This window comes from Mizuhopecten yessoensis, unplaced genomic scaffold (assembly GCF_002113885.1).
Source record: "Mizuhopecten yessoensis strain PY_sf001 unplaced genomic scaffold, ASM211388v2 scaffold10131, whole genome shotgun sequence".
In the NCBI taxonomy this organism is placed as follows: Eukaryota; Metazoa; Mollusca; class Bivalvia; order Pectinida; family Pectinidae; genus Mizuhopecten; species Mizuhopecten yessoensis.
The window spans coordinates 224,659-283,978 of record NW_018408394.1 but is presented as its reverse complement, the minus strand read 5'-3'; the positions used below and the strand labels follow the sequence as shown (position 1 = coordinate 283,978).

Here is a 59,320-nt window from a genome sequence, read left to right as displayed (position 1 = left end):
AACCTATATATAGCTAGAGTATACAATATGATTGAGAATGACAAGTCTCACACTACAATCAAACCTATCAATATCTGAGCCACCCACTGTATTCAGATACCTTCTGTCTCACTCTACAATCAAAATATGTTCAAGCGACCCACAGCAATAAGTCATCTTTTGTCTTATGCAACCTTTATTAATTATTGAATATGGCTCGAGACATTTTTTTGATAAGTTTGTATTAGAATCGATTGATTTTTCAGAAATTACCTGAAAAATTTGGTCTCCAGGAAATGTTGATCCAAGCTAAACAAACTCCAAAGTGCTGTCGATTTTGCTTTATTGTGCATTGGTTGCTCCTGTCTCGGTTAAGTTCTTTTTGGCTGTCTGCATTGATTTCCATCTCTGCCTGACCGGGTCATGTCCTAGCCATTTCACCGCAATATATTTGTGGACAGGAATGTAGCACTGTGTTTGGTGCAGTGATGGTAGTTGATGGAGGTGTTTGTGTCCGCAGACTGGATGATGGATATCTTTGTTTACTCTGACTGAGACACAAGTGTTCCCCTTATCAAGAGATCAAGCTGATACCAACACCGATACTGTCATGATAAATTAGTAGTTTTTCCATTTATATACTGCTTTTGAAGTTACCTTGGTGGTAAAATGAATTTTATATTTGCATTGCTGTGGTGGAAGGTTTGGCTTTGATACATTGACATTTTCAATGCTGTTTTATACATTCTGGAGAAAGCTGGACTCTATACTGATTGTCGTTTACTCTTCTTGGAAACTGAGGAAGTGACCTTGATCAGGAAAATTCTATTCAAAGCTGATTATTTTGCATCACATATTTATCAGTGTTACTGTTGGAAAGTCTAGCCTGTCTTTCACCAATCATCAATGTATCGAGTCTGATGGAGCCTATGTATGCTGTACTACTATTTGTATGTGTTCAGTGACACTGTATTCCAGATTGTTTACGGTAAATGTGCTAAAATTGTACCAGGTAATTTTTTAACAAGTTAAAGATTAGTAAATTTATGTAAGAATTTAAAATACATTGCTGATAATAAAATTATAGAAACTGTCAGACATATGCATGTTAACCATATATATAATGAGGTGAGCCCCAATGTGTGTGGTTCAACGAGAATCATTCATCATTAATACACCATTACAAGCTCTACCAATCATGTGTACAGTTGTATGAGTCTGACGGTACTTTTTTGCAGCATTGTGGTGAAAGTTTGAGGTATATAATTTTAGACATCCTATAGTACTTAACCAAAACAAGAGCTCTAGACCAAGGTCAAGCCTTTATTTCCTTTTTATGAATCAACTGAAGTCTGCACGTCATGCCCTTATTTCCTCCCTGTCTATGTAATGTAGTGTATCTTGTAATAGGTAAAAAGACATAGTTGTCAAGTATACAAGTTCAGTGTTACCTCTCAGATGCTTAATGTACAGATACACGGATACATCCTGGTCGTGCTCATCAAGGAAGTTAAGTGAATAAATGTGCTGGTTTTCTACACGTTAATGTTCCTGCTGGACATGTTATACAAAGGAGTTGAGCATTTGTCACTCACTTTCTTTATGTAGTGTAAGCTAAAAAAGTTGTATGCATGTAATTAATTAAATAGGAGTGTATAGTTTACAGTCAGTGAGATAGATCTGTGCTGTAGATGTGACTAATATATAGATATCAGTCCTTAAAACATGTGGATATTATAATTGTGTAAGTATTGGGTGTACAGTGTAAATTACACGCTAAGGTCTCTCGTAGATATGTACTGTACTCGCAGTGTCCGATTCTTACAGTCCACAGCACTTTGTAAAGAGGAATGAAGTATATGTGTTAAAACGTTCTACTCCAGGCTGCCTCCAATGTTACGAGTGTCTAATATTAACAGTTTTCAAAAGGATTACTGTAGTGACACACTGTAAGGAAAGTAGGTAGGAAAGTACTGCCTGTGGGTCTCTGGGAAACACCTATATGAGGAAACATTTTATTGTTGTTAAGTTTGACGTAGATAAAATCTTGAGAATCTTCACTGACAAGTGCTTCCTAACAGTATGAGTTAGGAGTAGTAAGCCTGAGTAATATAAGTCATGTTTATTTTTGATTCACTGGATTCTCTTGGTAAATCTTGTTGATTTCCAGTAACGTTTGTAAAATCATACAACTGTAGCTAGTCGATACTGCTTAACACAGGATTTTATTGTGGCCTGTTTCAGATACTGAACTGTGATATTGTTGTAAACTAACTGTCGGGGACATGCCAGGAAAGCAAAAGTCCTTCTGTTGGTGTTTCGGAGGACGGCCTCCGGAAATCACGTATGGAATAGAAAATGGTGCCCCCCTCAAGGCCATGGCGGTGGATGTACCCATGCCGACGGACGAGGAGGAACTGAATGCCAAATTTGATGAAATTGTTGTAAGTACATGTTTATGTATTCTGTCACTTTTAGTATATTCCTCTTGAGTGAAGGTGTTTAAATGTCAATGTCATTTTCAGGATTAGTCTTCTGTGATAAGGATAATTGTGGATAAATTAACATATTTTCTATCAGTGTATATTTCATAGTTTACAAAAAAAAAATGTAAATAGCAATTTGTTTGTTCTCCTATTTTATTGATTCAGAAATTATGTTTTTTACTACAATGTTATTTGTAACAACAAGATGTGTTTTATAGAGATTGAAAGAATTATCTAACTTGAACAATGGTCAGGTTAAAGATTCAAACAGAGTAAGAGCAGTTAGTTCTTATTGTTAGGTAGATGTTTATTTTCTTTAAAATACAATTCTGTATCTATTAACTCATATTGACAAACAATATTTTCTAAAAGCAAAATATTCAAACAAAATGGATAATTCTAAACTAATGTCATTCTCTCCTAATTCATGTTCATGTTCCTAGTTCATGGTGTGTGAGATTTTTAGACATGTGTATTTGCAAGTAAATAGTATATCTAGGTAGTTTTGTGTATCATTGCTGGTCAATGTTGATGTTTTAGAAGAATTACAGGCCAACAGGTGCTCTGTGTAAGCAAGATAACTAGTACCACAGCCTGATACCTAGACATTGAGTTTTTCCATCCCTAATTGCTTAATATGCATTGATGAGATACAGTACCGATACAGTGACCTCTAATTAATCTAGCATGTCTGGTTTCATACATTTCATGTCTGCAAGTTTTAAGGTTAATTAAATTCCAGGTCTTGATGAAGAGTAGATGAAGCAGTCAGATTGATGTGAGCTGAACAGGTGTCAGTTTAGATTACTCTAAAACAAAAAATATCTCCCAGGAGGGCAGTACACTTGGGGAGATTTAAACCACAAAATGTTCGTAAATGTCATTGACATTCGCTGATAAAAACTCACTTTTGTGATTATTTGTTGTTGGTGGTTACCGAATACATTTGTCTGCCTTAACTCTGGGGGGATCAGAAAAAGAAAATGGCTACCAGGCAATCTTTGAGTTTGTATTGATATGATAATAATAACACTAATATACAACATTTAATATAGCGCCCTATCTAGCTAGAATAAGCCACTCTTAAGCGCAGTACATAGATATACAATCTATACAATCAACACAATTAGCATATATACAATAATCAATACAATTTTGAGGAATTCGCAGGAGCTGCCTTGTCAGGTGCTAACTACAAGTCCTATGCCACCTGGCTAATATCCCCCTACATGTATATATGTATTCCTGTGTGTGTGCTGGAGATGTATTGTGTTCTGTTTGTAGTGGGACTGTGCTTCAAATGGTATCATTTATAGTGCCACCTCACTTCACACAGATACAGCAACATCCACCCCCGACCATTTTATACTCAACCTGGGTTGTTGGAGTTGTGTGGGCATGAGAAAAATAATTTCTCTGAATATTCCATGAGTACTAAGACTTCGGGGATCAAAACCCCCGAGTCACCTGCCTGGAAGGCCGGAGTGATAACCACTTGACTAATCCACCCATAATTTATTGTATTTTAAGACCTGGTTTACTCGTGCAATTCCCTTTGTCCTTAGTTGACAAAGAGAATCATTTAGTTAAATTTGAGATAGACCTGAAAAACCAAATAGCCAGGTAGCCATCTTTAATTTTGCATGCAAAGTTTGTTACTCCTATTTCACAGACCAAGTACAGAATAGAGAAAGAAGGAGAATGACTGTGGGCACGAAGATCCCACTGGGATCTGTTATCACTGTGTATTGATACAGTCAACTTTTTACAACTGATGGCTAAGTTTTGAGTCCTGGGGATATTTCTGTTATGTCCTAAGTGATATGGACAGGTCTTTGACTAGCTTTTATCAAGTCACATTAACTTAATTGATGATGCATGAAGTAGAAATATTTCGATTATGTCCTCAGAAATGTGGTCAGTATTTTCATGATTTTCCTGTGATGATGAATATTTTGAATACCTGGATAAACATACTTTGGTTTCAATATCAGGTTAAACAGAAAGTAAATTTTCCCCTTATTTTGCTTCAATGTGATAAGTCCTGATATAAGCAGGTCTAGATCTTCAGATAGATCTTTAGAGATCACTTAGTGATCAAGTTATACAATGATAACAGCGCCTAAGGAATGTCAGACAAAGGTTTTGTGCTGTACCACTGACAGGAACATTTAGGTGTTATCAAAGGCTGTGTATACTACAGACTTGTTCCCTCACAGCCTCAGTGTTATTCATCACTTCTAAAAGATTGAGGTGATCAAAATTCTAGGACATTTACCATACTAGTTTATTGAAGTTGCTATATATAAAAGAATATTGACCATTAAGTGTTGTAAAGTCGATCCCTGTGGGAGGGACATTTCTCATAACTTAGCCACCTCCATCACCGGAATAGTTTATGGTTAGAGCTGCACATCAGTGGGATGTGTGTATAAATGTCACTGCCAGGGGCCGAAAGAGCAATAACCCATGGCCTGGGGAGATATGGCTGTTGACTCACGCCTGCCTCGTGTGTTGGCATTAGAGGATGTTATATCCAACAAAAAATCACTTGAAAATTATACAAACGTGGATCTGTCAAATATACAGTACCGCTGTTTATAACCAATCAGATACTTGTCTGACCTGGCAGCAACCTCTTGTATGATATACATGTCATGATCTGATGAGGGGTGTTAGAAATACCACACATAAGTACACTTGACTATCAGCAGAAATCACTCCTCTAAAGACTTAAAAAAAAGCAGCTGAACTGTTGATTGATAGTAACTGATCATTAGAGGAGGATTGTTTGTGGAACCTGTACAAAGATACTAGTCATTACAATGAATTTGGTTTTTGGCAAAAACCTCCAGCATAATGCGTCTTCAAGCTCAAAGCAGCAAGGTTGTTAGTAATTAGCCAATCCTTAACATAAGCTTCCAAAAAGATGAGTTTTACAGCATCTCAAAATACCTGTATACATCATGTACCTTAAACAACAGTTCTAGATTGTACCTGTATACCTGTACACCTTGAACATCAATTCTAGATTGTCCCTTTATACCTTGAACAACAATTATAGATTGTGCCTTTATACCTTGAACAACAATAATAGATTGTACCTGTATACATGTATACCTTGAACATCAATTCTAGATTGTACCTGTATACCTGTACACCTTGAACATCAATTCTAGATTGTACCTGTACACCTTGAACATCAATTCTAGATTGTACCTGTACACCTTGAACATCAATTCTAGATTGTCCCTTTATACCTTGAACAACAATTATAGATTGTACCTGTATACCTTGGACAACAATTATAGATTGTACCTGTATACCTTGAACAACAATTAAAGATTGTACCTGTATACCTTGAACAACAATTATAGGTTGTACCTGTATACCTTGAACAACAATTATAGATTGTACCTGTATACCTTGAACAACAATTAAAGATTGTACCTGTATACCTTGAACAACAATTATAGATTGTACCTGTATACCTTGAACAACAATTAAAGATTGTACCTGTATACCTTGAACAACAATTATAGATTGTACCTGTATACCTTGAACAACAATTATAGATTGTACCTGTATACCTTGGACAACAATTATAGATTGTACCTGTATACCTTGAACAACAATTATAGGTTGTACCTGTATACCTTGAACAACAATTATAGATTGTGCCTTTATACCTTGAACAACAATAATAGATTGTACCTTTATACCTGTATACCTTGAACATCAATTCTAGATTGTACCTTTATGCCTTGAACAACAATAATAGATTGTACCTGTATACATGTATACCTTGAACATCAATTCTAGATTGTACCTTTATGCCTTGAACAACAATAATAGATTGTACCTGTATACATGTATACCTTGAACATCAATTCTAGATTGTACCTGTATACCTGTACACCTTAAACATCAATTCTAGATTGTACCTTTATACCATCAACAACAATAATAGATAGTACCTGTATACCTGTATACCTTGAACATTAATTCTAGATTGTACCTTTATACCTTGAACAACAATAATAGATAGTACCTGTATACCTGTATACCTTGAACATTAATTCTAGATTGTACCTTTATACCTTGAACAACAATAATAGATAGTACCTGTATACCTGTATACCTTGAACATTAATTCTAGATTGTACCTTTATACCTTGAACAACAAATATAGATTGTACCTGTACACCTTGAACATCAATTCTAGATTGTCCCTTTATACCTTGAACAACAATTATAGATTGTACCTGTATACCTTGGACAACAATTATAGATTGTACCTGTATACCTTGAACAACAATTATAGGTTGTACCTGTATACCTTGAACAACAATTATAGATTGTACCTGTATACCTTGGACAACAATTATAGATTGTACCTGTATACCTTGAACAACAATTAAAGATTGTACCTGTATACCTTGAACAACAATTATAGATTGTACCTGTATACCTTGAACAACAATTATAGATTGTGTATGAAGTTCCCACTTAGAGGATATTCAAATTCATTTACATTTCCAAAAGATATTCAAATTTGAAATGAAAAATAAAATAAATGATTTACACCTCAGATGATGATAAGACCATAAGATAGATAAGTCCCTAAGGAGTAAACAATTGTTTTGTGGCTGTAGAGCAAACTAAACTAGCTTTTACTGACATTCACACAGCTGAGTCCGACACGGTTACAGCTTCTCTGTGGAGATATTCATTTTCTTTACTGGATGAGGGATACACAATACTTGGCATGAACATTCGATATAAAATAGGGGCTGAAAGTAGACAGATCATAATTGAATGTAGACACTGACTAGACAATATTATATCACTTACTCTTTGTTCGGAATGAAAGAAACAAAAACAAAAACTCTTAGTGATATCTTTCAGCCTAAAATTAGGTACAATTGTAGTGTCTGAAAAGAAACGAGACAGAGTATGTTTTGTACATGTGGTCGGCTACAGGCACACCCTCCAAAGATGGAATCACACAATACATGTTTATGCTGCTATCATATTTGTTAGTTATCCTTGTCAGAATGGCCTAAGAACATGATCCATCGCACCACAGTCAGTCCCTGGAGCGTCGTGTATATACACATATGATGCGTTTGTTGAAAATTTACCCAAGTGATTTACAATTGAGAAATACTATATTTTTTTTGCCTTTTCCCTTAAAAGAAATTAAAAACATAGAAGCAAGTTGATAAAACTGATATTTTTGTATGATTTTGTAGATTTAAATTACGTAGATATACAAATTGTATGTGTTTAAAATGAAATCCACTCCTCCAGGAGACCCATCCTAAACAATGTACTATAAGTCTTTTGGCTTCCTCCACTTCATTATATGTATAGAGTCAACAACACATTACACACAGTCATAGTTACTTTGTGCTTATTAAATCATCATGTTTTACTGCCAATTTACAAATGCAATCAGAATTTTACTTTTTTTAACTAGTGTGCAATACTATAAAACAAAACTAAATTAAAATATAAAATGTACTTAATATGACGTCCAATGTATTGTGAGATTGAAAAACAGAGAGAGAAATCTAAAGGATGCCTGCACTGTTGTCTAGGACTTCATACAAATCTTTGTGTTACAGGCAGAGTTGGATGTGGACAAACCCCACAGGGATGCCTTGTACAGCTTACCCCCAGAGAAGAAATGGCAGCTCTACTGTAGCAGGGTGCAGGTGGGCACATCTTATCAGATAACTCAGGAGATAATCGAGGCAAATCAGGACCTCCGAATCTGATAACTCATGGAGAACTCCAGATTTGTGAGATCAGAAAACTGATGAAATTATGAAGTACCTGTATATTTCTGATTGTGCAATTAATTTGGCAAAGAATATTGATAGGAATTAGTGTTGATGCCTTCTGTGGGACGGTGTTTATACGATGTATCTATGGCACTAATTGCAGACTTCTGTTAGTATGTTATTATATCTGCATCAATGATTGGAGGGAATATTGTTATGACATTTTTCAGTCCACTTGGATTTGATTTTGATACAATAACTTCAAATTCCTCAAGTCAATCTAACTAACTCTTCATACAGATTAAGATTGCTCGTCAGGTCAAAATGTCAAGGATACTGTCTGGGTAATAGAATTTGTTTTTTTCCCATTAAATTGATCAGTTCCTGTAAATCTAACTCCAATTCAAAACGTCTTCCTTGTAAAAAAAACACTTTGTTTTGGATTGCTTTTCAGGTCAAAACGTGGAATGTTATGCTCACTGTTACTATGTATATAAATAGAAATAATGTCATACAGGATTTATTTGTATAAAGCTTCTTTTTGGGAAAGAAAGTCAAAGGTCAAAGTCAAGGTTACCTAGACCTGTTCCTTTCAACGAAAAATCAGAATCTGCACAAAAAAATACCATATTTAATTTCACATCTGACTGACTTGCCCAAAGCATTTGCATGGGATTCCTTTTCATGTCAAAAGATCAAAGGTCAAGGTCACTATCAATATAAAAAAAAACAGTCTGTTTTATTAAAAGTTGAGTTTCTTTAGCTGATGGAGTTAAGTTCAAACTTCATACAAAGCTTCCATGCATTTGGATTGTTTCTGCTTCCTAACTTGATTTCCCTTGGCCTAATCAGATTTGATTTTCACACAGAGCCACCCTTTCAACATGTAAGTGCTTGGGATGTCACTATTACACTACAGGTGTACTATTACAACATGTAAGTGCTTGGGATGTCACTATTACCCTACAAGTGTACTATTACAACATGTAAGGGCTTGGGATGTCACTATTACACTACGGGGGTACTATTACAACATGTAAGTGCTTGGGATTTCACTATTACACTACGGGTGTACTATTATAACATGTAAGTGCTTGAGATGTCACTATTACACTACAAGTGTACTTTTACAACATGTAAGTGCTTGGGATGTAACTATTACACTACGGGTGTACTATTATAACATGTAAGTGCTTGAGATGTCACTATTACACTACAGGTGTACTATTCCAACATCTAAGTGCTTGGGATGTCACTATTACACTACGGGGGTACTATTACAACATGTAAGTGCTTGAGATGTAACTATTACACTACAGGTGTACTATTCCAACATCTAAGTGCTTGGGATGTCACTATTACACTACGGGGGTACTATTACAACATGTAAGTGCTTGAGATGTCACTATTACACTACAGGTGTACTATTTCAGCAGGCATATGTATATACTGCAGGCAGTGGGACCTAGCAGTGACACATTGCTAGATAGCAGAAAACACCATTCAGGCTATATCAATATACCAAACTTTGCAAAACCGTAACAGAAATTAAATAACATTTTATTGATTGGAATTTTATACACTTCCTGTTGATCAGTTACCAGTGGTGTTATAATTACACTCACATTTACAAACAGAAATGACAGGACAGTTTCATTTACTCACCTATAAATTGTGTTATCTAAATGATCAACATACAATGATGATGATCAGATTACAACCATAGGATCTAGTCTTCTGATGCCTACTTTCATGTCATTCATCTCTCTGTGTTAGCATAACAGCAGTATGAATTTAATTGCTTTAAATTTTGATTATTCATTGATTTTGAAATGATACACTCAATTATATAAACAAATACATGTATATATGTAGATTGATAGACAAACAGTACTTCATTTTTAAATGAATCTGTGAATTTATGGTACCTGTTTCATATTACTTTTCAATATTAGTGACTGATCTAAAAAAAACTAATGTGTTTATTTCAGGACAGAGATAATACCTCAGCAGATAGCTACGTGGACAAAATCAAGGCATTATTTCAAGTATGTGTTCAACAGCTTTATATAAATCAGAGAAAATTGAGAAAGGCTATGAATCCATATGTGTTGATGACTAGGTTACCCTGTGGCACTTGTTTTATCTGTAGAAATGTTATTGTATCAGTTATAAATGACATCCCTGAATGATATTAGCTGTTGATAGGACGTTAAACCCTGTACAACCAACTAATTATTAATGGTCATCATCTTCATCTGTATAGATATGTGTGTATATATTTATTTAGGCTAGAAACTGTTGTTTCATAGAACTACCCAATATAGACTAGAAACTGGTGTTTCATGGAACTACCGAGTATAGACTAGTAACTGTTGTCTCATGGAACTACCCAGTATAGACTAAAAACTGTTGTTTCATGGAACTACCGAGTAAAGACTAGTAACTGTTGTCTCATAGAACTACCCAATATAGACTAGAAACTGTTGTCTCATGGAACTACCAAGTATAGACTAGTAACTGTTGTCTCATGGAACTACCCAGTAGAGACTAGAAACTGTTGTTTCATGGAACTACCCAGTATAGACTAGAAACTGTTGTTTCATGGAACTACCGAGTAAAGACTAGTAACTGTTGTCTCATAGAACTACCCAAAATAGACTAGAAACTGTTGTTTCATGTAACTACCCAGTATAGACTAGTAACTGTTGTTTCATGGAACTACCCAGTAAAGACTTAGAACTCTTGTCTCATGGAACTACCAAGTATAGACTAGAAACTGTTGTTTTATGGAACTACCGAGTATAGACTACTAACTGTTGTCTCATGGAACTACCCAGTAAAGTCGAGAAACTGTTGTTTCATGGAACTACCCAGTAAAGACTAGAAACTGTTGTTTCATGGAACTAAGTATAGACTAGAAACTGTTGTTTTATGGAACTACCGAGTATAGACTACTAACTGTTGTCTCATGGAATTACCCAGTATAGACTAGAAACTGATGTCTCATGGAACTACCCAGTATAGGCTAGAAATGTTGTCTCATGGAACTACCCAGTATAGCCTAGTAACTGTTGTCTCATGGAACTCTGTTGTTTCATAGAACTACCCAGTATAGACTAGAATCTGTTGTTTCATGGAACTACCCAGTATAGACTAAAAACTGTTGTTTCATGGAACTACCCAGTATAGACTAAAAACTGTTGTTTCATGGAACTACTGAGTATAGACTAGAACTGTTGTCTCATGGAACTACCCAGTATAGGCTAGAACTGTTGTCTCATGGAACTACCAATTATAGACTAGAAACTGTTGTTTCATGAAACTACCCCGTATAGACTAGAAACTGTTGTTTTTTGGAACTACCCAGTATAGACTAGTAACTGTTGTTTCATGGAACTACCGAGTATAGACTAGAAACTGTTGTCTCATGGAACTACCCAGAATAGACTAGTAACTGTTGTCTCATAGAACTAGCCAATATAGACTAGAAACTGTTGTCTCATAGAACTACCCAAAATAGACTAGAAACTGTTGTTTTATGGAACTAGCGAGTATAGACTACTAACTGTTGTCTCATGGAATTACCCAGTATAGACTAGAAACTGTTCTTTCATGGAACTACCGAGTATAGACTAGAAACTGTTGTCTCATGGAACTACCCAGAATAGACTAGTAACTGTTGTCTCATGGAACTCTGTTGTTTCATAGAACTACCCACTACCCAGTATAGACTAGTAACTGTTGTATCATAGAACTACCCAGTATAGACTAGAAACTGCTGTTTCATGGAACTACCCAGTATAGACTAAAAACTGTTGTTTCATGGAACTACCGAGTATAGACTAGAAACTGGTGTTTCATGGAACTACCAAGTATAGACTAGTAACTGTTGTTTCATGGAACTACCGAGTATATATAGACTAGTCTCATGGAACTACCCAGTATAGCCTAGTAACTGTTGTCTCATGGAACTACCCAGTATAGACTAGACACTGTTGTTTTATGGAACTACCGAGTATAGACTACTAACTGTTGTCTCATGGAATTACCCAGTATAGACTAGAAACTGGTGTTTCATGGAACTACTGAGTATAGACTAGAACTGTTGTCTCATGGAACTACCCAGTATAGACTAGAAACTGTTGTCTCATATATTGGAACTACCCAATATAGACTAGAAACTGGTGTTTCATGGAACTACCCAGTATAGACTAGAAACTGTTGTTTCATGGAACTACTGAGTATAGCCTAGAACTGTTGTTTCATGGAACTACTGAGTATAGACTAGAAACTGTTGTCTCATGGAACTACCCAGTATAGACTAGAACTGTTGGTTCATGGAACTACTGAGTATAGACTAGAAACTGTTGTCTCATGGAACTACCCAGTAAAGACTTAGAGCTGTTGTCTCATGGAACTACCCAGTATAGAATAGTAACTGTTGTCTCATGGAACTACCCAGTATAGGCTAGAAATGTTGTCTCATGGAACTACCCAGTATAGACTAGAACTGTTGTTTCATGGAACTACCGAGTAAAGACTAGAAACTGTTGCCTCATAGAACTACCCAATATAGACAAGAAACTGGTGTTTCATGGAACTACCGAGTATAGACTAGTAACTGTTGTCTCATGGAACTACGCAGTATAGACTAGAAACTGTTGTTTCATGGAATTACCCAGTATAGACTAGTAACTGTTGTCTCATAGAACTACCCAGTATAGACTAGAAACTGTTGTTTCATTAAACTACCCAGTATAGACTATAAACTGTTGTCTCATGGAACTACCCAGTATAGGCTAGACCTGTTGTCTCATGGAACTACCCAGTATAGACTAGAACTGTTGTTTCATGGAACTACCGAGTAAAGACTAGAATCTGTTGCCTCATAGAACTACCCAATATAGACAAGAAACTGGTGTTTCATGGAACTACCGAGTATAGACTAGTAACTGTTGTCTCATGGAACTACGCAATATAGACTAGAAACTGTTGTTTCATGGAACTACCCAGTAAAGACTAGAAATTGTTGTTTCATGGAACTATCAAATATAGAAGAGAAACAGGTGTTTCATGGAACTACCCAGTATAAACTAGTAACTGTTGTCTCATGGAACTACCCAGTATAGGCTAGACCTGTTGTCTCATGGAACTACCCAGTATAGACTTAGAACTGTTGTCTCATGGAACTACCCAGTATAGGCTAGACCTGTTGTCTCATGGAACTACCCAGTATAGACTAGAACTGTTGTTTCATGGAACTACTGAGTATAGACTAGAAACTGTTGTTTCATGGAACTACCAAGTATAGACTAGTAACTGTTGTTTCAAGGAACTACCCAGTATAGACTAGAAACTGTTGTTTCATGGAACTACCCAGTATAGACTAGAACTGTTGTTTCATAGAACTACCCAGTATAAACTAGAAACTGTTGTTTCATGGAACAACCCAGTATAGACTAGTATCTGTTATCTCATGGAACTACCCAGTTTAGACTAGTAACTGTTGTCTCATGGAACTACCGAGTATATATAGACTAGAAACTGTTGTTTCATAGAACTACCCAGTATAGACTAGAAACTGTTGTTTCATGGAACTACCGAGTATATATAGACTAGAAACTGTTGTTTCATGGAACTACCTAGTATAGACCAGAAACTATGTTTCGTTTTATATTGAATGTAGAGCCAAGTTTTAATGTGATGTATGTTTGACAGAACACGGTTAGCTTTGACGTTGAGGAGGAAGATGCACGACATAAGCAGATGGACAACCTGAAAACTGCCCTCCGCACACAGCCAATGAGGTGAGAGTATACTTCCGCAACTAGATATCACATTTTATTGATGATGCAGTACCCTTTGATTTATTAACAAGATTTTAACGGTATCAGATAACAAAGAGTCTTTTTACTGTATCAAGATACATGTATGTTTATTTATTTATATTTTGTTGATATATTAATTTATGTTTCGAATAAATAAGAAAACTATCTGGTGTCTAACCCTGATACAAAGAAATATATTGCAGTTTTGTGACACGGTTTATTGAGCTGGAAGGTCTGCAGAGTCTCCTGAACTTTCTGGAGAAGATGAACTACGAGTCACTACAGGGCAACACACATACAGCAGCCATTGGCTGTATCAAGGCTCTCATGAACAACTCGGTAGGTGTTGGACGGGCAGGGGTTAGAAATGTGTCTCGGATTGGAACTTCTGAGGTGTCATGTGTAGGATAAGTGACATATTGGTAATATTTGTTACTGGCAACTTATTAGTGATATAAATTATTTGTGCCAGCTATATACAGTTTCTCTACAAGACTAAAACTTGATTATCATTACAATCATAATGATTGTCTTTTTCGAGAAAAGTGTTATGATGAACAAGATTGTGCTGATATGTTAACAATATCCTTATGCTGTAAGATCGAAATAATTAGGACAAATTAACAGCATTTTTGAGTTCACTTTTCCCCCTGTGTTTTGTAGCAAGGACGAGCACATGTGCTGGCCCATCCCAACTGTATCAACATCATCGCCCAGAGTCTGGCCACGGAGAACATCCGTACCAAGGTAGCCGTGCTGGAGATCTGTGGAGCGGTCTGCCTTGTCCCTGGTGGCCATAAAAAGGTCCTTGAAGCATTGCTTCATTTCCAGAAATTCTCAGCAGAACGAACCAGGTTCCAGGTCAGTGTGGTGTGGGATTTTCTCAAAAGTGTTGATTATTATGTATTTTTTACTTAGATTCTTTGGTTTCATTTAAAATTTATTGTTCAATAATAATATCAACTGTTGATCAGATCTTATTTTCATCATTGAAACACTGGAAGAAGATTTGTGTTACATTATAAACACTGTCGTATCTCGTCAAATGTGTTCTGCAATACAGGAGCATATCGTAATCAAAGTAGGCAGTTTAGATAAAACCTTATGAAAGGAAAACGTTTTTGTATACCAATGAAATAAAAAACCTTATATATGGAAAGAGTTCCTGTACGGTACATTTCTAATGGTGTTGCATCCGATTCCCATGTTATTCTATGGTTTACCTACAGACCTTGATAAACGACCTTGACCGCAGTACCGGTGTTTACAAGGAGGAGGTGAGCCTGAAAACAGCCATCATGTCTTTCATCAATGCTGCACTGCGATATGGATCAGGACAGGTAGGTGACATCACATTAGATTGTGTTGTGGTATTGTTACCTGTGTGATGTTCTACGTACCATGTGACATCTTCTTACACACAAGAAGCAAAAAACATATATTTTTTTTATCACCATGTGACCTTTTGTTAGTCACACAAATCTAAATAAGTGTTAAAAATATAAGTCTTAGTAAGCATTAAAAATAGATATTACATACAAGTCTTAGTAAGCATTAAAAATAGATATAACCGTATGTAATCTCTTGTTACTTTATACACAAGTCTGAAATAAAACATAATCTTGAAAATACTCTTGATATTTCTAAAATAGCATGTACAAGCACTTGAATACATGGTGATTTCCAAATTGTGATGATTGAGAATGTATCATATCCAACTGTTTTTCCTGTGTTTGGAAAGATCTCATTTAAACATGATACACAATACGAAATCTGACGTAACCCAAGGTGATGTCACTCCACTTGTAACAGATGGTTGGTTATTAAACAGGAAGGTGTAGTCATTTGGTGGTGGTGTGAGGTCACTTTACGTTGTCTGCCTTCAGTGTTTGTCACACTCCAACTCAAGTGGCGGAGTTCCTACTCTCGTCTAACAATATGGGGTTTTAACACTTAGGGGCGACATTCAGCTAAAAAAAGTCATTCAGGAAGTTCTTTCAAGGTTTTTAGTATGACTTGTTAAGATGTAATTAAAATGAGGTAGACTTTGACGGATAGATATTTCATCAGGCCAAAGATACCCAAAAAAACAAACAGGAACTAGGAACTATAGATACAAATCTGCTTCGATCCTCACTCTAAACTTAATTTAGTGTTTGGCTAGCCAAGCAGTAAATGTTTTTTTTGTAAATGGCAGCTAAATCCTAAATGGATCTTTATAACAGCTCTTTATTTCATTTATAAACATACAACTCTAAATCTGATGTTGACAATCACTGCTTTCCCCGAAACGGACAATATGTACTCAACTATTAAAAACCTGCTTTAGAGCTTCCAAAACTGGTTACTAACAACCCAAAATCAAAGCCACACCTAGACTACCAGCACACCAGTGTGTCCCTGTTAAACGTGAAACACTATAGATATCACAGATAGTTGTGTTGGATGTTACATTGCCCCAGATGTTACACAGTAACATGTTAGTGTAGAATCGCCAGCTCGATCAGATAATGTTACTTGATACATGTTTGTTTCAGCTTATACACAGCAGCCATTTATTAGACAAATCAATAACAATACCATAAATAATGGTACACCTTAGAGGAGTTGTTAATTGTGAAATATTTTTAATAAGTTGTGAAGGTTTTTATACTCCCCTACTTAGGTTAAGAAGATACAATAAGTACTCACTTTGTCGGTAGTGCGTGCCTACATCCATGCATACGTCTACAGTATAACGGCTTGTATACAAGACTGCATCAGAACCTCCCTACAATTTTGCTTAATATTTACACCATGGAGTTCTACAGTACTTAATTATATTTTGGTGGTCATTGGTCAAGGTTAAATGGTCCGAGGTCACATTTGACCACTTTTGAAGTATAGAAAGCTTATTTACAAGATATCTCATGAATCCCTGAACCTATTTAGTTTGTATTTACACCATAGTATGGTTACATCGAGTTCTACACCTGATTAGACTTTAATTGTCTTTGGTCAAGGTAAAAGGAACAAAGGTTACACATGTGCTAAAGGAAGGGTGTCTATAAGGCCCTTTTTTGGGCTCCAGTATATTCGGGTATTTACCTCCTTATTTTGTTCAAAGATGTCCTATTGTATGACATGCGGAAAAACTAAGGTAAAACTTTGACCGAAAGTGGGTTTCTGGGGGTACCAAAAGGGGTATGGTAAATCACAAATACAGTTTGCTGTTTTTAAAAATGAGCTTAAAAACCAAAATAATATCATTTCTGTTTTTGAAAACATGTATAAATTAAACAAGCATATGTAACGGAATGAAAAATGACAGAAATTCAATCGTCACTTAAAGATTGATATATAAAAGAAGGATTACGTCAGGGGGGTCTTTTCGGTTATTTTCAATTGAAAAGTAATGTTTTCTCAATAATTTCCTTTCTAATTAATATTTTGACTTGACATTTACAACTTCACTCATTTAAGTAGACTTACATAAATTGCATATTGACTACATACTTTCCTTTTATTTTGTACTGAGTTATGGCTTCTGGACACATTTCAAACTTGGCTTGTGCATGACACCCTGTATACGCTATAAATAAAAAATATCAATTGTTAGTATTGTATATTATATATATCATATAATATTTGCTCAACACCTGTGGCTGAAGTGATTTGTTTTTTTACATATCAAAGTTAACTTACAAATCAAAAATGGCATTTGCCACCACAACTACTGTTAAATGATTGATTTAATATATGAAGTTTAATTTGCTGTTAATTTTATAGACACCCTTCCTTTGTTTTTATTATTTTACTGTTAGATGTCTCTAGTTTGAACACTGTCAGTCAGAAAACTAATACCTGATTCCTTTGATAAATCCCAGATGTATAAAATCATAAAAAATAACAATGTTATTCTGTTTTTGTTTTCAGGATCACCTTGAGTTCCGTTTACACCTGCGGTACGAGTTCCTTATGTTAGGGATCCAGCCAATCATAGACAAGTTGAGGAAACATGATAATGCTACACTGGACAGGTGAGAATAATAGAATCTTCTGTCCACTTGTTGTAGTATACAGAAGGTGATGGAAGTTCCTGATCCTAAAGATCAATCTTTTACAAACTTAAATCATTACTTTCATTGGAAATAAAATAAAAACATTTACATAATTTGAATTAAAAGTAAGAATTTCTTGTGATAAATATGTCTCTTCTTTGAAAGAAGGGAGTTTATTGTATTGTACCGGTTCTTCTCCTGGTTCTTCTAATAACTTTAAACTGTCAGATATCTTGATGAAACTTGCAATAAACCTGTATCACTCAAACAATGTGTACTGCACTGTCAATAGGTCACTGTGACCTTGACCCCAAGGTCTAATGTCAAATAAGTACATACTTTTCAGTAACATTTAGTCTGGGTTGTTAACTTTAAACTGTTAAAGATTTATCGATGAACCTTGCATCGCCCACAGGCGTATGCAGAGCTCTGTCATTAGGTCACTGTGACCTTGATTTCAAGGTCAAAGGTCAAATAAGGGAAAACTTTTCAGGAACATCTTGTCTACCCTGTAACTATTAAACCGTTAAAGTATATAAAGAAGTTTACAGTATATCTGCATCACTCACACAAACAATATGATGATAAGGGGAGACATGATATTCTTGTTCACAAAAAATAAATCTTTAGTTTAATTTACTCTACATCAACCATGTTCACATTTCCCCAGGCATTTAGACTTCTTTGAAATGATGAGAAGTGAAGATGAAAAACAAATGGCAAAGAAATTTGAAAATGTGAGTATTTAATAACCTTATTATTTTATATCTCCAGCTGGATATGATAAAGCTTTTTCAAAATGTTTATAAACAATTCATATCCTTCTGTACATTATAGCATCATATGAATGCACTGTTGGGCTGCCACATTTTCCAGTGACTAATTTGAAATTGAGATGTAATTATTAAAACAAAAATGACCTGGTTATTTTAGTATACTTACAAATAGAACAAATTGTAAGTATAACAGTAAACGTGAGTGTTGTTTTAGGTACATGTAGATACAAAGAGTGCCTATGGTATGTTTGATGTGCTGAGGAAGAAGTTGACCATGTCGACGGCCTACTCCCACTTCATGTCTTTACTACAACACCTCCTACTCTTCCCCTGTGAGTAATAGTTAAATGGCACACTCCCTAATTAACCGTCAGAAATAAGACTTTCCAAAAAGCCTTCGGCATACTGCATGTTTGATTATTAATATTTTTCTAGAACTTCTTATGATACCAATCTTGTTTAAACTTATATTTTTGCACTAATTGAAGTTTATCTTGTAACCTCTGTCTAAGCTTACCGTGACTTAAAGATAGGTTTGTCATTTTAAGTTTGAAAAATAAAGGTGCACTCAGTTTTCAAAGGCAAAAGTAAGAAAGACCCGCTTTGAGTCATAGTCCATGTAGGAAATGGAGGATTAGTGTTGTTTGTTTTTATCCGGTACTTTGCTTTACCCGCAAATATTCTGCTTTCCTTGTTATTTAATTGTAACATATAATCATGTATAAAGTGTGGAAGGACGTTCTGTACGTAAGAGTTACGTTTACAGTTGGTAACGATGCCAGTGTGGTGGCGGTATGGCAGATCGTCGATCGCATTGTCCAGCAGGTGGCTCTACAGCAGAAGAGCGGACAAGACCCAGACTGTACCGTAGTGGAAATGAACGTTAAAGGACTCATACGACAGTATGTATCAACTTGTGTTTTTGTGTTTTGTCAAAAATATTCTACATTCAGAAAGTAAATTGAATCTTAAAATAAAAGATACATTTCTAATTTCTGATCGTGACTGTCTATTGCATATTATCAGGAAATTAAAGAAAGTAGAACAAATTTCTTTTGAATTATGACAATATTAATTATTTACAAAGGAAGAAAAGGAGATTTTTCGAGACATGTGTCACATTTATTAGTAATTTGTTACTTTAATGAAAGGTTTTGTAAAAAGTTTGTTAAAGATATAATGTTCTGTCACGTTCCTTGCTGATTCAGTGGAACGTTACTAAGCTGAGGTACGTTCCTTGCTGATTCAGTGGAACGTTACTAAGTTGAGGTACGTTCCTTGCTGATTTAGTGGAACGTTACTAAGCTGAGGTACGTTCCTTCCTGATTCAGTGGAACGTTACTAAGCTGAGGAACGTTCCTTCCTGATTCAGTGGAACGTTACTAAGCTGAGGTACGTTCCTTGCTGATTCAGTGGAATGTTACTAAGTTGAGGTACGTTCCTTGCTGGTTCAGTGGAACGTTACTAAGTTGAGGTACGTTCCTTGCTGATTCAGTGGAATGTTACTAAGCTGAGGTACAGCTTGTTTAGATAAGACTGTTTCTACTACAGAATGAGTAGTGAGTATGATATCAAGACATGGCAGCAGAAGATACGGGATCTAGAGAAAACCACAGACGAACTGCAAAACAAGGTCACCAAAAAAGAACGAGAATGTGAAATCAAAGCAGAGGAAAAGGTGTGTGGCCTGACTTATAAAACATTCAAGATAACAGCAAACTTTCATTTACCTTGTTATTTTGAAATGAATGATCAAATCTACCTTTAATAGCAAAACTTTCCCCCCAACTGATATTTTTTTTTTTGTCAGGATGAACTGTCATCTACAGTAACAAGAATGAAGAACAAGTTGGAAAAGGAAATGCAAGCTCAGCAGGAAATGAAGCAGACGATAGCAGACTACTCGGCTCAGATAGAGGCTCTACGGAACCAGGTCAGTAGATTGTCAAAAAACCTAATACATTTGTTATCAAAGAAAGGTTTCTTATGTTGAAAACTCTGATCTCGCTATGAAATTCTCACCCTTCAATTAACTTTTGCAAGATGTCTTGAATTTAATAAAATTGATGAAAATAGAATGTACAGTTTCATGCAAATTCCTTCAGTTATCTGCTGAGCGGGGTGAAAGACAAAAGCTGACACATCTTGTGAAGACGGGCAGTCTTCCAGATGATGCCAAGATGGGGTTGTCAACAGCGGCCATCATGGACATAGGGAGTAATGGCATGTTACCTGACATCAGTTCTATTGGGGCTAAACCTGCTGGTCCTCCTCCCCCTCCCCCTCCTGGACCACCTCCTCCGCCTCCACCCTCTGCTCCAGGTAAACTCTTAGTGCTTTGACTCTTGTCAGATTTATTTCATATGAAATCAATTGTGAATATGATTTTACCTAAATTTTACACCTTATATTTTCAATAAAATTTGGTACAAATAAATGCTATTGAAGACTAGATGGATTGTCATTATGAAAGCATATCTTTATTATGTGTACTAATTTACTAAAATCATCATGAAAATTAATTTGACATATATGAACTCATTGATTCATAAAATTTGATTGATTTGCAGGTGCCCCACCCCCACCTCCTCCTGGAGGTGGATTCTCAAGCAAGCCATCAGGACCACGCCCAAAAAATCCTATGAAGTCTTTTAACTGGACCAAGATACCTGATGTAAGTCCTAGGACGTCTCTGCTGATGACGAGGCCTGGGCCACTGTAGGTCTCTGTTAGAGACTGGGCCACAAAAGGTCTCTGTTCAGAGACTGGGCCACTATAGATCTCTGTTAGAGACTGGACCACTGTAGATCTCTGTTAGAGACTGGGCCACTGTAGATCTCTGTTAGAGACTGGGCCACTATAGATCTCTGTTAGAGACTGGGCCACTGTAGATCTCTGTTAGAGACTGGGCCACTGTAGATCTCTGTTAGAGACTGGGCCACTGTAGATCTCTGTTAGAGACTGGGCCACTGTAGATCTCTGTTAGAGACTGGGCCACTGTAGATCTCTGTTAGAGACTGGGCCACTGTAGATCTCTGTTAGAGACTGGGCCACTGTAGATCTCTGTTAGAGACTGGGCCACTGTAGATCTCTGTTAGAGACTGGGCCACTGTAGATCTCTGTTAGAGACTGGGCCACTGTAGATCTCTGTTAGAGACTGGGCCACTGTAGATCTCTGTTAGAGACTGGGCCACTGTAGATCTCTGTTAGAGACTGGGCCACTGTAGATCTCTGTTAGAGACTGGGCCACTGTAGATCTCTGTTAGAGATTGGGCCACTGTAGATCTCTGTTAGAGACTGGGCCACTGTAGATCTCTGTTAGAGACTGGGCCACTATAGATCTCTGTTAGAAATTGGGCCACTGTAGATCTCTGTTAGAGACTGGGCCACTGTAGATCTCTGTTAGAGACTATGCCACTGTAGATATCTGTTAGAGACTGGGCCGCTGTAGATCTCTGTTAGAGACTGTGCCACTGTAGATCTCTGTTAGAGACTGGGCCACTGTAGATCTCTGTTAGAGACTATGCCACTGTAGATATCTGTTAGAGACTGGGTCACTTTAGATCTCTGTTAGAGACTGGGCCACTATAGGTCTCTGTTAGAGACTATGCCACTGTAGATATCTGTTAGAGACAAGGTCACTATAGATCTCTGTTAGAGACTAGGCCACTGTAGGTCTCTGTTAGAGACTGGGCCCCTATAGATCTCTGTTAGAGACTGGGCCACTGTAGGTCTCTGTTAGAGACTGGGCCACTATAGATCTCTGTTACAGACTATGCCACTGTAGATCTCTGTTAGAGACTGGGCCACTGTAGGGCTCTGTTAGAGACTGGGCCACTATAGATCTCTGTTAGAGACTATGCCACTGTAGATATCTGTTAGAGACTGGGTCACTTTAGATCTCTGTTAGAGACTGGGCCACTATAGATCTCTGTTAGAGGCTTTGCCACTATAGATCTCTGTTAGAGACTGGGCCACTGTAGATCTCTGTTAGAGACTGGGCAACTATAGATCTCTGTTAGAGACTAGGCCACTTTAGGTCTCTGTTAGAGACTGGGTCACTTTAGGTCTCTGTTAGAGACTGGGCCACTATAGATCTCTGTTACAGACTATGCCACTGTAGATCTCTGTTAGAGACTGGGCCGCTGTAGATCTCTGTTAGAGACTGGGCCACTATAGATTTCTGTTAGAGACTGGGCCACTATAGATCTCTGTTAGAGGCTTGGCCACCATAGATCTCTGTTAGAGACTGGGCCACTATAGATTTCTGTTAGAGACTGGGCCACTATAGATCTCTGTTAGAGACTGGGTCACTTTAGGTCTCTGTTAGAGACTGGGCTACCGTATATCTCTGTTAGAGACTGGGCCACTGTAGATCTCTGTTAGAGACTGGGCCACTGTAGGTCTCTGTTAGAGACTGGGCCACTGTAGATCTCTGTTAGAGACTGGGCCACTGTAGATCTCTGTTAGAGACTTGGTCACTGTAGATCTCTGTTAGAGACTGGGCCACTGTAGGGCTCTGTTAGAGACTGGGCCACTATAGATCTCTGTTAGTGACTGGTCCACTGTAGATCTCTGTTAGAGACTTGGCCACTATAGATCTCTGTTAGAGACTTGGCCACTATACATCTCTGTTAGAGACTGGGCCACTGTAGGTCTCTGTTAGAGACTGGGCCACTGTAGATCTCTGTTAGAGACTAGGCCACTATAGGTCTCTGTTGGAGACTAGGCCACTGTAGGTCTCTGTTAGAGACTGGGTCACTTTAGGTGTCTGTTAGAGACTGGGTCACTATAGATCTCTGTTAGAGACTGGGCCACTTTAGGTCTCTGTTAGAGACTGGGCCACTATAGATCTCTGTTAGTGACTGGGCCACTGTAGATCTCTATAAGAGACTAGGCCACTGTAGGTCTCTGTTAGAGACTGGGTCACTTTAGGTCTCTGTTAGAGACTGGGTCACTATAGATCTCTGTTAGAGACTGGGCCACTATAGATCTCTGTTTATATTCGTGTGGTTTTCCAGTAAAATTGAATTGTTCGGTACATTCAGAGGTCAAGGTCACTGGCAGATATCACTGTCAGGGATTTCAATGAAGATGTAACAGGGTGTCAATTTTGTAGAAAGACAAAAAGACATAACAAGTATTAAGACATACCAGATTTAATAATTTTCCCTCATACTTGATCTTATGATTCTGAAATCCATTGTATATAGTTCAAATGAGGAAATAAGATGGATGTTAAATGTTTTAGGGATAAAATACTCACATCCATATAATTAATAATTTATGACATTACTGGTACGATATGAAATATTAGTACAGGCTTTATCTCTTCTAGTTTAGAATTATAATCGATACATTCAAAATTATTTTCTGATTTGTTGTAGATGAAACTATCAGGAACTATTTGGTCTGGTCTAGACACAAAAAAGGTCAGTAAACATCACAGGTCTATGGTTCATTCTAACTTGTAATTTGGATTCAAAGATGTACACATAAATACTAAATAGAAACCGCATGGTAAGGTCCAACCTTTGTGAGCTATTTTTGTCTCCATCCTGAGCCTGCATTTTAAGGAAATTTAGCACCATTTTCTTTGAATGAAAACATGTAATTGTATTAAGTTGGTTTCAGTAAAGGTATTGTCACTCACTATTTGACACTTCCTGTGCTTGATGCATAATAAGAAAGAATACTAATTGATGATGTATCTATAGAATGTGAATTATTTGTAGGTATTGAAGATTTTAGACCTGGAGGATTTTGAACACAAGTTTTCGGCCTACCAGAAGAAGCAGAATGAGGATGGTGAGGAAACAAACTCCACAAAGACCAAGAACAAGGAGTTGTGTGTGATTGATGGGCGTCGGGCACAGAACTGTACCATACTTCTGTCCAAGCTAAAACTGACCAATGATGAGGTGATGAAGGCCATCCTGTCTGTAGACTCTCAGGAGGACCTCCCTCGGGACATGGTAGAACAGGTATGCTCCAACATCTCAAACAGTCCATTTCTAAAACTATTGGGAAGTCAAACTGAAGTTGGATCCTTGTATTCAATCATAGCTGGGGTAAATTCTACTCCCATAACATGAGAGGCCGCTGGTCGGCCTTTTTTCAATCGGACATGATTTTGCCGACTGCGACCTCTCATTTCCGAAACACTAATTCTTTGATGCAGTTTCCGCCCGAAATCCGGGCGGAACAAAATATGCTTGAAAAACTCACTAAAGTGGTTAACAGTTCATGACAACGATGTCTGCTCACAGTTTATATAATATAGATCTCATATGTATGTCATAGACACAAATATATAGTATATTACGGAATAGAACACTCAAAATACATGTCCATGTCGTTGTCGCACTTCTCTGACCTACATTTAAAACATGGCTTCTGGATTAATACAAAATAGCAAGGGGGATTTCAAACGGAACAAAATGATACGGAGTTTGTTTGTATTCCGCTTGTGAAACATTACATGTAATCCATTTTTGTATTAACCGGAAAAATCATGGCAAATGCTGTCTGCTTCGCTTCGAATGAGGAAAAACTCATTATTTATGTCTTTGACATGAATTTTTTCTCATATAATCATGGATTTATGGAAAGGAATATTTATTGGACCCTTTTGACCATTTAAATGTATGTAAACACGATATTACTCTTTCTTAATCCGAACTTTGAAAATGTGATCGTCAGCATCGGGAAAATCAGCTATGGGCAGTTAGAGTTTACGCGGCGCCTGTCAAAAGTTTTTCGCCGTGTAAAACCTCTAACATTGTTGGAGTAGGGTACATTCAAGGCTGTAGATAGACAGATGCATGCTGGTCTTGCCTTTTGTGAATAAAGTGGTACAATGTTAGAAACAATTGCTGCTTGGTTAATGATATTTTCTCACATCAGCATATGAAATTTTGAGCATACAAAGCAAGAAAAACTGTGCAGTCAAATAATATTGAGATTTTCATAAGTTGTATATTTCCTGAAAATAATTGGATTTGGAAAAATTACTTTACTATCATCATATGCTCCACCCTGAGCTGTTAAGCGGTACTAAACTGTTTCATCGTGGAAAATAAACGTAAACCTTGTGATCTTTGATACATCTAGGATTAAGACATTGTCAGATGCTTACACCTCTTGGCTGACTGATTCATTGAACCAACTGGTAAAATTAGCAGTTTCGAAAAAGACAAATTTAATGTTAAAATTCCATAAATACTTATTTACTAATGTCATGAAATTGTTCTCTACCAGTTACTGAAGTTTATACCTACAACAGAGGAGGTCCAATTACTAGCAGAACATTCCAAGGAGGTTGAACAGATGGCGCGGGCAGACAGGTTCCTGTACGAGGCCACGAGGTGAGTAGCTGGACTCCATACACTTACAGGGGTACAGAACTGTTATAATATGTTATAATATACCCAGCCTGTGTTATCATCATCAGATGCCATCTGTAGGTCTGTGTTAAAACTGTAAACAGAAATCAAGGTAGCTTTGAGGTAGCTTGAGATCAAATCTTAGTTCTACAGGAGAGCTACCAGTTCCGTACTAAAATGTGTTTGCACTTATTATGCCATGGATACAGTAAATGAAATTTGTTACTATCGTATCATTATTTTTTTGAAATGGTAAAATTTTGTTCTTCCATGGCTAATTATATGTCAGCAAAATGTCTGTTGAAGACCAGGATGTAATGTTGAAGATAAACACACATTTAAGATTGTAATCTCTATTCCAGGATATCTCATTATCAACAAATACTGTAATCTCTATTCCAGGATATCTCATTATCAACAAAGACTGTAATAGAGATAACAGTATTTGTTGATAATGAGATATCCTGGAATAGAGATAACAGCATTTGTTGATAATGAGATATCCTGAAACAGAGATTACAGTCTTTGTTTATAATGAGATATCCTGAAACAGAGATTACAGTCTTTGTTTATAATGAGATATCCTGAAATAGAGATTTCCGTCTTTGTTGATAATGAGACATCCTGGAATAGAGATTACAGTCATTATCAACAAATACTGTAATCTCCTATTCCAGGATATCTCATTATCAACAAAGATTGAACGCATTATATTTCAAGAAAAAGTTCCAGGAAAGAATCGGTGACATTAGACCCAAGATAAGTGGTAAGTAATTGAATTCTTATATAATCTTGATCAAACTGTATGAAAAAGATGTTCTATTGTCTAAACAAGTGCACTTCATTCCACCATAACAAACAAAATATAATTCTTATTCCATAATTATTGAAAAACAGTTTTATGTGTTGAAACAAAGTCATTGTTTAGGTTTATTTTGTACTGATTTCTCACTATATCATCGACTGGATCCTATACACATGACCTATTCATAAATTTCATGTGGACCAGTTTCCCGTTTCACATTAATTTTGAAATATAACCATGAGGGGATCCCCTGCACTTTTACTGCTTATAAACAGTTGTTTAATGAATTGATCAATATCGAAAAGGCTCGCCGTTTGATGAATTGATCAATATCGAAAAGGCTCGCCGTTTAATGAATTGATCAATATCGAAAAGGCTCACCGTTTGATGAATTGATCAATATCGAAAAGGCTCACCGTTTGATGAATTGATCAATATAGAAAAGGCTCGCCGTTTAATTAATTGATCAATATCGAAAAGGCTCCCCGTTTAATTAATTGATCAATATCGAAAAGGCTCGCCGTTTAATGAATTAATCAATATCGAAAAGGCTCACCGTTTAATGAATTGATCAATATCGAAAAGGCTCACCGTTTGATGAATTGATTAATATAGAAAAGGCTCCCCATTTAATTAATTGATCAATATCGAAAAGGCTCACCGTTTAATGAATTGATCAATACCGAAAAGGCTCGCCTAGATCAATGTGATTTTTTCAGGTTCTTATCAACATGAACCATCACAAAAGTCCATAATTGTACAGTATATATGTACATACAAAGAATGATTTTCACTGATACCTTTCGTTGATATCCAATGTTACGTTTATGTTTTCACAATTAAAATTGCTTAAATCTTTGGGAGCAAATCCAATTTTATTCATATGGCTATGAATGCAATAGGGTTTAGGTGGAAGCAGCTGCAATGATGATGTAAGTATGGAGAATAATGATCAAGTTAATGAACGACAATGTAAATAAAGGGTATATAATAAAATGTTAATTTAGTTTATTATCGCAATATTTATGACCGCAAAAAATGTAATGTAAACCCTACAAATGCGTTGACCTTGTGATGGAGAGTTAGTTAAGAAAAATATCAGTGTTGTTTGCAGTAAGCCCCTTACACTGGTTAGAATCCCAATCCTCCCCGTTACTGTGCTTACACAGTTTCGTTTATTTGGGGTTTAACATCCTCTCAACAGCTAGCCAGGGTCATATGAGGACAGGATACTATCACAAGCATTTCACAGTCTTAAAAAAAAGAATATGAAAAATATTAAATCATGCTCACGGAATTATTTTTTTCACGTTCCAAACAACCTTCGTGACAATGTTTGGCAGTTTGTTGATAACTTTGCAATGTTTATGATTTCAGCCGTTGTTAGGTCCTCACAAGACCTCCCAACAAATAAAAAGTTTAAACAGTTACTGGAAATCATTTTGGTGCTTGGCAATTTTATGAACCGTGGACAGAGAGGAAATGCCGGAGGGTACAGAATAGAAAGTCTGAACAAGATGTTAGACACGAAATCCAGTGTAAACAGGAGCGTCACGCTTCTCCACTTCACAGTGGAGGTGATAGAAAAACAGGTAATGACAGCTGTTCCTCAGATACGTTATTCTTGTATACGTATTGTGCAATATAGAGATTTTGATTACAGCATGTCACTTTCTTTATCAGATGTGGTGCCCTCACACTTACTTGTTTGGGTTTGTTACAGTATTGGTTACTATAGCCTTATGCTCTTTTTTTGTTTAGTTCCCTGCCTTACTGAAGTTGGAAAAAGAACTTGATTGTGTAAAGGTTGCCGCTAAAGTCAAGTGAGTATAAAATGGAGCTAGCAGTTTGTACACTAACTTCTGTGTATGATTGACACATCAAATACTATCAGTAACATGCACCTACAATGTTGTCACTCACATGATATTTCATGAGGTGTGTATTTTCATGTTAATTCTTGATAAGAACTTTTGTGGTAAAGACCAGTGTGGATGTCATTTACAGTAGTGATGGTTAATATTATGTTTTTTCTGTGTCTCGATAAAGGAGTGGATTGCTCCAAAACTTTGATAACATCATTGTAACAGGAAAGAGAATATTGTGCTTCCACCGGGATCGAACCCTCGATCTCTAGGGCCCTAGTCGGAGGCTCTATCACTGAGCGAAAGGGAAATTCCCCTCTAGCTCAAAGCTAGAAGGAGACTGTAATCCTATGTACATTTAAAATCTGCCACATCATATTGTCTACACTGTTACAATTAATTCCTTGCCCCATTTACCATTTTTAAGTAATCGTATCCTACAAACATACGCTTGCAAGGATCCAGTGTTATTTGAGAAGTTACCGTTGATATTAGTTCTTTGACCCATATCTCTAAATATAAATATATATGTCTCTACTTTCAGTTTGGCAGAGCTGGATAAAGATATTGCTATGATAAATATGTATGTCTCTACTTTCAGTTTGGCAGAGCTGGATAAAGATATTGCTGTGATAAAAGCTGGCCTAGAAGAAATTGAAAAAGTATGGTTTTTTTATTTTAACATACTTTAATATCCAGTGCCCAGCACTGAAGCCCCCAGAAGCTACCATATCAATTTTCTGAAAGTTACTTCTGTACCTTTTGACACCCAAGTAATATTTAATATTAAAGTCCAATTTTCTTGACACCCATCTCAGCACTATATCAGTTACAGTAACTTATACATATATTGCTATGGGCAATGGGTATCTTAGTCATTAACTTTAAAAATAAAAAATAAAAAAATTGTCAGTTTTATCCATGTCTGTTTTTCTGTAGTTTGTGATACAGATGTTGCTTCATTGAGATTTCGTGCTAGGCATTTGAGTATTTCGCCTTGAAAAGATAGCACGTGATATCCATTACAGGAACTTGAATATTTCCGAAACCAGCCTTCTCATGATAAACGTGACAAGTTTGTGAATGTGATGAATGACTTCCACTCTGTGGCATCCTATAACTTTTCGGAGGTGGAGGAACATCGGGATGAGATGCTTCAAAAGGTAACCAAGTGTTATTGGCTATGTACTCAAAGTTTGTTAATACATAAAGACTAAAACTTTCACCAACTTATCTTCTTACTAATGAACTATCAATATTTATGATCTGATGCCTGCATTTTACCCTGAAATAATTTATGTGATAATTTATCATGAGTTACATGAAATCTTGCTCTGAAATACATGGAATTTTATCCAGAACATATATACCTGAAACATTACCTCGAAATAGATGAAATCTTGACCTGAAATACGCACATTCCTAAAATCTTCACCTGAAATAAGTACATTCCTAAAACCAGGACCTGAACTAAATGAGAATTTAGGGAGTGAAAACTTCACGAAATAGAACTATATTGTCATCAAAAATTCTTTGCACGATATTGGGCTTCATTTTCATCTCATGCAATCAACATTGTGTCAATTAGTTGCAGTAGAAACTGTTTTGATTGAAATTTTGGGAATAAGACATTTCCTATGTATTTTGATTATGGATGCACTGAATGTATTTTATGTACTGTTGTAGTTTGGTAAATCCTTGAAGCAGTTCTGTGAGCAGGAGGCCTATGACAACAAACCTGATGAGTTTTTCAGCATTATAGATTCATTTCTTAGTTCTTTGACTGAAGCCAAGGCAGAGAATGAGCGAATCAAAAAACAGAAGGAGGAAGAGGAGAAAAAGGCTGTATTTGAGGAATCAGTAAGTGCTTTATTACATATGTTTAGTTTCATTGAATTGTTAAGTTAATATTCACCTGAAAGTTTAAAGTTCACTTGTTTTGTGACTGAAAAGGTACATGCATGCATCATTGTTTATGTCTAAGAGACCATGATTATATGGGACAAAGGCTACAAAAATTACAACGGTATCCTATTCTGTCATATAATACAAAGACATGAGATAGACATCAAGATCACATCAGAATTTATGAAATAAGAAAATGATATTTTTGCTGCTTTTCTAATTCTATCTGGACAAGCATCTAAGTTTTCAGTTGGAATGAAAAAAGACAAACAGTACTTGCGAAATTGTAGACAGGAAATAGGGAATTTGTTTTTCAAAAAAGAAGAAAAAATGGTTTGTTTACTTTGAATAAGGTATTAAAGGTGGTAATTTGATCTTGGTAATAAAAAAATACCTACAATGGTCTGTTTACTGCAGATAAAGAAGGAGCGTGAGAGACTGAGGAGTAGGAGAGCTGACAGCCCCATCAGAAACGGAGTGGAGGCAAAGAAATCTAACAAAGGTACGGAGACCTTCAGTATCAAATTTCTCTCATCTCCTGTAATAGTTTATTCTGTTCTTTCATTCAAGTTGAACATAATAGTAAATACTGATATGCTGATAAGTGTTGATGGTGTCATGTGACATTTCAAAAATCTGATAAAATTATAACAGGAAAAGTAGGTTGAGGCCATAAATCTAATTGTCTTTTTGTCCTCAAGAATGATCAGAAAATATTTTGACAAAAGTTCCTGTAATTTTGTGAGATATGTTCATGTAATAAATACTGTTCAATGTGTGAAGCTATGGCTGCATTCTGTGCCTTATTTTCTCATTGCAGGAGAATTTGATGAGCTTATCTCCGCGCTAAGGACAGGGGATGTGTTTGGTGATGAGTTCAAAGGTAGACGCATCAGAAAGAAACCACCACCTAGCAAAGATGATACAAGGGAGAGAACTGGTCCAGTTTCTTAACAATAATTTGTGAATATTTATGCAGGGGAAACAACTTGTACAGGCTTGTCTGTCTACGTGAGCTAGGCTCGCTACTGATTCTTAGGTCAGATATATTGGCATCTCAAGTTTGTTTGAATGAATAGAGATGCTGAAAATTCTGTGAACAGAAGAAGAACAAATGAAGAAGATGAAGACTAACAAAGAGAAAGAAAAAAGAGTGTTTGAAGAAACTGGTCTTACAATTATTGTTCAGTAAAGTGTCTTTTTGCAGGATCAATATCAAGTTTTAATGTTATACCAGCATGCATATTACTACCAATAGCTTTTCATTGAGTAGGTTAAACATGACTTATAATGGAAGTGTAGGATCTGGAGGATTGAAAGGATTTGTCTAATTGATAATGGAAGTGTAGGATCTGGAGGATGGGGAGGGTCCCCGGTTTGTCTAATTGATATTGAAAGTGTAAGATCTGGAGGATGGGGAGGGTCCCCGGTTTGTCTAATTGATAATGGAAGTGTAGGATCTGGAGGATGGGGAGGATTTGTCTAATTGATAATGGAAGGGTAAGATCTGAAGGATGGGGAAGGTGTGTCTAATTAATGACGAGAGTGTAGGATCTGTCTAGGGGATGGCAAGGGTTTGTCTAATTGATAATGGAAGTGTAGGATCTGGAGGATGGTAAGGGTTTGTCCAATTGATAATGGAAGTGTAGGATCTGTCTAGGAGATTGAGAAGATAGTAATAGACAGATCATAAGTCACTTTTTTTTTTTAAATAGTGTATACAGCTTGTCATTCCTACTGTGAAATTTTGTGTTTTTGTAAAAATACATTTTCACTGCCTTGTCCATTTCAATTTCAACCTTCTTCTAAAACAGAATTGACACCGGTAACAGATAGATTACCTTGTAAAATCTGAAGTAACAATAGGAAATGTGAAGCTTAGAAACATGACAGGAATACATTTATCCTGTCTGTAATTTAACCTATATAATATGTAAATGTTCTGCTGTTTATAGTGCCGTTAACAGCTTACGTTTTCACGATTATGCCTCAAATGACATTGCAGGATCCTTAAATGCTGCAAAACAGCTAAGCTTCAGAAGGCGCCTTCTTTACAAGAATTTGTTATCGTGATAGAGTACCAGACGTAAATGGAGTTTTTCATTTAACGTTTTTGAGATATTTACATTTGTAAATGTCAAAAGTATTAGCACAAAAAATATTTACAGTTAATTTGGCAAAAGTTATTTTATGGAAGTGTAAAAATGAAGCAATTTGTTATAAAATTAAGTTTCACCAGATAATACCTGGTAAGCAGACACTCATAAACATGGAAAAAAATCCACTGATCTGCAAAATAGAGTTCTATATATCTAGGTGAAGTCGAGTGGATTCAGTGGTATGACTGTGTTTGCCGAGAGATTACTATTTGTTTATAGTGCTGTATAACATATTCCACGGAGAACAGATCTAGTTTTGTGACATTGTTAGAGATCAATAACAATCCCGTAATCTACAATCAAAATAGTATGTGGCTAGTGACTGTGATTTCCCGCCAACTGATATGGCTTCGTATGCATTTTGTACAGGAAAAGTCATGTACAGCATCCCACAGGAGCACTCCCTGATAAAGTTACACATTCTGATGGCCATGGGGTGGTGGGTGTATGTTAATATTTAGTTATGGCTCCCAGTGATGTGTTCATTTTCCAATCTTTTCTATCTAGAAACATATTAATTATTAGAAAGAAAAAAAATACCTCGGACACAATATATCTAGTCACTGAGAGTTAGATCTGTCTAATTATTTGTCATCCTCTCATATTTTAGATTTTGTTGCTTTAGAATAGTGCTTCTGTGTTAGCACATATTTGGTCGAAAATTAACAATGCTGTACTATGTACTAGATAAAATATCACCTGTCTATTGAAACCTACAAAGAGGACCAATGTTTTTCACACAATAGGACAGTATATCACATTTAATATGTTTTTTCGCTGTGTAATATCATCGAGCTGGTCATCCAAAGTAGCCTATATTAACTATACTTTTACCCCTAATTATCTACTGAATTGATGAGTTGACTAAGTGTATTGCTAGCTCTCACAGCCTGTATCTACTGAATTGATGATTTGACTAAGTGTATTGCTAGCTGTCACAGCCTGTATATAGTTATACCCCTAACCAGTATATCTACTGATTTGATGATTTGACTAAGTGTATTGCTAGCTCTCACAGCCTGTAGATAGGTATACCCCTAACCAGTATATCTACTGATTTGATGATTTGACTAAGTGTATTGCTAGCTCTCACAGCCTGTAGATAGGTATACCCCTGATTATGACTTAGTTTATTGCTAGCTGTCACAGCCTGTAGATAGGTATACCCCTGATTATGACTAAGTTTATTGCTAGCTGTCACAGCCTGTATATAGTTATACCCCTAACCAGTATATCTACTGATTTGATGATTTGACTAAGTGTATTGCTAGCTCTCACAGCCTGTAGATAGGTATACCCCTAACCAGTATATCTACTGATTTGATGATTTGACTAAGTGTATTGCTAGCTGTCACAGCCTGTAGATAGGTATACCCCTGATTATGACTTAGTTTATTGCTAGCTGTCACAGCCTGTAGATAGGTATACCCCTGATTATGACTAAGTTTATTGCTAGCTGTCACAGCCTGTATATAGTTATACCCCTAACCAGTATATCTACTGATTTGATGATTTGACTAAGTGTATTGCTAGCTCTCACAGTCTGTAGATAGGTATACCCCTAACCAGTATATCTACTGATTTGATTAAGTGTATTGCTAGCTGTCACAGCCTGTAGATAGGTATACCCCTGATTATGACTAAACTAGCTGTCACAGCCTGTAGATAGGTATACCCCTGATTATGACTTAGTTTATTGCTAGCTGTCACAGCCTGTAGATAGGTATACCCCTGATTATGACTAAGTTTATTGCTAGCTGTCACAGCCTGTATATAGTTATACCCCTAACCAGTATTAAAAACCCCTTCATGTCTGTGCTATCTTATTACACCATATCTGTTATAAAGTTGGTGAATGTGATTCTGACAATTTTACAGTCAAATAATAATGACGGTAGTCCCCTACTTGTTAACGTACCTATGTAGTTTATATCTAACATGTGCAATAACATAATTATTTCTGTAAATATTTCAACAGAAAGTGGTGGGTTTAATAATCCCATTTTCTGTCAGACTGCATTTTAGCAGTCGGCCATATTTGTATCACCTTATATGTATATCGTCGTGGGATTTTTCTGTAAGTTCCAACAACGGAATCCATGAAATGTGTGTCCAAATCTTTTCCAGAATTGAGAAGTCTTCTTGGTAGACTGACTTATTTATAGTCTATGCAATCAGTAGTGATTTGTTTTCCAAGACTTTTTTCTTCTAAAAATAGAGACAGAACATTTTTTTATCTGGGACGAGTACCATATGTGCTTCCTTGTTCGTGCTTTCCACGCCACATGTACCCAGCCATTGTGGGAGAGGTTTTTATCAATACCAGTGCCTGTCAATATGTCTGATAACGTTAGACACACACCAGTGTTATATAACAACACGGACTTTGTAACAGGGCCCACTTATAATGTGAGCACAGCATAGACAACTGACCAAGTACACGTTTTTATGACTAGACAATTACAAACGTTTACTAAATATATTATGATGTTTTAAATGTTGAAAGGCTTCCAGTAATGTGTTTTATAGTGGCGATTGATAATTCATAGATGTGAACCTTAGTCACCTTATTACGTGAGTTTAAATTGATACACCATGTTTAGCTTACAGTAGGTGTGCTGTGGCTTGATTGTTTAACTCCTTCACCCCTGAAATTTCATAATGACCTATTCCAACCGTTGAATTAGGAGAGTTCAAATGTGTCTTCAGGGGTGGATGAGTTAAACAATGTGGTCACCATGCTATCTGTAGACTTTAGCCAATATACAGTGTTGTGAACGATCTGTTATTGTTTTATTACGTGACCTTTATGAAGGTTGAATGTTAATTTTGTCGTTATTTTGCTCTTCACCTTGCATAATTAAATATATATCGAGGAGAGGTTACAAAGAGAAATTGTTACATTAAGTATCTAGCTCAAAATAAGATTGCCTGACCGATGAAGAAATTTAAAGAAAAAGAAGCTTATGTTAATATTTTATTGATCAATTTTATACACTTGGCTAACTAATCAAACTAAGTACCTTTCTAGTGGCATTTTACATCTGTTTTTAGAATCATGTGTTAACTTTTTGTTATAAACCACCCGAGCATTCACACACACAGTTCATAGAAGACTGATTCATATCAATTTAAAAGTGGACCATCATACTATGATTACAATATGTAACCACCGTAACTTGGTATAGCCGATATGTTGACATTTCGTGAAGTCCGTTACTTCGTTTGTATATTCCTGATATTCCTGATGTATTGTTGATGAGAACAATCAGAATATCGAGGTTCTTCTGTACAATGTAAATACATTATGTTCAAAGTATAACTTCATTTCTCATGGGATTATTTCTTCCCAATCCTTCAATATAAACAATCAATCATATTCGCTGTATTTTTATATTGCACATTTGCCATTCATTACGATTTTTGTAACCTTTCATTAATCAAAATTTCTACATTCTGGTTTCTTTGGACTACAATTAACTATCTTCAACTAACTATATCAAGCTAAAACTTATTCATTTATAAATATAAAGTACAATGGATACCTGGTGATTCTTTATTTCGTAAATCCAAATAGTTTTTCAGTCAGTTGCTAAAGTAGTATACATTTCACATTCCATTCATAAAAAATATTTTGGATTTTGAATGAATTAAGACAAATGAAGTTTAGTGTTTGGGGAAGTCGTATGTTTGGAGTAGATTTTGTAAATTTTGTGTCTCAATCTTTGTGAGTGATTTGTAAACTTGTTATATGGATCAATTACGTCAACATGTACAGGTAAGATAGTGATAGTGCACACAGGTCAGGTGGTGTGTGAAACCATACACAGGTAGTAGTATTTACAGAAACCACCAACATAAAAACGATCTTATATTTAAACCAAAAGTCCACGTTGATCAGCAAATATATTTCGATACTATTGTTCAGTGTAATACTAAGAATGACATAATTATACAAGCGTGTTGGGTAAAAATAACTATAGTATATATACATATATAATTATATATACGCAGTAATAGCGTACCACCACTAACCACGGCACGTACAACTATCTTACCTGTATAGGTGTATGTAGACTCGATCTAATAGATGTTTGCTGTACTCGTTTTCAGTGTGGTTTTCACCGTTTATATTAGCCGCTTACCTTTACCGTGTTGTAACATTTCTTATGTAATTACGACATTTCAGTTTTGTATGTTTATTATTGTGTATTTATGTATAACAATATATATCTCTGTCTGACCACATTTTAAATCGCTTTCAGTTGGACTTTGTATTTGTTAAAACAGTACAGAAAATTAACAAAACTTCCTTATTTCATTATATCTATATTAGATGTTATTGACTCAGCACCAGCCAGGGGTTAAACAATACTGATAAAGGCTGATCTAAACACGTCTCCTTGACACATAACGTTCGTCATGCAGAAGTCTGTATTGGAACCTTGTGCAATGCCAATGAATTTAGTTATACAAATCTAAAACGAGGCTTGAGTTCATTATATCGGGCTTCATCTGCTTAATGACACAGGAAGATAATATCAAATCGTAAAAAATGTAATTTTCAAAACTGAAAAACTATGTTCACCCTCAGATGGTGTACAACTCTTTTTTTTCTACACATTGAAAGAAAAAATGAAACACTGAAATAAAAATAAATGAAAATTTGACTCGACGTGTCAGTGATGTTATGAAATGTGATACGATTGATCCAGGACATGATATTACCATGTTATGTTTGAAACAACATCGTCATGATCTTTTGTATGTAAATCATAAATGAATTGCTATGTTTATGAAGACTACAGGAACACTGAATATAAAACGTGGATTTGTCCTATACCTTGGATATCGACGAAGAATACTTTTATCACACATACAGGGGGGTCATACCTGATTGGTTGCGACTTTTAATACTTTTAACAGACGCAAATAATTAAAACAAATACGCAGTTATTACATTGATACGACGCAGATAGTTTGTTTACAAAACCTAGTTAATATAATGTCAAGCAATACATCACTATGAAGATATGTACCCATCAAGTGGGGCCCGTTAATGTTTACCTGTTAGTGTCGGTTGGCCCTGTCGAATTCATCACAAGTATCTGCTATTTTCAATAATTAAAACTATGATAAATAGCTAAAACAATACAGAATCTTTTACCTAATATAGGTCGTTTTGTAATCAATAATTTATACACAGATCTACAATTTACACTCGTTTGACCTTCTCATTGTTTTTAAATTAAACAGCAAATACCTGTGTTTTCACATGACCATTCGGACCACTGCAATGTAGCCTGCGTTTTATTTCCTCTGGCCATGTTTACTTACAACTTATTTGTATTTCATAACCTTGCTACGGTTGCAATATCGACATAATTATTTTGTAAACATTTTATTTTATATACATTTATATTTACATTCATTGATTTTTTTGTAAACTTATGTTATTTTGAATTAAAATAAATGTTATGTTCATGAATTGATAATGTGTTGTAATTTTATTGACCTAAAATTAAGAAGAAATTGTCCTTACAGGATAAACCAATAATGATATGATGTAGCATAATAACGATTACAATCATCATGGACCAAAGAACAGTTGTATACCCATAAATATTCCACAGAAGGACGCACTAGGAAACCCAGAGTCGATACGGTAAGACATCATTAATATGACATTCATATTGTTAAATCTGTATGAGGAATAGATTTAAGCTATTCAGAAAAGGTATTAACCCGAAAGTTTCTATTTAGCCATTTAATGTAGTCTTTGACAATGAACAATAACGATTTTGGAATTTAGTTAGCAGGTAATGGTTAAAGCGTTTCTATTATTATATTATTTTTTTTACATTTATCAAGTAAATCTCGGAAGATTGGTGTTCGTCGGTTGCTTGTACCGGGTTTAACGTAAGAATGGTGTTCGTCGGTTGCTTGTACCGGGTTTAACGTCCTATGAAGATTGGTGTTCGTCGGTTGCTTGTACCGGGTTTAACGTAATATTGGTGTTCGTCGGTTGCTTGTACCGGGTTTAACGTAAGATTGGTGTTCGTCGGTTGCTTGTACCGGGTTTAACGTAAGATTGGTGTTCGTCGGTTGCTTGTACCGGGTTTAACGTAAGATTGGTGTTCGTCGGTTGCTTGTACCGGGTTTAACGTAAGATTGGTGTTCGTCGGTTGCTTGTACCGGGTTTAACGTAAGATTGGTGTTCGTCGGTTGCTTGTACCGGGTTTAACGTAAGATTGGTGTTCGTCGGTTGCTTGTACCGGGTTTAACGTAAGATTGGTGTTCGTCGGTTGCTTGTACCGGGTTTAACGTCCTATGATGACTGGTGTTAACACCAATGATTAGGTCAGTCGTAAATATAACTCCAAGGCGGTGTTGTGTCGATCGGTAAATGACAAAGGTTTCCGAAGTATATCAAAGATTGCTACTTTATCAACAGGGAAAGCCTAGGCAGCTGAAATGAGTTTTATTAAGGATAAACTTGAATATATTTTTCATGTTATGGAGCTATAATACAAAAAAACGGAGTGTACTCTAATTAAACCGCGAAGCGGTTTATGATGAGAGTACACTCCGTTTTTTTTGTGTTATAATTTATAATTTAAACTCCTATACAAAATCCCTGTGGAAATCCACCTTTATTGATGGACTCTTTTCGAAATTATTGCGCCGACGGCGACGTCATTTTTTTACGTTATGGGCTAATAACATAATTTTTAAGCCAATGAAAATGCTTGTTACAAGCAAGATTAAATTATATATTCAAAACATTGATGAAATGAACCCATGCACTAATATATTTTACGAACAATAGGACGTTAGATAAAATAATGATATTCTGATTACATATTCTATTGTATTATTAGAGATTATTATAAGGACATACAAATGACAACGACGATGTAAAGGGCACTACTGTAACAGTAATAATCGCCCTTATTGTATTCTCCCTAAGAGTATTCTCCCTTAGAGAAGTTCTCCTTAGTGTATTCTCCCTTAGCGTATTCTCCCTTAGAGTAGTCCCCCTTAGTGTATTTCCCTTGAGTATTCACACTTAATGTATTCTCCCTTAGGGTAGTCCCCCTTAGCATATTCTCCCTTAGAGTAGTCCCCCTTAGTGTATTTCCCTTGAGTATTCACCCTTAATGTATTCTTCCTTAGAGTAGACCCCCTTAGTGTATTTCCCTTGAGTATTCACCCTTAATGTATTCTCCCTTAGAGTGGTCCCCCTGAGAGTATTTTCCCTTAGTATATTCACCATTAGAGTAGTCCCCCTTAGTGTAATCATTCAACCTTAAATAATTCTCCCTTGAAGTATTCACCCTTAGTGTATTCTCCTTTTTATATAGATGATGTCCCTTTTTTCTGATGAAGTAACCTAAAGAAGTTTGTCTGTTCAAAGTTACTTAGGTATTTATCTCTCATTTTGATGCGGCACCTATATCATTCTAGGATAGAGTGTAGGATTGGCAGCGGAGATTCCAGTTTTCTGTTTGACCCCTGCAGTTTTCTCCCCACCCGTACACCCCCACCCATTTTCAAATAAATCTGTGAGACGCGTTGCTAGATTAGATTCGTATGGAATACACATGTGGAACATTAAACAAACACTTCCCATAATGACAAAAACAACATATTACATCATATATAGTGGTACTCTTTACTTAAATTTAGGAAAATAATTATAGCAAGCCCCTACCATCCTAGGGAAACTGAATACCGTAGGAATGAATGTAAGAGTAAAATATAAATCCACAATAGGGAAAAACTCTTGCATACTCACCGTTGTGTGACCGTCAAGGAATTGACTTTCAAAGATGTCGGCTACTAAGGCGACAAAACCGTGATCCGACTCAAAATAAACTAAGGCAAAATAGGAACAACGGAAATATTGACACGGAGACAAAATAAACTAGGGCAAAATAGGAACAACAGAAATATTGACATGGAGACCATTGAAAAATGTACAATGGAATATAGACCAGGTGTTCCATAAGGATAAGCGTCGTCTGCTCCATCGACCACACCCGTTATGTAAATCTAGATCAAATACAAGGTCACGTCTCCAAGCGAGAACCATTGAGTAGTGACAACGAAACACACTAATGAACAAAAAAGAAAACGTCGACCGTTCTGACACACATAGAAATATAATGTTCCCAATGAGATTGTGATGGCGACCATAAAACACGCACAGTCTGTATCAAATTGCATCTCCGGGAAAGCATTGGCCAATTATTGGATGGCCTTCTAAATCGAAATAAAAAGTTAGACATGCAAGAGGCCCAGTGGACCTGCATGGTATTAATCTCACACTTGTAATCTTAAAAGTGGACTAAAATACAGCTACAGGCAGAATATCAGTGTTTGATTCATAATAACCTATTAAAATATTTTAACATATGACGCCTGTGACCTTGAATGTCGAACAAGGACATTAGGTAGAAAGTGAGTCAAGGTCATTCATTTGAACTTACTTGGTAGCCCTTCATCCCAGCATGCTACAGGCCCAAATTCAGTACCCTGGGCCTTTTGGTTATTGAGAAGAAGTCGTTTGAAGATTTTACGACATTTGACCCCTGTAACCTTGAAAGTGGGTCAAGGTCATTCATTTGAACGAACTTTGTAGCCCTTCATCCCAGCATGCTACAGGCCCAATATCAGTACCCTGGGCCTATTGGCTATTGAGAAGAAGTTGTTTGAAGATTTTACGACATTTGACCCCTGTGACCTTGAAAGTGGGTCAAGGTCATTCATTTGCACAAACTTGGTAGCAGTTTATCCCAGCATGCTACTGGCCAAACATGGTAGCCCTTAATCCCAGCATGCTACTGGCCAAATATCATTATGTATTATTTTAGAAGGGAGGTGAGAACAAACTGCGGCTAACGTTTATGTGTATAAATCTGTTAAAATCATAGGACAATGTACTGGTCAATTTGGACAGATAACAAAATAACTACCCATGTCCAACGATTTTACTTTCAGATCAATCGACAAGGTGTTGTCTTGACAATCCCTCTTCACTTGAAATCAAGGACATAAAAGACACTTCTTCATCAGTCGCTTTACTCCATTTTACTTTGAAAATGTGAACAACAGGAACGGCTCACTAAGCTTTACAATGAGCTAACGATTTCTATTTTGTGGTCATAAACTTTCCCTTACTTAAAAGCTACATCCCTGATTCCACTTAAAACGGTGTAAACATTTCGCATTGGATTTGGTTTTCACACAAATATTATTTCCGTAATAGATACATTTGTATCGACTGCTGAGAAATAAAATTACAACAAGGTTTCGCAAGTTGATGATCCAGCTATGGCGAAGATTTATGGTCGATACCATGATCTCACTTGGAAATATGCTACTCCCTTGTCTATGAAGGTAGATGTTTTTAAGTATGCTCAATAGTGAACATTGTGTAGTCACTGACCCCGTTCTCGCTTAGAGGACGCGACATTTACATGACTGGTGTTGTCGATAAACCAGAGGAAGTTCGACCTTCTGGACTATTAAATGTTATTTTTCAAGCGCCTCCATATAAATAATTCTTTTGTTAAAATATTGCTCTAGTTTCACCGATTTTGAGTTCAAAACTGCTCAATTGACACTTTGGTATTTTCCGAATGTTTTTTCTCTCTCAAAAGTTCTTTCTCGTGCATTCTTTATTCTTGATAACCGGGGACATACGCGTCCTTATTGCAAAAAAAAGGATGATTCTGAACTACCAACGCTATAATTGAAATACTAACAGGAAAGATGATAAACACGAGACGTAGCGGAGTAACATGAAAGTTTATTTTAACATGGGAATATTTACATAAAACACCTACATATAAAGCATTAACGTATTAACAGTGATCAGTGGCTTTAAGACTGTTACGCCTGTTTGTAAATAAGTAAATTAAAGTTCAAACAGTATATACTTATCCACATTCAATAGGATTAAGATTTTTTATTAACATTAAATGTGTCACTGACCTGTGACATCACAAGGTACTAACATGCCGTTTCGTTCTTAAACGTTTTGAACAATAAATGGAATATAGATGTACTGGGGACTATAAACCTTTTTCACATGTAGATCTTTGTCGCCCTTCTTTGTGACGTGCCAATACTGTCGTGACAATTTAAACGAGTAAAACTTCGTATAACGTATCAACTGCAGATCAGAGCAGGTGTGCGATAAAATAAGTATAGACAGATATACGAGGTGTGTCGGGACGCCTTTTATTCTTTTGCAAGAGAGCCTTCAATGAAGCCTACTTACAACCACAGTCGTGACACCTTCCACAGAAATACTTACCCGCATCAACTTGCTGTTAACGAATACCAATTATAGCTAAATGATAGAATTATAGCAGTGCTTTTCATCTTACTTGGATATGGTGAGTAATAATCGACAAAAGCAGTATAATATATTTTAAGGAGAAAAGTACAAAGAATTTTAAAGTATAACGCAAGCGATTTGAAATGGATTTATAGTTATTCGTTTAATAATAATTTGCTAGATGATGACCTGTTCATTATTCTTTTATCCATTTGCTTAAAATTTAAACTTTGTTCTCAAACGTTAACCTTTTAAACATCCTCTATAATCCGGGGGTTACGCTTTCTGCATCCGTGGAATATGGCATAACACATTCGAAGGCGAGGTGTGCATCAACAGATCATTTTGAAATCGGGTGTCGCTCCTCTGTGATCTTCATAGAACAAGTATCAGCCTCGAGATTGGTCAGGTTGTTTTTACCGGAGACCAATCAAATAGCTAGCCGCGTGCCATCAATATTCCAGGGGTGCAGAGAGCGTAAGTGAGCGTTACCCATGGATTATCGAGGATGCCTGTTTGAAGTGATACTTACCGGATTTTTTCACTTTCATTTGGATATACTTTGAGACAAATACTTAGCATACAGATTTAATCGCATGGCCAACACTTAAATTTTGGAACCCTCATATCGACATCTTAACGTGTTATATATATATACTGTTCACACATCTGGTAAATATGAACCTTACTATTTGGTCATGATTTTGATAGCGGATCCACTAGTAGTTAAAACTAACATTTGCGTAAGATTTTTTTGTGCAATTGTTCCAAAAGGTAATGCTAGACTCAATTGTTTTCACATGTCGGTAATTATAATTTGTGTCACTAAAACCAATAACAAAAGTAGCTCCAACCATGTAATCGAGACCAAACTACTTTCACACATGCAAAATGTAATTAAAGGAATTTTGGGATTGTTAACGTAGTGAAACATTACCATCACTAGAATCGAAATTTACAATAATTAACATGTTTATTAAGAAAAAAAATCCAGAGTGAATACAACAGTGTCAACACTGATATCAAAATTAAAAACTCACAGGAGCAGAAATAGATGTGACACCAACACAAAAGAAAAAGCATACATCGGAGACAAACCGTAAGTGTTTCGGAAGATAATCATTCCATGTACCTCATGTGGCGCTCATCTTGTTTTAATTTGTCAAATCCAGAAGACTACATCGTCCCGACAACGTCCGACAAGGTCTTCGGTAAATATAATACATCAATATAGGTTGATTTTCTATTAGTCCTTTCCTTTTTGTAAATAACATTGTTGTGACGTTGCTAATTTAAACTTTGTTTTTTAGCTGCGAGATTTTTTCACTTGAATTTCTCGTAAGCACTACACATACACATAAACGGCGACTGCTCTTCATCTTACTGACATTGAGCTTGAATTATTGAGAGAGAAAAAAATAGAGGTCTGATAGCATCACCCGGACGTCGGAAGTCTAACCAATGCCTCCAACTACGCAGGGGTCCGAACGCTGTTAAATAAGGTTCATATAAAAATAATAGATTTATGTGTTAACGAACACCTTTAGAAACCGATAGTATAGAGTGAATAACGAAATTATGATACTTTTAATTGTTTAGATATCTAACCTTATCAAAGGTCGCAACTTTCACGTTCCATGAGGGGAAAGGATCGTCAAGTTCAAATATGTACACATATTACGGTATCAGAGCTACGGAATCAAAAGCTTATCCTTCTCCTATTCGCTTATACGGAATCAAGCTTTGCCTGCTGCATCAGTATTGTATATCATAGTGAACCTTCCCTCGTCAATGATAGTTGAAACGCATTCCTAGTACGATCCCTAGATTACAAGTCAGGAAAAGAGTTGTATAGGTGAACAATAATCTGTTGAAACCTGCAAACCACAAACATATAATTAGATATCATCATGTAATGATTTCATAAAAACTATATACAGTACATATTAACATTAACAACGCGGGTTATACTAGCTCTAAATACGTGTAAACGTACAAAAATGCATTTTAACCTGAAGAAACTTTGCAAGCTACTTTCGTAGTTAGATAGCAAACCTTTTGACATTGCCTAAAAACTCTTGGAATGTAAGCCAACATTCAAAATCAAAACATAACTGCGAAACAAATTTTAGCACTTGAGTAATAAAACACTATCATGGCATGAAGAGTCTTAATTATTTACATGATATCTCTACACGTGTACTCAATAACAAAGCTCTAAATGTGGCGATAGTTTCACGTATAATCAACAGAAAATTCAACAGCCACAGCACCATGCAAATATCACAGCAAAGTCCACCGCCGCATGTCAGTAACAGGATCAGTGAAAAAGTGTTGATCCGACCTTGTCTGAAAAATGTGCTTAGCAAATATAAATGAAAATATCAACAGAGTTTCTCCATGTATCTTCAGCAATTTCCAATGTAGATTAAGCCCTGTTTGATGCCCAGTTTCCTCTATAAAGGCGATTCCAAAGATTGTAAAACAATTATTAAATTATTATACAATATAAGATTGTAAGGTGACTAGTAAATTGTTAATAAAAAATTACAATATTAAAAAAGAAATAGGAAAAAATCTTGCTTGATGTGAGTATATACTGCTCATATTAACTATTATGTAAAGAGTAACTGTATACAAGTGTCTATTAAAGCGAGAATATAGCAAGACTACACGAGGATACCAAAATGTGAGAAACGTGCATATAATTATATACAAATAGTACAAAAAAATATTTATACAATACAAAATAATGAATCCTAAAATTTAAATCAATTATATTTCAACAAAAAGAATGGCTGAATTTCTACATAACGAAGACACATTCGTAATTCAAATGTGATTATCATATATCAGCGTAGTCTTAAATCACATGATTCAATTGGGAAACAATCGCAACATTGCTGTTCACAACTAGCATCTGTGCAATTTCTTAAAATGGCAATAATAACTTGGCTTCTTATAATTATTTTTTTCTAACGTTTTGTTCTGTATGAAAAGAGTTACCTCATAATACCGTTCAAAAGTTTCAGCATTATTTCCATAAGGGTAAATGAATAGGATATTGGATAAGTGTTGGCTAGTATTACCATATTCTGCGTTCATACTAATATTTCATGTCAATACACATCTTCGAACTCCATGGGTTCCACTACAGATCTTCTCTGCACTCCTGAAGTCATGACAAAATTGAAGGCTCTGTATAAGCCACCTTGCAGATGATACAAGTAGACTAGTTTCCTCCTTTGATGTACATCAAAAGAACTGGGTGGCAGCAGAACGGTAAAATTAACCAGCATTGAAGTCGGATGCCACTCCTCTATAACTTTCAAAGGACGGGTATCTGGCTAAAAATAGGTCAGTTTTTGATACCTGAACCCAACCTCAACCATGTGCCTTTTATTTTGTCATGGCGCATTCTATGGGCGCAGAGAAGACGTGCATTGACAGCAGTTCCCTTGGATTTTGAAGCGATCAATACACAATGTATCGGATTTCAATTGGCACTTTTCTCAAGTATAAACACCAGCTACATCACTCAATAATATATGGCAAATAAAAGCTGCAGTAGTTATCAATGATGTTTTAACATGAAATGTTATGACAATTAAACAAAACCCATAAATCCTGCAACTGTTCATCTGCGCATAAAGATGGAACGCTGCCAGCGAAAAGGTAATGATGTTGTAACATAATTACAGTAAGACTTAAGAAAGTTTAAGTATAGTTGGAACTTTGGCAACAAGCTTTCTAGTCGCTTAATTTCAAAATACACTTCGTCGAAGGTTTTGCTGCATATTGAAAATGTCAATTAAATATTTTCATGGAGAGAAACCAGAGATTTTACTGTACTAAACTGAAAACATTCGAAAACGTCTGTTAGTAATTTCAGTTATACCGCATAGATCAAAGGTGAAGTAGCAAGAAGTTTGAATGTCTCCTCATTCACTCCATTCTGTGTGTTGACATGTTTGCTGGTATGACGCCTGTTGACAGGTGCTCTATTACACATCTCTAACACAACTCTATCCTCACAAATGGATACCCAGTAATAAGTGCATACAAATAATCGTGAAACTCTCTACCTTTTAGAATACTTACCAAACACCTTACCGAACCAAACTATATTTCTGCCATTTCTTTTAAAGTTTTCTTCATTATTAATGACAGCTATTGTGTCTACACAGTATGTATAGAAAGAAACCGTATCTAGATGTATGGCATATTTGTGGTAAAACGTATATAACAAGAGCCTGTATTGGGTGAATGTGACTTCATTCACATAGCACTGACTCTATAACCAACCAAACTTTGAGACCATTAACACATGCAAACTTGAAATTCAGGAAAGTTAAACCTGATGCACATACATAAAAACTCATTTGGTAATAAGTTTTCTCTAGTGCAAATGGTATTCATGTTGCTCATAAATGCCATCTCAAAAGTTCAATACCTCCACTCATATTCAATCTGTACATTAGGATAATTAAAGAATAATATCCACAATCCTAATCGTGAAGAAGTCTGTATGGTTGAATAGCTAATACACAGACTTATACAGCAGTGTAGAAATGCTGAACTGTGGAAGGTCAAGAAGTTCCATGCTGAGGAGTTATGCATTGGAGTAGTACTCGAGACTATGACATGGGGTTTACTCCAAATTCACAATCCTATAAATAAAACCTTTAACTTTCCTCATACAGGGATGAAAGAGTATTTTTCTCATATATCCTTCACCAATGAAAAAAAATCAAAAATATCCTGCCCACTTTCGTTGACTTCATTCTTACCTGGGATATTTCTATCTTACATTTACAGGAGGAGAGAAAATGGGGTAAATTAAACAGAAAAGTAAGAAAATATATTTATATATAGACAAATATAAAAGATTTACACAACTCTTTACCTGAAGAGGACCTCAGTACCATAGGAATCTATGGCGACATCCTGTGTGCACATCTGTCATACTCCCCGAGTAGACAGTCAGCAGATACCCATTTATACCTAGTATGATATATAGGTGCACACTGTTGATCCTTACAAGTGTAGTTACTAGTCTACTAAAAGTAAAAGTCTATGGAAGTAAATGCCCATCCACTGATTACACCAGGAAGTATACATATAATAAACTATACAAACATTTATTTGCAGCCTAACGATCGCAAAGAAATCAAGGAATACTTGAATACAAGAACCTTTTCTGTGTTATAATGTATAAATTCCATTGACAATAACAACGCAAGTAGCCTTTTACTAGTGGACAAATGATCGCCTACGATATATTAATATAAGCCTGGTGAAAATGGGTTCATGTTGCATTAACCTGGTCTTTTTCACAAGAAAGATTGAAATGTAAAAATTCTAGACATTATACTAGATAAGATGTGCACTTATGATGTAAAAGCATGTACAGAACAGACAGCTCAATTTCCTTAGGTCCGCTTCAGGTAATTAACTCTACACATAATACTTGTCTTCAATGCACTATCTGGTCACATCACCCGGAATTTGCTGTAACATTACAAGGTCACACACCCATCACACATTCAGTTACATTTCCTTCCATTACACTTCACTAGAATGAAGACTTGTTAGGAAATCACTGTTATTTTTTTTATATCATATTTTCCAAAATTTTAGGAAATCACTTTGACAACTATAAATTTCACTAATCAAAATATTAGTACTTGCTGGCAATTAAGTCCAATATTTAAAAAAATCTGACAAAGGGGGTTAATAGAATTACTTCCAAATACCATTGCTTCTGTAACTTCACTGTCTTCTAATTTTTATCAATCTTTCCTTTGACAAAACATGGTTTATGTGAATCTAAGTACAAGTCACCTTAATGCTGTTGAAAATTTGATTTGAAAAATTTGTTGATTTAAATTCTGACCTACTCTCCGATTCATCAATGATTAGGATATCTTCCTCATCACTACTATCCTCAAAATTTTCATCACTTTCTCCGATGTCAAAGTATGCTTTTTGGTTTCTGTAGTAAGAGTTTGTTGATTCTTGTGAACTGGGTAGCTCAGACTGTGAACTAGACAGCTCCTGTGAGCTAGACAGCTCCTGTGAACTATCTGTATGAGATACATCCATGTCGGACACATTTGACATTGTTCTTTGCTGTGAACTGTCATAGTAATCAGACGTGCTGTCCTCCGATTCTTGCTGACTGTCTCTATTTTTGAATTCTATCACACAACCTTTGATTAAATTGTTTAAATTTTTCCTAGAAAAGTCTACAGGTGAAGTTTGCCCTATTGAATTGTCATCATGAGATTTCTTCTCACTACCTGAAACATGAGATGTGTGACTGGAGTATCCACAAGCACCAAGTTCTTGTTTGACACACGGCCGTCTTTGTGAGGCGGAGAAGGCTGTAGAACAGCTGGACTGACTGTCTGAGTCTGAAGCAGAGATCTGACTACTGTCATACCGGGCCTTTTCACTTGCTGCCTCCGACAACTGGTCTTTATGATACTTCTGGATATAGTAATGTTTAGGATTCTTGGTTCTTTTGTTTTTCAGGAGACTCCAGACGACATGACCGGCACTGTCCTCTGCTCCTCGGGCATCTTGATTATTTTTGACATTGCTGTCTTTTCTGGACGTCTCCCTCCTGCTGTCAGTAGGGTTACATGTGTACTCACCATTGGATCGAATTGTGTGTAATAACTTCTCTTTTTCACTGTTCAGTTTCTGATATTTTGCCTCTAACTGACACTTTTTTAACAGAAGTTCCTCTTCCTCCTGAAATGTGACACAAGTTATTAAATGAAGAATAGTCACCTTTCTATGTGTTAAATTAACATTTAAGGCAAAACGTTATGCCTACTAAAAACATAATTTAAATTTTACCTAAAAAAAACATCTTCTTTATTCCAAAGTATTTTTTTTTTAAATATTGAAAGGAAGTTAACCATACACAATAGTAAATAGATGGTAATGTCAGACATAATCCCTATTTGGACCCACTTTTAACTTTATAGTGAGTAAAGTTGTGATTTTGAGTTATATCAAGCCAAAATATATGTATACAATGTAGTTTTAGAATAAAGATTGATGATGATAATATAAGGGTAAATATATTTTACATTTTTAAAAATCTTTATAATTTGTCAAAGCACTTCACAGAATCCAATAAAAAGTAACAAAAAATATTCAATTAAGGATCAACTGGGGTACTGTAGTAGTAGACAGATACAAGGAAAGTTTCAAAACATGAAGGCCGGCTATTCTATACCTCTTGTAAGGTTTGCAGTTGATGTCTCTTCTTTTGCCGACATTTTTGAGCAGCTCGTCTGTTTTGCTCCTTCCTGTCTTTTTGGCGAGCCAATTCTTCTGGAGTAAGCTACAATTTTTAAAATATGTATATAAGAATGTAATAATTACAAGATGAAGGTAAAACAGTCATGAATTCTTTTGAAACTATGTAGGTGCATGCTGTTAAAATTCCTGGCCTCAAAATTCTACTTTTCTGTAATAGTCTTCCATATTTCTAACTACTCCAGGTTTAATTAATTTACAAATATAGATAGTGTTAATGGTACTCTTTTTCAAAGACATATCTTCCAAATATTTATGGTTCTGATTCAAGTCTTAAAGACTTTAAGACAGATCAGGCAATACAGAGGGGTTTGGTAGTTGTAAAATAAACTTGCTAGACTTCAAATTAAATAAGTAATTATTCTATCATCACTTATTTATATTACACAAGATTAAAAAAAATGGTGTTTTAGAAACAAATTAACATTAACTCACTAAACCTAGAGCTATTTCTTGCGATGATATTAGTTCTAGTTTGGTCTTGAAGGTCTAACTAATTATTTTTCCTTGAAAGGCCAATTTTATATAAAATAAAAAATAAAAATGAATCTTTACTTGCATTTTTGAACTTTTAAAGTAGTTTGAAAGGCAAAGCAAAGTGGACCATTGGACATTGGGCATGCATCACAGAGTTTTTGCGTAGGTACATTACACTTTAATGCTTCAAACTGATAGCCTACTACAGTACTGTACCTTCTCAGGAAAAATATTTGTTTGATATCTTTAACTAACATTTGGATGAAAATATCTAATTTATTAGATTATTATATTATAATCACTTATTTAGTTATTATTAATATATATATATATATCAATTTTACTGCAGTTGCTGTTGCGTCATCATTGCGGTACTATTTTTAGACCTTACGCTTCGTGGAAACACACAATACACATATGACCTACTTCAGTCGGTGAATGTTGTGAACGGGCATGCCCAAATCTGCTACAAATGTGATTTGTTTGACAGTCACGACATGAACAACATTGAAAATACATATTTCATTAAGAAATCGACAATACTATCGTATAATAACAAATTCTAACACTGCAAATAATCTATTTTACGTGCATATTGCATTGTTAGGAAGCAATTTCAGTATGTCTAAATATAGAACCACTCACGGCTGCCATATGCAATATATTACCTCCCCTTGTCATGGTTACCTCAATAAAACTGGTTGTATTGCCCATACATTATGTATTCCGTGTTGTATTTTACCTTAAGATCGTCATCAGACTGGCGTTTTTCAAAATCTATGGTTATGGCATCTTTTCCCTCCGCCAAACGTCTCGATTGGATCAGTGTCTTCAATGTCTGTTTGACGCGTTGTGGATCGTCGGGTTTGTTGCGCGGTTGTTGTTTGCACAAGTTCAGCGGTTTGCTGTCCGTTTCACTTTGCACCATTATCGGAATGCTGTTATTGTTGATCAAACTTACGCAAACAATAGCTGCCATATTTTTTGCATATACAGAATTTACAATTAAAAGCAAAATTTCAAACTGAAACTTCCAGGGTTCTAGCACACTTCCGTGACAAACGTCCAAGCGGTGTTACCGGAAATTGCTCGTCGGGTATTTTTAGTCCTTGTTAGAGCACTTGTTAAACTTACTTCGGAGTGTCACGGTGAATTTAAAACAGCTTAATTCTTTTAACATTAACACGAGCATGTGTTGATTATATAAAACCGTGCAAAACACTCAATTTTAAAGACTATCAATGTGTATCCGGTTTGACTGAGAAGCCTACTGAGTGAACCTGGGGATAACAAAGGGAGTGTATCTATTTAGGTCACAAAGAGTTGTATACTGTGATCTGCTTTAGTGTCATTACTTGTATTTTGATATATATCTGTTTTACTTCTGTCATGTCGAAAATAAACATCTGAATGCAGCAGGTGCATTATATACAATTTTTTGTTAATTACCTCAAAATCTGAAATTGCTCATATGCTTAATTTAGAATCAGGATTTACACGCCCACATCATCAGGGATTTTGTCCCTGCCCACGTGTGCCGGAAATTGTGTAATCCTTTCCTTTCAACATTTTTTTCCTGATTTCAGTATAATTGTATCTGTATGCCATAACATGAAATAAATATAAAAAGTCGTCGAGGTCTTAACTAGCCTGCCCTTTGATGATTAAGCCTTGTTTGGATGCACGTGACAAACACAATGTTGTCAATTATTCCGCCACCACATGATGGACCTAGTGTTATATTCAACTCCATTCAATATTCCATTGCTCATTTTAGTTACATACCAAATTGAAGTAAAATAACAAAACAATAAAAATATTAAGAAGCTTTAAAAAAAATATTTTTAATTTTTATTAGTAATAGGCCTAGATATGTATTTTTCTAGAGAATATTTTTTCTTAATATCCAAGCATAAGAACAATTTATTTTTACGCCTTATTTTTATCCGTCATCGATTTTTGTTTCAAGTAAACCATACTTCCATATTCATTGAAAATACTACTTTCATTTCATTTTTTTTTTATTGCAGATGAGATTCTGACATCTATTTTGTCATGCAACCCATTTAAAGAGTTGATGTGATATATAATTCTACGTGCTAATCCGATATTCAAACAGTCAATTTGCTAAGGAAATTTACTTTAAATATCGTATTAAACAATGTTTACCCAAAATCTCTTTTAAGATCTGTATATTTAAAATACACCAACTAATATTAAATGTTATGACTGGTTTATTTGCATCCCAATATTGTAAAATTTTATATACTAAAGGATAAAACACGTTCTGATTATCTAAATATTTACCAGTTTAATTTACAAAGCATAAATTGTTTTACTCTTTACCCATTTTATGTGAACTATTCTCCAATTTAATATCGTTAAATGAAGACTGACTACAGGGCGGTAAACTAGTTAAACAGAACACAGGAGTAAGGGAAACACCCCTTTATAAAACAATTGTTAAGTCAGGAAAACAACCCTGATCAAAATCATTTTTGTTTAAACTATATCAACTTCTATATGGCTGGAGAGGACAAATAATTCCCGCTTTACTCCGAAACGCGGGACCGTTTAATGAATCGCATATATCAAAGAAAAACACTGTATTACTATACCATCACTCATGAAAAGCAATCTCTCGTACCTCGCCTTATTGTTTAGGATATTCCTGTCTAGAATCGGGACCTTTTCCCCATGCCACGAATGATGCAGGGAATGCAGCATGGCCTGTCAATAGCCCAACGCATGCGCAGAAATCACATTTTATACCGATAGCCTACTGCTATACAGAAAATCACAGTCACATTAGTTAGAACCGCGCAAAATTCCTCAACATTATCTGCTATACGACCCTCGAATCTGCCATGTACGAGTCATCGATCAAAAGTATTTTCCCATCCATTTTATACTTCATGAGTATGTTTCATGCATTCCTACTGATTTTATACTGATTTTATACTGATTTTATACTGATTTTTTCCCTGAAGTGATTTGTGGTGCCATTTATAGGATATTTTACATCATGAAAGAGAATTTTCTAAATTTTCATCTGACAATATTGAAATGTTTTCCCGTTACATAGTTTTCAATATACATGTATGGTGTATAAGTAAGATTGTTTTTTGCTGCAATATTTTCTAAATCTTCTTTACTTAATCAAATTATTCCAGAAAAAGATATTTCTGAGGTATATTTGCAATAGCTTAAAACTAATAAATGGAGAAAAAGAAAATTGTATGAAAACTCACAAAATTCTCTTCAAGTGTATTCAATTTTGCTTTGATAGCATTGTAATTCACTTCAGAACAATAACATGAAAAATGTAAAAACAAATACGTGAAATATATAAGTAAGAAAGGTGTGTTAGGATACACTTTTGGTCCGTGACCGTTATATATTACGGACAGATGAACACGTCCACACCCTGTTATCAATAAGACAGGTTGAGATTTCACTGTGTATGCAGAGTAATCAACGTAGATAAGTATATATCAATCATCACTTCAACAATTCTATCTTAAATTTTGTAAACAGGCATTGGAATTGCGACACCGAATCAGGAGTTAAGTGATAGTTGCCTGGGACTGTACTCTAGCTCACACAAATGACATTATAGATGCGCTAGCAATGTATTATCTAACCAGATTTATAGACACTGAAAATGGAAACGGTTTAAAGAATCCCCGGCACTTAATACAACTTTAGACGAGAAAGGTACGTATTCGACGGTTAGCAAGATTTAGGTTGTGGTAAAGAACAATGGGCTACCTGACACAATGGATAACATAATTCTCACCCGTTGCTATCAAATGCAACAAAATCAAAATTTGCATATTATAAATGAATATGATTTCTATCCAGAAAACTATAAAGGGTGGCTGAACGCATTTTGTTTTTTATTTATAGTTATTGAGAACAATACACTTCAGACAAATATTTGTCAACCTTAAGTCAACAAACATTGAAATAGCAACTTGGGGAATACAACCACTGCTTCTTTAGGTATTGTTATACTACAAAACTGACTAACTCTGGTGAACGATTTAGAAACAGAGAAATTCGTAAACATTGTGTCTTCAGATTAACTTGTATTTGGTACTGACGTACTTATAAACGGTGATATGCACACTAAAACTGAGGGGAGTCCACTTGACCACTGCTTTGTTCTAAATCCAAACTTCTTCTTTTGTATGTCGTATGTATTACTAAATGCATTAAAGTTACCGTATATTTAAAAGCTCAGTATCTGATGAGCATTCATGTACAGCCTGAAGTAGTACCTCCGATTGCCTCCCTTGAAATAAACCAAACGATCTTAGTATAGTTATAGTGAGACCCAGTTATATATTTGTATATGATCTGCTAATAATATTTTTTGTCAGTGATGAATTTTAAAATTATTTTCTCATAAAGAACGAGAGAAGGTAAATGATTGTTGTAGCTGGCATTTCTTTATCTCCAGCTTGTAGTATTCAGACAACCTGACCAATATTTACAACCCACGGACAATAATTCCTTGACTGTGCTAATTCTTCAACTGTTGTCATTAGTGAAACGTTGAGTGAAAGCACTCCTGATTTTGATAAAACTGGTCGGTAATCGTCTTTTCTGTAGCCAAACACTTTCTATCCCGTGATTTCCTTCCGACAAAAAGACACCATCTGGCCAGGGAAAAACTTTGACTAATTCAGATGTTGATGCTAAAACAGATTTTGTTCAAAACTGGTACAACAAGCTCAAACTGCAATAAAACCTTTTATTTGTCTCTGAATTGATACAGATTCATAAAGTAACGATTGTTTTGAATTCATAATAAAGTAAATATCTGAGTAAATCATAATATTACATAAATTCTTTCTGATACAAAACAAATTATTTTGCGCAAACTATTCATGTATATCTTTATAGTCATCCAAAATAATGTACAATTCTTATAATACAAAATAAAGTACAACTATAAAACACAAATTGATGAGACCAATATTTTCTTGAAGAAAGTACATAACAAATGACATTCTAAATCACAATGATGGTGGGATCTGGCAAAAATATAATCATTCTATGATGAAAGCTGCATCACTTTATTTCGAGGTCTCTAAAAGAGGTCACCCAGTTCACCTGCACCACCAACATTAAAAACTGGCCAAAGTCTACATTTCATAAGTAAATTTGGTGGTAGAACGTCGCCGTAAAGACTGCGGTTTTTGTATCATCCATAACATGTCAGACATGCTGAAATCGTTAACATGAGATAAATGTAACGTGAGTATATGGTTTTATCGATAACGTTTGCGCGAGTTAGTGTGTGCATATACATGTACGACTTTCAAAACATAAGATAAACTGAAATATTGACGTCAAGTGCACTCTACGGTGACCTATGGTACATAACTAGTACACCATGTTCCCTTTACAGCGGTGATGCCGGTGAACTGCAATTCCCGTAACAACAATAACATTAACAGTTCATTGAGATCATTCAAAGTCTTAACAACGCACAGTGTAAAACCAATTCTTAATCCTGTATAGGGTCACATGATTGTAGACCCGAGCCCCACACAAGTCGTAAAACTACGTCACTATCCGGTAGGTTTGAACACAACCAAAATACCAATTATTGCAGATCGTAAAACGTACGTGTAATAAATTGGAATTTCACGCGACTACAGAACACAGTCTAAAACGTACCGTCCGAGAGTCTTGTCACCTGGACTATCAATCGAATGCTGGACTTTGTGACGACATGACCCTCGGTTACCCGCACTAGCGAACACCTGTCTCTGTGAAATGTCATTCTGTATCAACGCTTGTTTGTACAGATCATTTTCCATATCAAAGTATAATACAAATATAACATGTCTTTATCATATCAAAACATAATGAAATTATAACATGTCTCCATCATATTAAAACATAATGAAATTAAAACATGTCTCCATCATATTAAAACATAATGAAAATATATGACTCCATCAGTGGTCGCCAAGGAGGGTACACCAACTATAAAAATGTAGCACGTGCAAACTTCGCTACACGAAGCTTTTCACGTGATGTATTCTCACCGGGTGCTTACGTTCGAGTGGCCAATGCTCTAGCCACAAAGAGTGGAAACGGCAACATACCGGACATTTCGAAGAGCTTCGATGATTGGCTGGAACGAAGGTCACCAAAATCTCAACTCATACCCTGAGTGTAGATCATGCTCAAAAAACGAAGCTGATGAAGTGGAGAACGATGCATAGTTTCAATAAAACTGACTTATCTGATGACGTGGAGAAAGACGAACAATTATTTGGCGTATTTACATGACTGGACAAGTAACGTTGGATTAAAGTGAATAAACGTATTGACAAAGGCACGACCTATAGGCCAGGTGGTTCTAGGTTGTTGAGATCATCAGAATTGAGGACCGGAATCTCCAGTGGGAGCTCACTGTTCAGCAGTTCGGATATATTGAAAAAGTTTTCAGCCCAACCGAACTCATGTGAGGTGTCGTCAGCTGGTGGCGTGATTGGCAAAGACATGGGCTCTTCGTATGAAGGAAAGGTGTTCGAAGAATACTGAGGATATCCACTGGTCTGTCCGGGTGTCTGACTTATGAAGGAGGTACATGAAGCTGACGTCATGGTGCACGGCTTATTGTTGCTTTGAACATCGAATGTAAAAATGTCTCCTCCGTATAAACTCGGAGATGTTGCACTTCCGGCATTTGGATCGTGAAAGACAGGAGGGAGTTGCGCAGACAGTGGCGGTGTGTACGAGGTGTCAGGAAGAGGAAGTAATGCACACACGCGGGAACGTGAGTGTCCCTCTAGAACCTTCTCCAGCATGTCTCTCTGAGACATGAGCGATTTTATCTGATCTTTAAGGGTGTCATGCTTATTTTGCTCCTTAAAGAAGGTCTGAAATAAAAATATCATGTTTTTAGAATACTCTTCCACTCTTGAAAACGCGTATTCTCTGCACCCTTTGATTTGGTAATAGGAAAATAGAAGTCCTTGTTCACGCAACCTTGCAGGCGATACTTCTCGACTCGTCATGCATATGCGTGATCTTATAGTAATGTTTTGATTAAAAGATCGAACGGAAGCGTAACAATACAATTTACGGATTTTAATGTCAGATTACCTTTGAGTAACTTTAAACCACAGATAACCACTATCTGCATTGCGATTGGTCGGGTTTTAATTTAACAAATTAAAATTTTTGACCAAGATCCTTCGATTTCACCATGACATATTTCAAGGAAACGGAAGAATATGTGATTTCGAGACAAAAACTATTAGCTTCGAAGATGTCATGTGGCATTTATGTATATATTGAATCATGAAGATATATGGAGCAGTATCAGCAAATGTTTACCGAATCTTTTAATCTCTTAAATCTGTAGAGAGAGTAAAGAAGCCCTAGCACCAGTAAGGCAGACTTTGCAGAAAGATACTCACCGTGATAAGACTTTCCTCGACGCCCTTCTTCTTGTGACGACATTTCGTGGCAGCTCGTCTGTTCTGTTCCCGGCGACGGGATTTCCTTTGTAGCTCCGCTGCTGTGAGATCCTGGCAGGAGAACAATGAACATACCGCATGATTAGCCAAACACAACACCAAGAGCTGGATATGTATATCATCATGTGCAATAGTTTTCCGGAGACAGTAACCGCGTCTTACTTCTGCTTAAATCATTTTAGAAAACAATTTCATCAGGAAAGAAGAAAGTAAGACACACATGTTATTGCACTTATACAACGTAGTAATAAATACAGTAGGCCAACAAGTAATTTAACTACGTAATGCACAGCTGTTTCGACTTTCTAAGACTCATCGTTGCTGCTTAGTGCCAAATGGTCTAAGCTACTGTTAAAACAGAAGGGGAGATGCGTAAAACCCTGATTTAAATTCACATTAAAAAAAGGAAAAGGAGTACGGAGTATGCAGTTGCATCATTCAAATTAATAATTAGTAACACATATTTATTCCAGTAAAACTAATCAACAGAACAGCAATTGCATTTGTTTGCTCTTTTGCTGTAACCGAATTACTATTGCAAAACGTTTGATGTCTTTAAATTTCATAACTTATAATCAATTTATACCAACATTTCAACAGCATGGTTACCTGTTTAACTTTAGGTTTAGGTG

At 35.9% G+C, this 59,320-nt stretch overlaps 3 protein-coding genes and 1 long non-coding RNA gene across 7 annotated transcripts in view; 1 reads left to right on the top strand and 3 right to left on the bottom strand.

Moving 5' to 3' along the window:
• Positions 1–1,501: 1,501 nt before the first annotated feature.
• LOC110459581 (disheveled-associated activator of morphogenesis 1-A-like) lies at positions 1,502–32,219 on the top strand. Its single transcript, XM_021511910.1, has 27 exons — positions 1,502–1,723; positions 2,224–2,423; positions 8,096–8,185; positions 10,246–10,302; positions 13,976–14,064; positions 14,289–14,424; positions 14,749–14,946; positions 15,315–15,425; positions 18,001–18,104; positions 18,796–18,862; positions 19,116–19,233; positions 19,668–19,803; positions 20,453–20,579; positions 20,712–20,834; positions 21,007–21,223; positions 21,472–21,575; positions 24,289–24,333; positions 24,637–24,885; positions 26,162–26,268; positions 26,964–27,052; positions 28,469–28,683; positions 28,853–28,914; positions 29,558–29,618; positions 29,985–30,119; positions 30,643–30,816; positions 31,279–31,363; positions 31,682–32,219. The coding sequence occupies exons 2-27, from the start codon at positions 2,265–2,267 to the stop codon at positions 31,813–31,815; spliced, it is 3,192 nt and encodes a 1,063-aa protein (XP_021367585.1). The 5' UTR covers positions 1,502–1,723; positions 2,224–2,264; the 3' UTR covers positions 31,816–32,219.
• A 3,074-nt stretch (positions 32,220–35,293) lies between these two features.
• LOC110459582 lies at positions 35,294–38,473 on the bottom strand. The gene is made up of 2 exons (XR_002463910.1): positions 37,914–38,473; positions 35,294–37,663 (listed from the first exon to the last, which is right to left on the bottom strand). It is a non-coding gene; the product is annotated as an uncharacterized LOC110459582 (long non-coding RNA).
• Positions 38,474–42,814: 4,341 nt separating this feature from the next.
• On the bottom strand, positions 42,815–52,462 carry LOC110459584 (stress response protein NST1-like). Its single transcript, XM_021511913.1, has 3 exons — positions 51,923–52,462; positions 50,621–50,728; positions 42,815–50,127 (listed from the first exon to the last, which is right to left on the bottom strand). Exons 1-3 carry the CDS (start codon positions 52,157–52,159, stop codon positions 49,198–49,200), a joined length of 1,275 nt encoding a protein of 424 aa, XP_021367588.1. The 5' UTR covers positions 52,160–52,462; the 3' UTR covers positions 42,815–49,197.
• Positions 52,463–55,925: 3,463 nt separating this feature from the next.
• The window catches only part of LOC110459595, an 18,333-nt gene continuing 14,938 nt past the window's right edge, over positions 55,926–59,320 (bottom strand). For all 4 annotated transcript variants that reach the window (XM_021511931.1, XM_021511932.1, XM_021511934.1 and 1 more), the window contains 3 exons: positions 59,298–59,320; positions 58,629–58,739; positions 55,926–58,085 (listed from right to left, as the gene is read on the bottom strand). The exon at positions 59,298–59,320 is cut by the window's right edge and continues 259 nt beyond it. In XM_021511931.1, coding sequence (XP_021367606.1) covers positions 57,546–58,085; positions 58,629–58,739; positions 59,298–59,320 — 674 coding nt within the window. In that variant the 3' untranslated portion in view covers positions 55,926–57,545. The remainder of the gene's footprint in view (positions 58,086–58,628; positions 58,740–59,297) is intronic.

What these genes read in the sequence shown, in the direction of transcription:
- LOC110459581 (XM_021511910.1), top strand. Translation starts at nt 2,265, where the DNA reads ATGCCAGGAAAGCAAAAGTCCTTCTGTTGGTGTTTCGGAGGACGGCCT. An exon ending in AGGCTCTCATGAACAACTCG is followed by an intron (nt 14,425 to 14,748) that starts GTAGGTGTTGGA and finishes TGTGTTTTGTAG; the next exon opens with CAAGGACGAGCACATGTGCT. An exon ending in GGGATGAGATGCTTCAAAAG is followed by an intron (nt 30,120 to 30,642) that starts GTAACCAAGTGT and finishes GTACTGTTGTAG; the next exon opens with TTTGGTAAATCCTTGAAGCA.
- LOC110459584 (XM_021511913.1), bottom strand. Translation starts at nt 52,159, where the DNA reads ATGGCAGCTATTGTTTGCGTAAGTTTGATCAACAATAACAGCATTCCG. An exon ending in AGTCTGATGACGATCTTAAG is followed by an intron (nt 50,729 to 51,922) that starts GTAAAATACAAC and finishes TAAAAATTGTAG; the next exon opens with CTTACTCCAGAAGAATTGGC. An exon ending in AACTGCAAACCTTACAAGAG is followed by an intron (nt 50,128 to 50,620) that starts GTATAGAATAGC and finishes GTCACATTTCAG; the next exon opens with GAGGAAGAGGAACTTCTGTT.